Source organism: Sinohyriopsis cumingii, chromosome 1 (assembly GCF_028554795.1).
Source record: "Sinohyriopsis cumingii isolate HCF-2022 chromosome 1, ASM2855479v2, whole genome shotgun sequence".
Classification (NCBI taxonomy): domain Eukaryota; kingdom Metazoa; phylum Mollusca; class Bivalvia; order Unionida; family Unionidae; genus Sinohyriopsis; species Sinohyriopsis cumingii.
Genome location: NC_142961.1, coordinates 19,294,177 through 19,366,265, shown reverse-complemented (window position 1 = coordinate 19,366,265; position 72,089 = coordinate 19,294,177). Strand labels below are relative to the sequence as shown.

At 34.7% G+C, this 72,089-nt stretch overlaps 1 protein-coding gene across 2 annotated transcripts; it reads left to right on the top strand.

The window, feature by feature from the left end:
- Window positions 1-14,600: 14,600 nt before the first annotated feature.
- Window positions 14,601-70,056, top strand: LOC149806510 (voltage-gated purine nucleotide uniporter SLC17A9-like). Of its 2 annotated transcripts, none has more exons than XM_089954050.1 (12): window positions 14,601-14,745; window positions 19,027-19,153; window positions 23,104-23,323; window positions 37,230-37,329; window positions 45,187-45,260; window positions 48,358-48,532; window positions 55,153-55,249; window positions 58,235-58,322; window positions 61,757-61,791; window positions 64,476-64,647; window positions 66,564-66,593; window positions 68,914-70,056. In XM_089954050.1, the coding sequence occupies exons 1-12, from the start codon at window positions 14,693-14,695 to the stop codon at window positions 69,051-69,053; spliced, it is 1,311 nt and encodes a 436-aa protein (XP_089810176.1). In that variant the 5' UTR covers window positions 14,601-14,692; the 3' UTR covers window positions 69,054-70,056. The 2 variants fall into 2 exon arrangements, with proteins under 2 accessions (XP_089810176.1, XP_089810181.1); XM_089954055.1 differs by lacking the exon at window positions 37,230-37,329 and adding an exon at window positions 29,331-29,430.
- Window positions 70,057-72,089: the final 2,033 nt, after the last annotated feature.

Genomic DNA, 72,089 nt, shown 5'->3' with positions numbered 1-72,089 from the left:
ATATTTTTTCAAAATAAAATTTATTGTGCAAGCAGATTCAGATACGTGGATTATCCGTGATAAAAATGACCCTGTCCTTGCTAGCGGAAAGACTGTTCTGTTAAGCAAAGATTCCAAACCAGGAATACTGACTGGATTGATAAACCATATTACGCTCGAGCGTATCCTGTGACCGCGGTCATTTATGGAATCTATCCGATAAAAAAACCAAAAATCAATAAACTCACCCCGATGAAATTGTCGAGGCTGAATTGTGTAGCCGAGCGAGTAATGGAACATTTTAAAAATGCAATGCGCGGAAACGGTCTAACTGCGTTAAGACGTTCCAAGATAGCAGCGTGGGCTGAGCGAGTCAAGGATACAGGAGCATCAGTAAACGATGTCGCCGAACTAGAAAAAGCATTAAGATTTCCCATAACCGTAACAACGACAACAGAGAAAGTATTATACAAATCGAAATATAATCGATACGGAGCTCCAGTAAATATCATTGATCATAACGCTCACGCTTGGACTAACGCAGTTACGATATTTCCGCGGGATCGTGTTGTAAAATATTATCTGGGGAATATATTTGATTTTATTAAACAGATAAGTAAAAACGACCCTGTGTCGATGTGGTTGTTTAAAAGCTCCGAAGATGGCGAGTATGATCAATTTGTAAAACCTAACGGTGAATTATACCGGACGGAGTCTCTGCAACAACAAATGAAAAAACTCGCAGAGAAATGTGTGAAAATCGAAGATTTTAAAAACACTGAGCAGTTATTAACTAATTGTTTTACAGTTCCGAGTGTTGCCGCTCACACCGCCAGAGAAAGAAATTCATGGAAGCCAACCCGAAGTGAGTTTCTCGAAGACATACAATTGAGTTGTGTCGAGTATGGACACGGTGGTTTGTGGAATACCGAGTATAACCACAGCGAGATGATTTCCGTGGATATAATTGCGTGTTATCCGGGAAGCTTTCTCGGAATGGGCGAGTGTAACGAACATTTTAAAAGATCTGGACATCCCACGAACTCGATGACACGAGTTGCTATAAACGGCCCTTTACCCGATTTTTCCCTGGCAGGATTTGCTCGTGTGACATCGTTTGAATTCGCTGAAACACTTCATCCGTGTTGTTATGTTTGGTTTGGCAGACACTTTAGTGAAAAGCGTTGGGCACCAATAGTGTTATTGCGATATATGCTTAACAGCCGAATACTGGTATCGTTGACTGTCAGTGAAGCAATCATATCATATCGACCGCAGACTTTAGTCTGGTTACCAACACCGGAGCGTATCAGTCTCGATGAAGTCATTGAAGAGTATGCACGAGAGAGCCCAAATACTCCCATGGATGTCATTATTAAAGAAGCTCCTAAAGTTCTAACTCAGCAATAGTGAAAAAACAGCAAAAGATCTCGGGAGAAGAATAATCGGTAAATTTACTCAAGGTGGTGCATATGATCATAAACTACATCATTCACGATTGATTATCGATGACGCTGAATTAAATTTTATAATTGCTGATGCCACTGCGAGAAATATATTTTTTAATCGGGAGGACGCGCTCTTGTCCGACGGGAAAAAGTTAGGCACAATTGTAAGTTATATTAATGGAGAATCGCCTCAATACACACATTTAAGATCTTCGATGCTGGCTTATGTTTCTATAAATTTGCTATCAATGATAAATCGATTTCCTGACACTGCAGTTAGAGTTGCAACGGATTCATTTTATATCAGTAAAAGATATTGAGAATCACTGGCTCATTTTACAAGCAACGATGAATCATGGAGTTCGTGGAGAATAAAAAAGGAAATGTTACATGGATATTGTGAATCCGCTGATGTTGAAATTAAGGATGATTATTGCAAATCAGAATTATCAGAAATGTCGAACGCACCATCTGTGTATGGTCCAATCACCAGATACAAAACCGTTTATTTGAACGGTCCGGGTTGTTCTGGTAAGACAACTCGAGCGATTGAATTATTTCGAAATTCAGATATGATTGTGCTAACACCTACACACAGACTTGCCAGAGAGACGAAACAACGAGGAGTTAATTCTTGTACTTATCACAGTTTTTTCAAATACAGCGGTGGTGTATGGACTCCAGATCGAATGGGAACAAAATATATTCTTGGGAAAATAATTTGGGACGAAATAGACACAGTGTCGTTAGATATATTAAAATTGTTCCTGGATTGGCTGCTAACAAAGAATACAGCTGTGATAATGTGCGGCGATCACGGTCAACCACCACCCTTTGTTGGTCCATTTCCGCATTTATGGTTAAAAGATTTTGTTGATTATTATGAAGAAGTGTCTGATGATCATAGAGCACTTGATGCAACGTTGAAGGAATTTAAAACATTAATCAGATTACAACCGAATAAAATTCAATGTGAAATCATGCGCGAAATGATTCCTGAAACTTCAATGAGCGACTTTTGGAAAACATGGATACCAGACGATTTGATAGTGGCAAGTAGAAAGATAGAGACACACTTCAACAGCAGTTATTTCAATTACAACAAGAAAAGTTTCCAATGTTGCCAATGCCGCTGTGTTATAGACCAGCTGATACCCGGTTACAGAATATAGATGTTGATATACCAGGACAGACCGAGAAACAGAATTTAGTATTGAATGATACTGTGCTAGTTGATATCAATGTTGTCAAAGATGCACTAAAAATGAACAAATCCCCGTGGACGCTAGGATACGCAATGACAATTCATTCATCTCAAGGACTGACTATCAGTGATACAACTGTCTGATCGTTGATGACCGAATCGAATGGTCATACTTGGTTTACTTATCTGTGTCCAGAGTCAGAAGAATATCTCAACTGCGAAGAATTGTCCTGGAAGAGTCAATAGCTGATAGCGATGAGAACAACAGTGACATAATAAGAAATAAATTAGCCGGTTACAAACAGAGTGACAAAAAAAAAATAATCGCGATTTCGACCTTGATGTTGAATTTATTAACGCGCTGAAACAACAGCAGAATAGTCACTGCGCGAGCTGTAATTGTATAATGTTATGGCAGTATTCGAGTAAACACCCAAAACAATTTACCGTAGACAGAAAAGATAACAATCTTGGTCATACACGACAAAATGTGATGCTGACCTGTCTTGAGTGCAACCGGCGTCGGGGTGCTAGTTAAGTGATGGATGGTAATTGTGTGTTCTCGGGAATTACTTGTAATTGCTCACGTGTGAATCCACGTTGAGGAGCAGTTGAATCCAGCCTGTAGATTGCTGGTCTACCAGTAGATCTAGTTATGTTAGATATCTCGTGTGCGGTAATACTCCAGATAGGATCAGTCGCTCTTTTTTTACCACCTTCAAGTTCACCTGGTTCATATAAATATCTCACAGTGACATTACCCAGTAATGGCTGTGCTGAGAAACCACGTCGTTGTACAGGTAAATGTTTTTTAGTGACCGCGATGGCAGGTTTCATGTTGGTTGTTCGAGTTATTTAATTATTTAGCGTAGCTATCACGCTTGGTAATCTTGCAACCCATTCGTGAGATCTCTTGTCCTGAATGAATTCCTTCGCGTATTGAAATCCAAATAACTGCTCAGCAAGTGTTCGATTAAATCGCTCAACAATTGCCTGATCACGATGAATTGCAGTATGTTCTCGCCTGATGGTGACATTATGTTGCTTCATTAACGACGATACTGCGCCTTGAAATTCTTTACCAGGATCAACTTGTAGCAGCTGTGGCCATCGCAGACCACCTCGTTGATAAATTCGTTCAAACGCAGAAGCAACCTCAGATGATGTTTTAGTCGCTAATGGTTCCGCATCTTTGTATCTACTTGCAACATCAACTACAGTTAACGCGTACTTGTATGTTCGGCGACGAATGGTATCATGCGGCAGAAATAATATATCAGCCTGGTGAACTTCATTTGGCACAGTAACATCAAAATGTGCAAAGTGAATTTGTTTAGGCGGTGGTTGGTAAATTTGCCATATTGCTTGCTTGGATAACCAATTCTTAGCAGTATCACGTGTAACCGCTGCTGCGTTGGCAAGCTTGCCGATTGCTGAGCTACCTCTCCAGCATCCTCTTGGGGAATAATAAATTGACTCCATTATAATTAATTAACAGCGCCTAATACAAGCTTAGATTTCATCGCAGATTTTATTAACCAGCTAGCTAACTTTTCTTTGAAAGATTTATCAGTGATGGCATTTAACGCGTGAATTAATTTCACATCCGCGAGCTGTCTATGCTGTAGATCCTTACTTCGGTAAGCTACATCATGGACATGGCATGCGCTATCGATAGCATTTATCGGATACTCACCTGGATTGGGCTGATTTAGCGCATCAAGTCTGATATCAGGTCGGGTTCCAGGACCACAGTAATTATATCCTGGAAGATGTTTTTCTCCTGGGTATTTAGCCCACGAAGTTCCTGGCAATTTTCCTAACTTGGCTGCGATATCACCTCCTTTTTTTTTTTACTTGGCTTTTATTTTGGCTTTGGTTTTGGCGCTGACTTTGGTTTCGGCGCTCCACCTGACGGAATAAATTTAAACTTTCTTGTGCCACATCATTCACACTTGCCTGTAAGCGCTTGTCGATTATTTTTTATTGTAGTGGTTGTTATGTCTGCAGTTGGGGTACGTGTTTTACATTTCACACAATTTAAATCCATATTATTTTATAATATATCTAATGGAGATCACTGACTTTCCTGCTACAAAACGACGAGAGCCAATTAAGCATAACTCGGTGCTACCAAATTCAATTCGAATGATAATTATAAGCCCATCTGGGAGTGGTGAGACGCAGTTGTTACTTAATTTAATAATGAAGTGGATGAAGTGTTATAAGTTGTATTTGGTGGCTCCATCTGTGGACGATCAACGATGCTACAGCGTATTAAAAGATTTTAACGAGAATGCAAAATGGGTAAGCGGCGGCGATGATGTTGTTGAATTTATTACTAGTAGTGATGAATCACCAAGTATCGATGATATTGATGGAAGTATTAATAATTTAGTCGTATACTATGATGTGATGTTGGACAAACAATCAAATCCTGCCAGAATATTCTCACGCGGCAGACATAAAAACGTGGATGTGATTTATGTAACTCAACGATATACACAAATCCCGAAAGTGATCAGGGACAACTGTAACATTCTTGCGCTGTTCAACGGCGTTGACACACACACGTTACGAAATATACATCAGACTTGGTGCAGCGGCGATATGGATATAAATAAGTTTAAACATTTGTTTAGTCGTGCTCAGGCAAAACCACATGGATTTGTAACGATAAATTTACATGATCCTCGAACACGGTATCGAGCTGGGTTAGATACAATTTTCAGCTAGAGAGCAGCAGAGGGGGCGACGACAACAGCGCGCAGCAGCAACGGCGACAATTACGTTTACAACAAAGCACCCTCGCGGTTTTATTTCGGCGTTTGGAAGTTGTAGGCGGCGCCCCTTCTGACGACGACGACAACAAAAACGCCGCGACAATTACGTTTACAACGTCAACGCGTTTTTATAAAGGGCTTATTTCGGCGTTTGGAGGCTTCTAAAAGTTGTGGGATTCGCCCCCTCTGCTCCTCAGACCGATAGTTTTTTTGTTTGCCATAGCATGCCAAGCAGTAGCTAAAACAAAACTTATTTCATATTGTGTCGGGGACATTTGCGTCCCTAGGCCAAGTTCGATTGGTGGATTAAAAAAAAAAAACAGAGAAGTTTCCGCTGTCCTCCGTAGTCAGAGATGAGTCTAGCAGTAATACAGTTGATAACATTCTTATTTTATCTGATAGATAAAACTCTGTGTGCTTTAGCGATTAATAGATAAATTTGCGGTTAATAAATTATTTTGCGGCGAATTAATTCACGACGATCAGATCACTATGTAAAATATAATAATCATCGGATGTTACATAACTGTTTGATCTGAGATTATCTAATTTGCTTTTGAGTTTCGTTGTCGATTTCTGTGCTCACATTTCTGGCATTTTATGAGATCAGTTGCATCAGTCGATCAAATATTTACACTCAAGAGTTACAGATTTTAACGCCATAGCCTCTCTTTTCATCTATTCGTATGTCATCAAGATCTCCTGCAAGTGTACTTAATTTTTTTCTTTCAAAAATAAATCTTTTTTTATTCATTATATACTTAATGCTCTAAATATAATGACCTGCAATAATACCTTTTCGGTATTTGTCAGATTAATTTCTTGCTTTCAGTGACTCAGCTGATTCCATATCTTCAAAGGCGCTGTCAATATTCGCTCTAATAGTTTCTAGTTTACTGATGAATTTATCCTTTTCATTGTCTGTTTAATCTATTTTACTAACGCTGATTTTCCACATAAATTTTTTTAAATGTTATATAGTCAGAATCAGAAATTTCATAAAAACTTTGATGTTTTAGCGTAATAATAATTTTTTGTCGTTGATCCTGTTTTCGCTTTAAAAACAATTTTTGTTTTTCTTCGTCTAATATTCTCTGCTCGTCAGGTTTTCGCATCGTTTCGTTCTGAGTTTCAACTTGTTCATCTATTCGCTCAACGATTTGTTCTGCAGCTTTTTTCTGCCCTTCTTCAGCTATACCAAGTAATCTTTTCTCCAATAATGATTTTTGACCTTCTGGTGATGTCGCAGAAATATCAATCTGTTTGCCAAGTACCGCTTCAGTCACTGGTTTGAAAAGGCTAGCAGTTTATTCTGCTGTTTTATTGTTGTCCTCGAAGTTCCTGTTCAACCTTGCTCATAAATGGAGCTCTTGTTGGAACAAATTTCTTTCGGGCCTCTATTCGTTCGCGTCTATTTTTATAAATATCTGTTAGATTAATTTTCACAAACTAAAATCATGTCTATTCCATATCTGAACATGCGATTTCGATCTCGTGCTAGCTTATCAAATAAAAAGAAATCGTGCTTTCCTTAGTCAGTAGCGTCATGACAAAATTCAGCAAATGTATCTTTTAATACATCTCCGCACTGCTCCTGTGCTATATTTTGTACGTTAGTGTTGTCGAGTCTAGCGAATGATACATAACAACCTGTATTTTACGTGATAAATCGATCGACGTTATAGAAGCCTTGCGCTAGAAAAACTGCATTACATTTTCTGTTACGCGACAGTGAAAAATAAGATTTTATCTTATCTGTCTTGGCATTTCTTAGCAGGATGTCATCAAAGACAATTATTTTATGTTCGTTTGAATCTAGCTCGGCAGCTGGATTTAGATTTTAAGGTTGTTTTATGATAAAAAATATCATCACCAGCGCCAAGTTCATTTTTCAGTTTTTCGTTATACTCATTTAGCAGCTCATATTTATCTTGCTGTGGATTTATAGTGTAAATATCAACTCGACTGTAGTTGAAGATGTCATTAAGCAATAGATTCATCAGAACTTTAGTTTTGCTTGATCCAGTTCGTCCTGCTATCAGATAATAACAATTTGGTAGGTCGTGGTTGTGTTGATGTTTTATGAATCATTCCGTGTCAAAATTAATTATACTCATTCCATTTTAAACTACAATCAATAAAACTAAATTTTATCAGGCGGTCAAAGTTAAATTTTATCGTGCTGTAATAATGCAAATGATAATTACACAAAATGTTCTACGTTAATCGGCAGCTCAGCATAAAAAAGGAGCAACTTCAACCACAGCGGCTGGCGCAGACTTAAAAATTTATCTAAAAATTCCGGATAAACAACGACAGGTAATTTACTTATGTCAGGGCAGCGAGTGCTAGACATTGAAACAACACGTCTACCTATCAATATAGATAACACACAAGCAGTAAGCTATTCTCAACTTAAGACGAGCAATAATAAGTTATCATTGAGAGGTGGAACAACGACTGGATCGATAAACATGGGAGGTTATAAAATAGCAAATTTAGAAACTGAATACCCTTATGCTGACGTAAACAACACATAAGTTATTCACAGCTTAACGCGGTCGATAATAAGTTGTCGCTAACTGGTGGAACGATGGCTGGAAATTTAGATATGGGCGGGAAATTCATATTTAATAGTCAGCTCAATAATACAACGTTGACAAGCAACAATTTAGTAATAAATGTAATGTTTGTCAAGGACAATTTTGTAATAAAGTGCAGTCATACGATGACTGGCGCGTTAGATATGGGCTCGAATACAATAAAAACGACCTTTAACGCAACTGTCGCATCTGACATAAAAAAGACAATATGCGGACACCACAATGAATGCAGCATCAGCAAGTACTATTACTGCTGTGGATGCAATTTACGTAAAACATCAGGAGATACGATGACAGGTGTTATAAATATGGTGTTTATTAAGATAACTTCTACGTTTGTACCTGTTTCTATATCCGATTTTGTATATAAAAATTACGTGGATAGTGTTGCCCACTCGCTTGTGATTGGTGGTAGTATCATGCGGATAAAATAGTGTTGAGAATTTTTTCAAATCGCTGATGCTAGATATAATCATTTGGGGTTTTAATGCATCTGCATCAACACATTATTCGGAAAATAATGCATGTTGTGCGTTTGCGTTTAACAGCCCTATATCTGGCGATTTATAGTCGATCACAATCGGAGAAACATCAATTATTTGGACAAAAATTCAATACTCAGCAGCAGTTGCGATTTGGAAATTTTAATATGTGGTCGATTCAATTTTTATGTGGGACGAATTGCTATAATTAGCGATTAAAAGGATCGAATGATTAATCAAAATGGACTACACTGGACAGTATATTGATTGGTCATGTTGGTGCTACTTCTCAGCAATTTATACTTTATCTTGCAGTAACCACAGACATGTACTCGTATTTCCGGATTTATGTTGTCCACGCGGAGGATCCAAATCCAGGTCTTACATTGTTAATATATATATATATATATATATATATATATATATATATATATATATATATATATATATATATATATATATATATATATATATATATATATATATACTTGACATTTTAATGTGATTGTAATATACAATGTCTGTTGACCCTCGATCGGTCAGAGTCGCGAAGGAGTTTTATAATTCTATACTGAACCCGAAAACGGAAGGTGTTGAGGAAGCAGTAGCGATAGATATAATTGCTCGAATGAAAAAATTAACTTTAACTTCACCTAGTTTAAACGAGAACAGTGACAACTTTGTCAGAGTTGCAGGAATGAGAGGCCCTGAGCTGAAATACGCAATCAAAGACTTTAATATAATTAATAAATACTGTCCCGTAAATGACTGTGAGGAACACGATTATAGGTTGAAAAGTTGTTGCTAAATACGTTGATTGAGGTAAATAAAGAAATTCTTTTGACTGTCGACAAATCTAACCTTGTAAATACGAAATATCATGATGGTAAAAAGCCAGGAGAAGAACGAATACAAAAGTTTTCGATGAGCTTGAGAAACTAGCTGAAACAAGAAAACATACTTTTTTTTTAAATCCTTAGCTCCAAGACACATTTCCTAACCTTCAAGTATTTTGTGTGTTAGGCATGGACTACTATGATAAAAAGAAGTTGTTGGAAATGGTAGATAATATTATTGATGCTAACCTGCTAAGAACAGCATATCAAGTTCTAATAGACTCTCTAGCCGGGGATAAAAAGGTGCAACGTATAGAAAATTAATGCTGCACTAAATGCAGTATCAGAAATTGAGCATAGTATTGATATGTTATTGCTTTTGTATCGGAAAATATAAACTAGTTTTTCGGATGGAATACTGCAAGACCTTGGGAGTGCAGTATATCCATCCGACATAACGAGTTCATATTTTACCATACTAATGCAGTATCCTTTTTATTATATGCTCATTTTCTTATTCTACCTCAGGCTTAATTATAAAAACAAAATACACTACAATAAACAAAGTAAACAAAGTAAATGAATGTATGCCGTATTCCAAACTAAATACACAAGCGCAGATTCATCATTGCACAACATTATTAATGCGCACATAACTCCGCCCAGAACAATTTGAACTTGTCCAGCGCTAGACAGAAGTTTCGAAAGAAAATGGCGTTTTTGCCTACTTAAAATTGAAATTTAGAGTCATATTGTTAATGAATGCGCATTGCAACAAGTTTTCCATTTGATCTGGAATGAATAGATTTTGGTATTTGTGTCTATTCTTCGAACTTTCGTGATTATGGACTGGATTCATCTGTGGAAATTGTACATGAAATACATCGGATTGAAGCAGCGCGGGAGAAGCGTGTTGACATCTGCAAGTGTGTTTGTTCTGTCATTGACTATTTGAAATCATAATGTGGGAAAAATATGAAGTGTTTCAATTGCAGTTATCAAAAAGACTCTATTGAATTTAATGTTTATTTCATTTTGAGTGCAGTAAGGAAGACGTAATTGCATTTGGAACAGAGTCGAAATTACAGTACAATTTTGAAATGTGTAATCAAGCTTGAGAACTCATGACATGGCTCATATAATTCAGATTTGCAGAACTAAGAACTAAGAAAGTACATTTTGAGGAAATTCAGGATGTAAAACTGTAAGTATACTTTTGCCATTCTTATTACCAGCTAAAGAAGACAAATTTATGCCTTGTCACTTGTATGTTATTTGTAAGGACCCTGTCATGCGTCTACTGTATAGCAAGCCTAAATTCGCAACATTGTATTACAAAAGTTAACGCGGAATGTGCCAAAGAAGCTTGTATGTGGCAGTCCACGAAACATCTGTTTTAGTTCATTCAGAAACAAATTTCATCACCAAAATGTAATGCGCCTAGTACTCGAGTGTACATGATTTGTTTACAAATCAAAAGTTCTGGCGTCTGCGTCCATTGTTTTTTACAGTAGAAAGTAGTTCCTTTATGCACTTGAATGTAATATGAAGGTGTGCAATATCGTAAAATACTGAACGATTCTGACAATGTAATGTTACCGGAGAAACAAATGAACATATAATAATAAGTCATATGATGATGTTGAACGAGACATTTTATCAGGATCTTGACGGTGTTAAAACTGTAGAACCTAGTATTGATGAAGATTATGACGCGTATCATAGTTCTAAAAATATTAAATTGAAAACTATAAAAGAGAAGCTGGAATGTTACTGATATATCTAAAATACAAAAATATCAAAGAGTTGATTGCCAGATACCTAAACTATCTGTCAATGACATAAATATAGAAGAAGTAGATATTCGCGGTCTTTTGAATTTTGCAACAGCATATGCAATTCTAAGGCAATATCAAGTGCTCGAAAAGTTAAAACTGGGACAGTTATGTTATGTTGCCAGTTATATCGATGAAACAGAATATATTTATTGTGACAGAGACAATAATATGACCGAAATACCAACAAATTTTGATCCTTCATTTTCATCATCAGATCGTAAAGTTTTAACAGATAGCAGATATAATATCCTATTTGAAATGTATGATAAGTACAGGGATTTTCTTGCTAATCATGTTAATATCAAATAGATTACTCTGGTTGATCAGGGTGCTGCTGGAAATAGCTTTACCACGTCAATTGAATAATAACTGAAGCAGTTTCATAATGACAAAAAAGAAATTATTGATTTCAATCATATCTCATCAGGTCTCTCAAACAACTATAGGGAGGAACTGATCAAATACTACAACTACTATCATAAAAAAACTTTACTTCGTCAGATGGGCCTAAAAATATTATAGCAGAATAATAGGCGCGCTAAACTACATTCCAATGGTATTCACAACAATTGGAATTGCATCAGCGGGCCAAACTGCAAATCCATTACTCCTGGTAGTGCCAGGGGCAGTTATTTTATTATCAGCAATAAACAGAAAGATCCAGCCAAAACACGAGAACAAAAATACTTCATGTAAAATAACAACAGCGACATATAACAAAATGTTTAATCAACTTCGAGTTTATTTAAAAGGTGAGAAGTTTATTATGTTGGACTGGATACAAGAACTCCGAGTCAAAGACGATTTTCTGGTTGATAGATACCGAAGAAAGATGTGAAATACGAAATATGTAATATAAAAGATACTACATTAGAAGATACCACATTAAAGATGAAAGTAATTCTTTTTTGAGGTAAGCATATGACGATTATGTTTGACAATGAAAAGTACAGCACGTATTTCGAAAACAAAAACAAGATAAAGTTGTCTCTGGTTCGAACAGAAAGGTCAGAGCATTTTAGTAAGATTACTTTGATCGCAGTCTCACTTTCTGATGTTATTGATAATCTTTACAATCCGATATATCACAAAAAATATACTAAGACCACAGTTGATGACGAGCAAAAAAATGTTTTATCGATAAATCAATAGTCTCACATGGAATGATGGTAGAACCTGGCTCTCTCATCAGTGTTGAGATAAATTTGTACTTGTTTTGTCATGATGATGAGAGTATTATAATAGAAAAAGCTGATACTTAAAAAATATATCGACAAGTGGCTGTGTAAAATGTTTTGTGAATATTAAAAATAAATCGCTGTAGTGAGCTTAAAGATGACTGTTTCTGAGCCAGCCCTATTTTGTCTGACGACGATGATTATTTCCGTGATTGGTCCTCGAGTTAGGTAATCGACTAAAAAATCGATTTTGTTGCCTCAACAAAATTGTTTTCGTGTTTGTTTTTGCTAGCTCGGGGTCTGTAGGGGTTTGGCTAAGAAACCACCTTTATGCTCACTAACCCCATACCAGTTTTTTAGATAAGAGAAACAAGTCGTCTGACAAACATCAGGATCCGTTTGATAACTTAAAGTCCAGACTTAAGATATATATATATATATATATATATATATATATATATATATATATATATATATATATATATATATATATACCTTAATTTGGGATGATTTACCTCAAGAAATCCTTCACGGTTTGGCCATTTCCTTCAGGTCATTCCGATTGTGACCTTGTCTCCTTTTGTCGCCATGTTGTTCCATGTGAACGAAAGTAATTCAGAGTATAGTTTTTCTAATGGGAACGAATTTCTTCCGAGTTTTTTTTTCACGACAACCGAAATGGCTGAGCAACGTTCCAACCAGGTTGAATAATTATACTTATCACTCAGAACAATTTCAGCCCTTTCTTTCGTAACACAGATTCAGGTCACAATTATTACTTCCGGGTCAGTCCCCGCGAATGTAGTCTCAGTCTCTTTCCTCGAATTTGTTCCTCTTACTTTGGTGATGATGCATGAGTTAGATGTAGACATTCCTTTTATTAATTTAAAGGAAACTAATCATTCCTTAGAGTATGAGCAATATAGTTTCGGGGTGTGTGTGTGTGTGTGTGTGTGTGTGTGTGTGTGTTTATTTTGGAGACAGTGCACATTAAGTAATAAGGCATTGTTTCTGGTCCGAAAGTGAAATTTGAGACCCACTGCACGTTTTTTTTTCTCTCGACTGTCCAGCCTCTCAAAAAAATGCCGGTTAAGCTATTAATAATTTCGACATATGCGCTACAACAAGCTTGACGCCCGGTTCCGGCCCGGAAAAACTTGTGGTTTGCTCAGGTCTTGTCCTTCATTTTTCCTTACAAGTGACGAATTTGGTCATCATATAATTTCTCAAAATGGATCCAGGAAAATCTTGGGAACATATTCCAACATGGTAATTGTTATATATATTTATGTAAAAAAAAATGCAAGCTTAATTTATTTTTGTTGATATTAAAAACGGTGGTCTATAGGGATAAAAAATGAGTTTATGAACTACTGGAAGGAATCTGATAGTGGTGTTGGATTAGTTGAATGCCATGGATGGTGTCATGTTGAAATTATCAATTACAATTACTTTAAGGGGCCCCGAGTGGCCGAGTGGTCTAAAGCGCTCTCCGTTACGGATCACTGCCATTTCACCTCTGTCTGCGGCGGTTCGAGTCTAGGATTGAGCCAACGTGGGTATGTGAGAAAGCTTGTCAGTAGCTTCTCGTGGGTCGGTGGTTCTTTCCGGGGTTTTCCCGGGTTCTTCCTCCACCATTAATACTGGCCGCCATGTATAGCCTATCGTGTGCTGAAAAATGGCGTTAAGCCCCAAAACAACAACAACAACAACAATTACTTTACTCTGAATTCATCCCTAAAGCCATTTTACATTATTATTTGATTTATTAGAATTTTGGACATAATCGAAAGTTCAGTACTGAATAATAAATGTAGGGAGGTATATAGGGAAAATAATTGTTATCCGATTATATATTTGGGAAAATCACCAAACCACACAACATTAATCAATCGGAACGATGTCGGCCTTTTTCGTAGCCTGTGATACAATTCGTCGCCAATGAGAACTATATTCTCACTTTTTTGTTCACAGGGAACTATATAGCGACGAATTTAGACAAAGCCATATTTGGCATATTGTCTGTCGTAACATATGCCAGAGGTGGATCACCAAACTTATGAAACTGATATGTATTCCTACAACTTACTTTTTGCCAGGTTACTTCATGCCCTGACAGAAATGGACGAGCGACCTTCAGATTGCAGATTGGTACATATTCCTACAGCTACCTCTGAGGTTATTTCTTTACTTGACGGAAATGATCGAGGAATGGTCCGAACGACTGTTTAGATTGGTCTTGTGTTGTCCTTTTAATTAACGTACAGTGATAGAGGGTTGGGAACCAGGCTAATTCGTGTTGGCAGTGTAGCCGAGTGGAAAATGTATCAAAAACGATAGAATGCAGATGAGCAATGTCGAGGAGAAAGATATGGATGGAAAATATTGGTCAAGGTTGTTTGCCTTAGCCTGAATAACTTTAATTTCCAACTCGCTTGACTATTTGCTGCTTTATTTACGGTTCGATGTATTATGGCCCTACATTTTCACTTTGCCACTTATCATTATAGACTCGTATAGGAAAACATTGTCAAGTAAAATGTAATCATACAGGCCATGCAGGCGTTTAACACGCCTGCATGGCGTAATGGATGTCATTTTTTAGAGTTTGATTCAACATATGTTTAAATGGCAATTATTCACTTTATTTGGATCATCGTACGCCCCTAGAAGTACATACAGCAAAATCAATGCTAAAGTACGTACAGGTGCTCAACTTGAGCTTAATGTTGAAAAAAAAAAAAATGATCTGAAGGGAAAAGTCATACAGAATGACAAAATTACCTTAGATTATACCATGTCTACCGTATTATAAAAGTCAGCTTTAAAAAAAAAACATTTAACTTGCGCTTAGTACACGTGAAAGGACATGACCATTTTTGGACGAGGTCTTTTTCTGACCCTATTTAGTACCTGGCCACTTTTTTAAACTTCCATATCAATCGGTAATTTTCATCTGGAAGTTTCTTGATAACAGTGAAAGTGCAGGACATTGAATAATGAGGTTTTAACATTGAATAATCGGGACTGAATACACTTTGGTTAAACTAATTTAGTATTAAATTTTAAGATAGTTGTTTATATTTATTTTAAGATGAATATGTGTTTGTGTGTTTTGGAATTTTAATGTATCTTTAAGAAATTTTTAGTCATATTGCTACAATGTCTGCATTGTGGCAGTTTATAAGTGGCGTCTAGCACTGGGGTATCATGTTCCACCCAGTCACATTACACCAGGCTAATTAGTCCTAACACTAACCTCTTAATGCTGAGTGCCAAGCAAGACACCTGTTTGTACCATTTTTGTAAGTCTTTGGTATGACTTGGTCGGGATTCGAACACCCAACCTCCTGCATCTGAGGCAGACTCTGACCACTAGGCCACCAGAGCAGTTTCAAGATGAGTAAATGCACATACATAACCTGTATGACTATCACTAGTTTGTTCAGCTCAACATCACAAATGATATCCATATCTGTAGCAGTGAATTTTGGCATGACCATTTCAGAATTTAGCAAAGATGAAATGGTTCGTTTAGCCTAAGTTGAATGAAGTATAGTATGGCAACAAAGGACACCACACAGTTATATTACAGTCTGATATGGAATTCTGCCTCAGTTAAATTATGTGGGAGGTCATCTGTTTGAACCCCGGCCGAGTCATACCAAAGACTTAAAAAAATGGTACTATCAGCTACATTCTCAGCATTAAGAGGTTAGTTTTGGCATTGGTTGGCCTGGTGCGAGGATGATTTGACTGGGTGGAACATCATGCTCCATGTCTGTGGCATGAAGGCTGTCACATTGCAGACATCATAGCGATATGACTGAATTTTTTTAAAAGTTACATTAAAAATCTAAATCGCACACACATACACAGTTAACATACACACACAGAGTAAAAGTATCATGGTTTTCGAGGCCAGATGTTCAGATGGATTAGATTTAAGTTTTATATTTATTTACTGATGTTAAAACAGCTGTAATATAATTCTGTGTAAACCCTCTGTACTATAAAAATTTCAGCAGTGATCAATTGGTCCTATTATGTCAAGGATTCTTTTAAAATAGACTTTTTGTCATATTGTAAAATTGCTCTCCATTTTTATTTTACATGCACCATGAATATATTACAGTGATTATTTGTATATGGTAATAATTGTAAATAATAAAGAATAATATCCATGCAGTGTAGATTGGTAGATTTATAGCCATGATCTCAGAGCTTACAAAGAACAAAATGTCCAGACTGTCTCCTTTGGGGTGCATTTTGCGTAATTATCAGTTCTTCATAATATCAATGATATCATATCAGAATATCTTTATACAATCAGGAGTCATTTGGACTCAACACTTTAAGGTTGTAATACAATCAGACTATCTTATTTTCCTATTATATTTCTTGTCTTTGGACACTTCTTGGTCAAAAGATATCTTGTACGATATAGTATTCAAGGTTTCCTCTTTACACTAGTTCAGAGTTTGTGTTGGCTTTAAAAATGTTGTTGCCCAAACAATCGCCAACCTCAATATTTTGTCACCAGTTTAAAAAAATGTCACCATTTTCATTATACAGTACTATCTGTTTATCTCAACATCCTCGGGAACAAGGTAATGTTGTTGACATAAGTGGAGTTTTAGATGGGGATGTGTGTGTGTGTGCTGAAAATAAATTGAAATTTCGCATGCAAGTGAAATTTTTGAGGTGACCTGTCATCATTGGCTAGGATTTACACAGAGAAAACAACCCCACTCCCCCCCAAAAAAATAATGTAAATTTTGATTAAAAGAAGACAACTAGTCTAAAATGGACTTGAATATTTACAACTTACTTTGTGTAGTACACTCCGCAGTGTATTAAATAATGTACATGTTTATGAAAAATCCATGAATTCGAGTTTTAAAAAGATCATATGTTAGAAAAGTCACGTATCAGTAAAATGACATTAAGAAATACAACTAACGTCTGTATCCCTTTCTCAACAAACAGATTTCATGAAACGATTCACTCTAATATTTATTATCCTTGTAGCACTTGGCTGCATAGTTGTTTACATACTACATGTACATGTACTTAAATTGTCCTGGAGTTTGGTGAGCCAGAAACAACTACCATGATGCAGAGGCTTTCAAGGTCATGAGGCTATTCACAGGGAATTGAAATGTGAACAAATTAAAAAGTTTAGCAAACGTTCCTGTGAGATGCCCCACATTTATTTATCTTGATGGCCAGATATCTATTGTTTCAAAATATTGGAACTTTAATTTGGGTCGCCAGTAAGGAAGAAATTGCGACATTTTGTTTTAAAATTCAGAGACTGACATTATAGTATTCTCATGCAAATAATGATGTAAATACTGTTAATAATAATAATAATGAGGACTTTGTATAGTGCCTAATCTTTAGAAACTCTAAGCGCTTTACAACATTAGACAACACTTATAAGCAGTGTATCCCCTAGGGGTGCAAGACTGAGAGTCAAAACTCTCCTTGGTGTCAAAGCTGGGGGTCAGGCTGAGTAAAAAACAAACTTTGGTATCAGAACTGGGGGTCAAATTAAAAATTTGGGGGTCTTTGAATCGCAAATGAGGGTAAAGGGAAACACTGTATAAGATAAAAAAAACATATAATGAAATGATTACAAAAACAAACACCATGAAATTTGAAAACATTAACACATTAACCCTGGGAGGTTTTTGTCATGTTTGCCTGAAATTCAAGTAGGAAACACATTTTGAAAGCTATTTCTGAATACATTCTAAATACATCAACTTCCAGGTGATTTTCCAGTAACCTAATGCCTAGTTGTGTTAGAAACATTGTTTTTCATTGGCTATTTGGCTTGTGCATGAGCAGAAGGGTAAAGTTGGAGTTCTTTTTTTCTTTTTATGCTTAACGGACCCATTACTTTCGTATCCAGAGAACTCTTTATTCCAAATGCCCGTCTTATCCAACTTTCTGCAAAGGTTCATCTGTTTGTTTGCAGTTCATATCAGTCTGCCTTAGATCTGAGACCAAAAAGTCTAAAATCCGGACACAAAATTGGATTCCTACCAAAGGCGAATTTTGGGTGAAAAAAAATCGGGTCCAAAAAATGAGGTTTTTCCCTCTGTATTTTGTAGTGTAACTTAAACTTCCAGATTATTTGGTATCATTGTAGAACTACATCTGTCTACCTTTCTATAATACCACCCACTTTGGTGTATCATACATGACCTTGACGCTTCAGAGCTCGGCAGTAGGCTACTACCTCCTGCCACGTTTACTCATCGCCAGGGGTTAATTTGTTAAATAGTAAGACATGCTGATATAAGGTCAGAGCTGGTTTTAATGCCAGAGTTTTCATTGATGTATATCTTTTATTTTCTTCTGTAGATGGACATATTGAAAATCTTGTCAGTAATTCTCCAGAAAGGATGGTCATATTGGCAGTGTCCTATGGTAACAATGGTGCTTATTTTATAACCATTATGGCTGCTACATCAGCTGATTTGAAAACCCTATCACTCATGAATATGAGATGGTTTGAACACTCAGCCATTTAGAAAGAATGAATAGTCATGTCTTGAATAACTGGAAATTCTTTTTGGTCAGTGGAATGTATGTCTCTTCTGTTCACTCACGGTAATAATAGATTTGATCATTTATTTATTTCAGATATGAATTTATTTTCAGAGCAGAGAAAAAGCAGTGGTCAGTAGCATTGTTTCTGGGATGTGCTGCCCTCTATGCCTGTAGGACAGTCATGCCATTGTCCATTGTATCCATCTCCAAGGAACTGGGTTGGGATAAAACAGAGTCAGTAAGTTGGATGAAATGAACAAATTGGATATAGAGAGATTTCATGGTGATGTATTTTAATGGATCAGATACTTGCAGATTTAAGCAATTTGAGAATCCTTTAGTGTTATGAATAGTATGGACCTATTGTACTAATACCTGGCATCCAAATAATGACCAATGGTCAGGTTTAAGTGATATAAGGCTTCTTCAGCTGTAATAGGGAATTTTATTTTGCTCTGCCCATCTTTATATCTGTCCTGTCCATTGCATCTAAACTAGTTTATTTCCACTATTAGGCAAATATCATGTTGTAAGCTAACACAATTTTGGCAGGCATTGTTCCTGTGCATTTGTTGATGACAAATGTGAGGATTTCATGCCATCAATTAATTTTACATTTTTACTTCTACTGGTTGTAGACCAGGAAAGCTTATGTTATGGTATGTCATCCATCCATCAGCCATCTCTCTGTTAGCACAAGTTTGTTGTCACTACTTCAAAACTACTTGCAGCATTGCCATGGAACTTTACATGCACACACTCATTCAATGGTCTAGTTGATCCTAAATGAAAATGGTGCTGCTTTGACTTCTCGTATGACCACCACTGCAGCCATATTGAAAATTGTTATTTTCACTCCTCCTGAATGGATAGTCATATCCATATAGGTTTTTGCCAGAAAAAAATTCTTATGATGTCTAGTTGGTCTTAAGTGAAAATAGTGCTGATATGAAATCTGCTATGGTCACCAAAGAAGCCATCCTGAAAATCTTGTGATCGCTACTTATGTGCATGGAAAATCATAATCACATGGGGTTTCCACAAAAGACTTCACATGCTCTCTAGTTGGTTCTTAATGAAAATGGTGCTGCTTACACAGTCAGTATAGCGGCCAATGTTTTATACTTTTGGATGATTACTCTTTTAGCATGATTCAGTTATGTAGATATTACTGTATATACTCACATATAAGCTGAATAATTTAGGAAAAAATAAAGGCTTGGAAAAGGGGGGGGTCGGCTTATCTGCAAGCCAATGTCTAAACTTTACAGGTTTTATTTCTTTTTGTTGACTACTGTAATGGCTGTTATTTATTTTCCATGTCCTAAGTCTTAGGCATGTTAAAAAATATACAATTATTAAACTGTTTTAAAGTACTATGATTGATTTTGTTATTATTTTGCATATGCATATTTTCTGATTTCTTCAACATGAAATTAAGTAAAGGTAAATACAGACTTCATAATGCATGGGTCGGTTGAGTTTACCCGGGAGACCAGGCTGAACTATAATGTACGGTACCTACACGGTGCAAATCATGCATAGTGTCACTTAAATCCTTATATATTCCCAAACATATTATATGCAGGTTTTGGTTTATTCATTGTTTCAACCAAACTGCATTCTTCCAGATAACATTTCAGATAGTCCTTAATAGCTGTTTCATTTAGATTGAATCACATGCTCACAGGTTACTCATTTTCAACGATATAAGCGATCCTACAAAAAATTGAGGTAATATTTTTAAAAAGGTACACACATGTACAAGGCACATAACCAGCATAATTGACATGTTCACGAAGAGTGGTAATAATAAAGTCAAAACTTCTCATACAGATCAACTAAGATCAACAATCAATCAATTTTAGTTTTGTGTTTTGGCTGAACAAACATAACTTTCCTTACAATGGAAAGCTTGATGTTTCATCATCTCTTATGTTGATAGTCTCAAATTTGTCTTTCGTTTTGCGACAGCAGTACAGACCAGTTAATCATTAAAAACCTGAAACTAGCTTGTGTTAAGAGAGAATTTAGACTGGCAACTATACCAGTACATTGATGTGTAATTGCCTTTTATTCCATGTTATTAACACAATTACCTTAGTTTTGTAAAATGGGGTGTAAGGCATACCTGTGAACTTTTCAAAAGCCAAGTAGAGAGATTAAATAAAAGAATAGAGATTGGGGACCTAAAATTGGGAGGTTTTTCGTGACATTTTTAAAGCCTTGTTTTCACTAAATATTGATCGATCTTCTTGGTCCAATATGCATGAAATTTGCAAAAAGACTAGCTGTTTCACCCTGTGATGTGCCCTATTTTCCCCCAGGATGTGCCCTAATTTAATATTCTGGTCAGCTGTGGTTAAACTGCACAATAGCTAAAGATTAGTCTTAAATAAACAAGCAAGAAAACATGTATTCTGAATTAGTTTTTGAGGACACATTTGCTGCGTGATATGTATTTTCATTCCTTCTTTTAATTTAACAATGGTAATTAACATTGGTATATACGGCATAAAAATGCCAGGTGTTCACTCTTGTAAGTTTCTTTTGTTGGAATGGCATTACAGCATTTGTAGTGATCATTCTTGGAGTTGAAATTAATTGTGGATGATTTTATTGGCAGTAATTTATTTTTTTTTATTCTGATTTTTTTATTTTATTATTGTAGAGGTAAAAAAATCATTAATTTATGTGAATATTATTTAAAATTAACATTCTGTTTAGCGAAGAAGCGAATTCTATATACTAAAATAATTATTTCATCACAACAATAATTCACATGTGAACAAACAGAACATGTATGACTTTTCTTGTTTAGAAGAAATGAAAATCGAAGACATTATGTAATAATCGGGAGTTATCTAAAAATTGGAAGATATTATGAAATTGGGAGGTAGGTGTCTAGTGACCCAAAAAATCAGGAGCTTTTTTCCCTCCCGGCATGAAAGTTGACAGGTATGGTGTAAGGTCGCTCACATCAAAGCAAACTACAACTCAGCTTTTACAGTATTAGCATAATTTTTGAAGCATTGTTTCTGAATCATCATTATTGTAATTACTGGTGCAGTGAACTGATATGAAATGTCCAGTGCAACAATGCATAAACAAACAATAATCAAGTCAAAAGGGAGAGGTAGTGTAACAGCAACTTGTGATTGCTGAAATTTTGTCATCGTTTGATCAAATTATACACAAGTCTAAATTAGGCAGAAACAATTAGAAAACAGAAAATTAAATAAATTACTTTTCAAACAAGTTTATACCATTTCTTTTTAATAATTATGCATGCCAGCCTCAAGATAAGTATACATGTAGTTTTTAAAAAATAAAAGTTGGCCTAAATAAATGCATTTAGAACTTACCTCATGCATCTTGAGATGTCTCAGAGTTGTGGGTCGGCTTATACATGGGTCTTGCACTTCTGAGTGTTTATACCTGTTCAGTTTTGGGGTTGGCTTATATGCAAATGAGTTTGTACCAAAGTATATACAGTACTTGATTATGCTAATGAAAATATTAGTAGAATATCACTCCCTCTGAGAGACTCTAAGAGTTTTTTTGCACTTTTGGATGAATACTCTGTTAGCACAATTATGCAGAAATTACTTGATTATGCAGAGGAAGATAATCTGAACTTTGTTGTCATTTATTGCAAATTTTATCAGTACTGGGACTTGCTGTACTTTTGGTTGGACATAGTGGGGACATTTGTCTTGTACATATAAAAATGGAATAATTTTCATCTATGTTTAAAATTAGATGTAAAATTACCAAGAAAAATTTGTTACCCTTGCTAGAAACCGAGGCAGCTTAAGTGGAAGCATTCAGAAGTAAAATGCAAATTGTTAGGTCCATGTAATGTGATCCTTGAAGTTTCCAGAGTCAGTGGAGAACTTGCTTATCATTAAAGCTTAGATTACTTATAAAAGGAAGTCAGCTGATCTGCAGAAAATCAAAAATGGTTCAAATATACATATTTAATAAACCTTTTAGAGTAGATCACAAGGAGCCATGAAAACTCCTTAGTAACATGCGTGTCAGGATGTCCAAGATTCTGGTTTAGCAAAGTACAAACAAAAAATGAAAAAAAATAAACCAACTCAATTTGTTAGAAATTGTTTTCTTTTACAAAATTGATATACCAGAACAAAGTTACAAAACATTTGATCAATATTTATTTTCCAGGCTTCTGTTTTATCATCATTTTTCTGGGGCTACACCATGACCCAGTTCCTAGGTGGCTACCTGAGTGACAGAATTGGTGGTGATGTAGTGGTGCCAATAGCAGCCTGCTTCTGGTCAGTGATCACATTCTGGACACCACAGATCACCTACATATCCGATGACAAGCATCTCACTCTGAGGATTGTCATATTCTCTAGAGTCCTGCTTGGGATGTTTCAGGGTACGTTTCCTGGAGAATTTATGGATATAGAAAATTCCATGCATAGAGCATTAACACTTGTACTATAAACTTTGATACACACATGTACATATATACTGTATGTACTCACAAGTCAAGTCAAACAGCAAACAACAAAGATCCTGATCTGCCATAGCATAATGCATTGGCAGATCTGGGTGTAAGGGGTTTCTGGTGGGTGTCCCGCTTAATTTGGTTTTTGTTATCTAGAGGTTGACCGTGCTCGATGTTATTGCCCGGTTCAAGTAAATATAAATATAAGTGATGAAACTTACAGGTGAATAGATAGCGATCTGAGCAGATACATAGAACAAACCTACACAAGCCCCTGTACATGTAAACAAACAATTTAATCAATTACATAAAACAGCTGTGAGAATTCATTACATCAGGAATATACTCTGCTTTTAGGAATAAAATTTCCACCGAATTACAATAAAGAAAATAAAACACAAATTTATTTAAATAAGGTAGCCGATCTGTTTACTGATATAGTTCATCATAGGATCGAGTGAACAGTCGAAGTCAATACCTTGTGCGATTGCATCACTTGTTCGTCCAGTTCACTCTACTTCTGCTGTCACTGTTTAGACCCTTGGATCTCAGGATGATACTTTTCCCAATATGTCTCTGGATACTCTCAGCATACATCGCAGGATTACATCACAGGATTGTACGTCCCACCACACTTCTCTCTATGCTTCTCAATATACGTCACAGGATTGTGTCACAGGATTATACATCTCAGGAGCTATTTTCTCCCTTCTAAATAAATATAAATAGAGACAGCCTAAATTTCCTGTTATTTATGATACTTGGGATTTTGCATTATCCCTTCCTCATTATCAAATCATCCTATTGGTGCTAAACAGATGCTAAGGCTCTCAATTGACTCCACATGTCCTATAATGACCCTAGTTAGTTGAATGGCTAATTCTTCACTCATTAACATCACACATTAACACACCACACAAGGCATAGCGATTCTGAGCCAGCCTCAATTTACGCAAGCGAATAAATGAGATACATTACATGAATTACTATGTCATTTCAGTCAATACACACTTACTATTAATCATACATGAAATCTTCTAAATTCGGTGAATTCACACGGATTCTCATAATCATATTAAGTAATGTAATGCATTAAATTCTTAGAACCTAACTCTTGTGCAAACAAAACGACAAATTCAAACAATTCATCAAATTTATCTAAAGATTAATGTACGCCGTCCTATACATAAACTCAACACAGTTATACTTCATAAAGCAAATTATTATACGAATGTAGAAAAAAGATTCATGCAAATACAAGTAAATAAATTCAGCAAAGCATTATGTATGGCATCAACAAATTACATGGAATTGTCACAACTACCTTTGCTTTCACCGTTCCTCCCTCTAATCGCCAAATTGGTTCGTCTGTTTCTTTTGACGACAGTCCCCTTTGGACAACAGTTTTTTACAAGGGAGTTTCTTGCAAATTCCTCCCGGAGTCCTTCTCTGGTGTTTCCTCTTGCAGGAAAAGCTTAGACTGATTAAAATTTTCAATGTGGCGATATTAAAACCTAGGAAATTTAGTGTGGTAACACGCCCCTTATTTAGCGTAACCAGTCAGAATCAAATATCTCTGCTGCCTTTTTTCAGAGGTGCCAAAGTCGGGGTCAGCTTGACCTGGTAGTTTGAATAACAGAGTTTCTGCAATTTTTCAATTGTGACAGTTTTACCATGAAGTCAAAGTTGACCGTGTCCCTAATAGTCTGTCTGGCTGCTGTATAAACAAATGCATATTTAGGAACAAAATTCTCCCTCAAAAGACATTACCGATCATGGCAGTATGGTGATTTGATACGCGCCTGTCTCCATAAATCTAATTAATTGTTCTCTGGTCTCAACTGATGTATTCTTCTTAGATCGCCAGAAATTTGCCCCTTCACACTGGGTCTGTGCAGTTGGACTTATTCATGGCTTGCATATTATATGTAAAGACTTGAAAGATTTATACTTTAGATATTTATTCAAACATATTTAATAAACTTTTCCATATGTAGGTCATATTTGGTGATTCATCAGAGACTTGTCTGACAACTCATTTCCTTAATTTTTTTATCCCTTTTCTTTAAGATAATTTTTTCATTTCTTTCTTTGCAATTGATGCCTTTCCCACTGTACAGGATATCACCATAGGTCTTGTCAGAGTTGACCTTTGATCTCCTCACATGTATTGAAAAAAAAGAAAAAAATATCTGGAATAGTCTAACCTTGCATAAGAACTCACTTTGTGTGTTACAAATTTTTAATGTACTTTATGAATTCGTATATATTGATTGTTGGTGATTAGAGCCATGAATATTGTATAGGAGATACTTGTCATATGCTATCGTTGCACCTATAACTGTATATAACAGTGTGTAATAAGTCTTCATCGAGTCAGTTCAGAAGAATTGTAAATTTAATTAGGAGTAGCTTTGACAGAAACATTACTTTCAATGATTTATTTGATCAGTGTTTAAGTTGTTGTTGTGGGGTTTAACGCCATATTTCAGCACACGATAGGCTATGCATGGCGGCCAGTATTAATGGTGGAGGAAGAACCACCGACCCATGAAAAGCTACTGGCATGCTTTCTCACATATCCACATTTGCCTAATCCTGGACTCAAACCGTTTAAGTTTGTAATGCATACAGAAACATGATTGTACTAGGGTTGATGCCACATTGGCTGTGTAAGTATATTTTTGGAAAGAAGATACCCTAACTGAGCATGTATATATTGTTCCATTTATAATTTTTTTGGTAAAATCGGTAGGTATCTTGTCAAAGAGTTGACTTACCCTGACAATCGAGTTGGTTATACTGGTAATTTTGTTGTCATATAAATTAGTCCGGTGTATGACACGTCCTTATTGGTGTTTATTGGAACTTGTACCACAGTTTTATGGATTGAAATAAAACTTTGTAAATGTTAAGGTTGTCACCTGAAGATGCATAGATGAAAAAGAATCACTTTGGTCTTGCAACCTTTGTTAGAGTTATTGCCCTTGTTCTCTAATAGCTTGATACAGTGTATGACACAGTCTTGTTAGTGCAGCTTGTCTTGAAGTTTTTGATGGTTTACCATGAAGCATGATAATTATTATGGTCATCACCAGTAGAAATCATCAAATCACTGTTCACACAATTTCTTCTTTAAATCCATTACCTAGCCATAATACCTTAGGAGAACCTTGCAAATCAAGCCCTTGTTCCCTTTTGCTCAGCAGACACATGCATGGTATTTCTGGTCATAGCCCATTCAGTCAGTGTAAGAGTTATATGATTGAAATGTCCAGCATACTGTAAAAAGATTGAGATTGGTCATTTCTGGAACGTGTTTGGGAGCTCTCTTCCAAATATTGTTTCGGTTGAACTGCATTAACCGATCCTGTGTCGGTACTCAGACTTTCATAAGCTCAGGCATGTACCCATTTCCTCTAATCACAAAAATATGGTGGTAGACTCCTTATGATTGCATTTACATGGACAGTAGTATATGTTAGGCTCATAATTGTTTGATTTTTGCCAAGATTCTCAGTTAACTTTTGCTTGCTATTTGAATCATATTTTTCATGTATGTCTTATAGGTTGCAATACTATTGTTCTGTTGCCTCTGGAGTTGATCTTCCAAATGTTGTTTCCAGATTCCTGGGATATGATTTCCTTAAGATTTGCAAATGATCTGCTTTTCACACCTAGATAACAAAGTTCTGGGCCCAGATGTAAAGCCTTAGGCATCAACTAATCCAACTGCTCCGGTGGCCTAGTGGTTAAAGCGTCTGCCTCAGAAGTAGGAGGTCATTGGTTCGAACCCCGGCCGAGTCATACCAAAGACTTATAAAAATCGTACTAACAGCTGCCTCACTAGGCGCTCAGCATTAAGAGGTTAGTGTTAGGACTGATGGCCCGGTGTCAGGATAATGTGACTGGGTGGGACATCATGCTACATGTCTGCGACATGATGCCTCTGTGCTAGACATAACTATAAGCTGCCACACTGCAGACATCGTAGCGATTTGACTGAAAAATTGTTAAAGCTGTGTTAAAAATCCAAATCACATGCACACACTCAACCAACCCATTTGCTCCATACCTTAAGGTTTGGAATGGGACCTTATTACCTTGGTGGATGTCTGCAATGGGATGATTATTAACTTCTCTCAGACTATTTCAATGGCTTTTAAAAAAAATGACTTATGTTATAATTGCTTCCTGTTCAGCATTTATAGAGGTTTAATCTGCAATGGAAAACTCGTGTGTTAGAAATGTTTTCAATGTAAATTATTTTATATTGAAATATTTATTTATTTATTTATTAGAACTTACTGATTGTTTGTTAAAAAATGAATGAATATAAACAGAACAATCACAGTGGTATAAAAGTCCATGCCAGGACAACTAAAAATTCAAAGCTAGTCAAAAACGTTACTAAAAGCCAAAGCCCAGCTAGACAACTATCATTTGATGTTAGTAAAATAAGTGTTTGCCATTATGCAAAACAGTCTAATGGGTTGTCTACATAAAATGAGGGATAAAAATATCATTTCCATTTATTTTGTTGTCTTTTTTTGTAATGCAATTTGAATGTAGAATTTAACTATTGATCGAAGTTATAATGTAAAATTTTAAAATGATCAGCCAGTTAATTTTCATTGGTAACAAAATCTTTGGCAGAAGTTTTACATAGTTTTCACTTTACATGCCTGTCAATATGCTTTGTTTAGGTGAGTGTTAAATTTTATTGTTTGAATCAAATTCATCATTAAGTTTTTTACTTTCTAGATAAATATACAGTGGGCTGAAATAAAAGGGGATCCCATGTTCATTCTTTTTATTTAGGTGGGTACCTTGCTTTTGAAACTGTGCTCTTGTATTTGTATTCTTCTTAAGGGAAAATTCTGTATTTTTGCTTTGTAACATGGGGTCCTGAGTGGCCAAGTGGTCTAAAGCGCTCTTTGTTTTGGATCACTGCCATCTCACCTCTGTCTGTGCTGCTTTGAGTCTCGGATTCAGCCAATGTGGGTATGTGAGAAAGCTTGCCAGTAGCTTCTCGTGGGTCGGTGGTTCTTTCTGGGGTTTTCCCGGGTTCTTCCTCGACCATTAAAATACTGGCTGCCATTTATAGCCTATTGTGTGCTGAAAAATGGTGTTAAACCCCACAACCACAACAACAACAACTTTGCAACGTCCAGATGCAACTGTTTGCCAACTATTAACTAAATTTTATGTAGTGTCATCTTTACTGAAATCTTTCTTTTTCGTATGTAGTATGTACATGTACAATGTACATATAATATAATCACTTACTGATGCTGATCAGAATGCAGATTAGCAAATAACTGTTTACAGATACAATAGTGCGGTGCCTTTAATGGCCAGATTGCATAAAATATTTTTACAAAATAAAATCATACATTCTGTATTTCAGAAAGGCAGTTTGTATTTTTATCATATAAACTTATGTCCTGAAAGATATTTATTTTCATTCAAAACCTTTTTATGAAAATTTTTTTGGACAAAAGTTTTCAAGTAGATATATTACTGTGATGAATGTTAAATAGGTGGAGCAGCATAGTATGCATGCTTGAAGCATGCCAGAAAATGAAAGATTAAAATCTTATGAGAAGAGGTTCTTGTTCACATTCAGAATTTTTTTTGTGTGCGGCTTTTAATGGTAGGGTGTCAAAAATAGGTTTCATAGACTAATTTCTTAGCATGAAAGTTCCTTAATAAGTTTTGTTGATTACTGAGGGTGAGTGGTAAATATTGTTCATGTTGAAAGTTCAAGTTTGTCAGTTCAGTTTATTTATTATGCCTTGAAAGCATGCAATCTCTGCATGCTGTAAAATTATTGTTAAAAATATATGTACATTGTATTGATGAATAATAATTTAATTTTTGATATATATATTTTTAAAGTATTATTAAAATCATATCATTGCCCTGCATATAGGAGTACATATGCCCACTGTAACCAGCTTAGTGGGTCACTTTGTCCCTCCAGAGGAACGCTCCTCATTTTCAGGCCTTGTAGTTGCAGGGACATATGGTGGGTGAGTATAGCAGTGAAAAATAAGACCTGTGTGCTGCAGAAATCCTGTTGGGGCAAACAGATGCATTCATTTATGCTTCAAAACCTGGAAAAAAAATTAAATAGAAAAAAGTTTTAGTTTGATGATTGCCAGGTTTTTTTCAGATTTTGATGGAGGAGTATATTGAGTAAAGGCCATTTTCTGCCTGTGATTATATTTTGTTGATATGTATTACATCTATGAAGGGATTTTATCTTGTTTCTGACATCTGTGTTTACATGTCAGTTTGCATAAAAATAGAATGTTGAAAAGAGATAAAAGAAGCAGTTAAAATTGTATTTCTCACTATGGGCTGTTCCATTTAAACATACACGTACCCAGGGAAGGCAGTTTTAAAAAAATATATGCCACGGTACTTTGATATCACAGATGTTCATGTTAAAATCATACGAAATGTTAAATTGCATCTATGGGTGAGTGCCCCACTTTAAAAGTGCATTCCCTGGGTCCCATGTATTTTTTAATGGAATAGCCCTAATGGTCCTATTGGTCTGATCAGATAACAGTAGTCCTGTTTGTTGAACAACAAAATACAGTTTAAAGAATGCCGGTCATTCCCCTTCAGATCCTGCAAAAAATTAATCACTGGTACACGCATGAAAAAAATAAAGAAAAAAAATGTGAATAACAAAATACTGAAACAAATTTGAATGACAATTTAAATTGAATTGATTCTGTATTTTGGAAGATAATATCGCTGAGAATAAATAAAAGAAGCAGCAACTGAAAAAATGCAACTTGGTGTAGTCATATTTTTTAAAAGTTTGTTTTAGACACCAGGGCTGGGCAAATTTTTTGTTTAACCACCTGTCTAGGACAAGTGGTTTCAGAAAATTCACTAGTCCCACCTTTCTCTTCACTAGTCCCACCTTACTCTTCACTAGTCTCACCTTACTTTTCACTGGTCCCAAAATGGTAATCACTTGCCAAGATTTGATGAGACGTGTGTACTTAATCCATAGAAAGAAGAAAAAAAATAATATAAAACATAATTATTTCTTAAAAGAATTTAATTTTTCAAAAACATTGGTTGTTCTATGTTTGGCTTCTTTAGGTTCATGTATATTTGTTTTAGCTGATGGATTTGAAAATATGTCCATGTATATGTCTGCCACCTGCACCAGTACTAAGCCAGCAGTTGATTGCTGTGTCTGGGTTAAAGTCCTCAACCCATGGTCTATTTGCAGAAATGTTCATTAGCATTTGTAAACTCTTTTGGTTTAAGGAATTCCTTAAAGAAGTCTTGATTAAGTTCATTGAACTAAATCCTCGTTCACACTCAGAAATAGCTACCGCACACTCAGTATCTGTCTTACGTTTTATCCCTCCATTTTCAAACAAATTTACCTTTGTCTAATCGCCGTTATTACCTTCCTTGCGAAAATAATTTAGCAAACTCATTTTATCCACAGAGTAACTATCAGCTTGCTTGACAACTACTTCTAAAGTGATCATAACATCAATTTTCCCTTTTAAATATGAACTGAAACAGCTCATTAATTAGCATAATTGTTTCGCTTCAAACACAATATTGCATGTGGAAGTTAATCATCTGTAGAATCAATTATAAATTAAAGAATCGTGAGTGTACACATTAGTTTCCACAGAATCAAGTGCCTGTGATCATTACTGTAATTTAATCAGTTCATAAAGGAAACCAACACTGATGTTGGTAAAGTACCTTTCATTAATTTAATTCCACTGACTCGCTGGATTAAAATCATAGTGAGCCGCTTGTTATGATTTAGATTAAGTAAACTCATTGCAACAAAACCGCTTACAACACTGCTAATTGATCATACTGGCTTTCTTTTGTTTGACTTGTTTTGTTTTGCCGATAATTTGGTCGCTTAGCCCAATATGCAGTCAAGCATTAACAGGATGTAAATGTATACACAAAGAGGGGTAGAATCAAGTATTCAGTACGCCCAGAGGGCATGATTGGCCAAATAAAGTCAGATATAGTCATTCAAGCACGAAAATAAGGACTATCCCGACTTTCTTAAAAAGCACTTGTCCCGGACTAGCGTCTTGGAAAATTCTACTTGTCCGACTTCAAAAATGACTAGTCCGGGACGTCGGGCTATGGGATTTGCTCAGCCCAGGACACTAGTGCAACCTTCCTTCATTGTGGAATTTTGAAAGAACATTTGTCCATAGTTGGTGAAGAATTTTAATTAAACAAATTAATGGAGTAATACTGCACTTTGAAGTTGCTTAACTGAGCACCTATTCTGTAATTTCTGGTATACCAGGCCATGTTTGACAACTGTTCTTTTGAGAATAAAATAGAAATCTGTAAATGAAATGACTGTAAAGCAGTTTGATTTATATACTGAATGATATGTTAATACAAAACCTAAAAATTTAATAAAAATTGACCCCAGCCATTAGGCAGAGTGTATCATTTTATGATTACCATCCATCCAGTCCATTTCGTTTCATTTCTACACTAAACTCAATTCTCCATTACCATACTTGGTCATTAGCTTGTATTTATTGTAAGGAAGAAGCCCAGCTTATTTGGTTTGAAAGGTCAAGGTCACTGTGACTGAAAGAAGACATAGCTTCCACAAAATAATGTTTGTTTTTATATCACAGACCTGGACCAAATTTTTTGAATGGTTTGCACTTGGCTTCAGGACAAAGCTTATTGATTTTGGGGTCAAAAGGTCAAATTCAGTGTGTTTGAAGAAAAGAGAAATGGTTTCTGCTTAATAACATTAGTTCTACATCACAGAGATCAGTCACACTTTGTGAATGACCCCCATTTCATAAGGACGAATCCTTTTGGGGATCAGAAAATTAAGATCACTGTGGCTGAAAGAGGAAAATGGTTTCTGCACAGTAACTTTAGATTTACATCGCAGATATTGACTAAACTTTGTGGATATTGTGCACTTGGAATGACGTGGAAACAGACTTCTGCACACCAATTATAGTTCTCAACCATGTATCTTCACCAAAGTTTATGGATGGCTTGCACTTTGGGTAATAAAGAAGTCTATTGGATTTGGTGTTAATAGGTTATGGTCACTGTCACAGAAGTCTATTGGATTTGGTGTTAATAGGTTATGGTCACTGTCACAGAGGAAAGAACTATATTATTCTGCATAAGAACTTTAGTTCTGGACCACATACCTTGACCAAAGTTTGGAGGGCTTACACTTAAAGCAAAGAAAAGATCTTGATTTTGGGGTCAAAGCGCCTGTTAATTTTGGGGTCAAAGGGCAAGGCTATATTGAATCTGTGAAAAAGGTTTCTGCTTGGTAATTTGAGGTCCAGACCACCTGGTCAATAGGGCCCTTTGGTAAATGATGACCATTAGAATCAACAGTGCTAATAGTGCCTGCATAGAAGACCATTAAGTATGGAGTGGACATGTCAAATTCTTTTCATTTTAAAAGTGCCTAAATAGAAGACAGTATGGAGTGGACAGATCAGGTTCTGTTCTTTCTACAAGTGCCTGCATGGAAAACAATATGGAGTGGGCATATTATGTTCTGTTTTTAGGCACAGTTATTTTTTCCATTAAAATGAGCAAGAAAATGGCCATTATTTAGTATAGTCCTTTGCTGATAGTAGATGGCCAGGTTGCGTGGCAAAACATTTAAACATTATTTTAAATTTCATTTTTATTGCTAATGGGTAACTAAAATCCATCTTTCTACACATGGCACTGTGATGAGTGTATTTTTAATGTAACATGTGTTTCATTTAATAACAAAGACAAGTTTTTGCTATAACATTTATTAATTATTTGAATCAGAAATTTCTAAATATGCTTTTATTGGCCATCTTGAGGGAACTGTTTCATTGAATTAAATGCATTTTCTTTTTAAAGTCACATGAAGTTTGAATTGATTGCCATTGAATTGAAATTTGATACGATATTTTAAATTGAATATATTTAGTGCCCATTTTACCACATTGTTAAGGTGTTGGTCATAGTCTTCCCAATTCCCTATGCATAATTTTTTTCTCTCAATGCAAAATGATTACTACAAAAATGTATATATATATATATATGTGTGTGTGTGTTTCTGTAAACTGCCAGACATTTGTAGGAAATGAAAAGTACAAGGCTATAGCACAACTGGTTTGGTTAAAACAAAAAGTTGTTTTTAGTTCTCCTGGTCAAAGACACTTTTTATTACTACTCCTTCTGCTAGGAGGAAAGCTCTGACTCTTGACATGGTTTGTTGTTATAGTCTGTATTTGCCTAATTGAAATGGTGCATCATAGCAATTATGAATGTGTTTTTAAATTCCTTAATTAATTTGATTGATTTTAATTAATTTCTTACTAGTATATTTTTTCATGCTTCATTATTCTTATTTAAGATAAGAGTGAAGTGCAGCATGCATGTTGTCAGTGGTTTACATATAAATAGCTGTCAGCAAATTGGGCGTAAGAATGAGTTTTGAAATGTTTTGATTAAATGACATCAGTTTGGTTATTGTATACCATGTACACATTTGGTAAATGTTTCATCCTTAATATACAGCCAGCAGCATATGTAAAACCTGACCCAGATTTCTTTGCCAGCTACTTTTGCATTTGTCAGACATCAGGCTGATGTAAGATCTAAGGCCCAATTGAGCCTCTTGTTTTTAAAATGCATTACTACAAATTTAAAGCACAATAACTCTCCAGGCACAATTAATGTTAATGTCAAAGTTTGTTGGTTACATTACAATTCAAACACTTTAACATATTGGTATAAGCCCATATATGAATCATAACCCCATGGCCTTAGTAGGACACTAAACCATCTTTTGCATGCAGGCTATAAGAAATCAATCAGAAGATTTCAAGGTGGTCAGCAGAGTTATCCCATATAATCAATACTCATCTTTGACTGATAAGCAGTCCATGCTGCTAGGTCAAATATATGGTGCAATCTGTATGTAAAGGGATATCATTGGACTGGATAGATTTATCCGTCATGGACAACCATCCAGTATGTAAAGGGCTATAATTGGACTGGATAGATTTATCCGTCATGGACAACCATCCAATATGTAAAGGACTATCATTGGACTGGATAGATTTATCTGTCATGGACAACCATCTAGTATGTAAAGGGCTATCATTGGTCTGGATAGATTTATCCATCATGGACAGCCATCTGGTATGTAAAGAGCTATCACTGGTCTGGATAGATTTATCCGTCATGGACAACCATCCAGTATGTAAAGGGCTATCATTGGACTGGATAGATTTATCTGTCATGGACAACCATCCAGTATGTAAAGGGCTATCATTGGTCTGGATAGATTTGTCCGTCATGGACAGCCATCCAGTATGTAAAGGGCTATCATTGGACTGGATAGATTTATCCGTCATGGACAACCATCCAGTATGTGAAGGGCTATCATTGGACTGGATGGATTTATCCGTCATGGACAGCCATCCAGTATGTAAAGGGCTATCATTGGACTGGATAGATTTATCCATCATGGACAGTCATCCAGTATGTAAAGGGCTATCATTGGATTTTATAGATTTATCCGTCATGGACAACCATCCAGTATGTAAAGGGCTATCATTGGACTGGATAGATTTATCCGTCATGGATAACCATCCAGTACGTAAAGGGCTATCATTGGACTGGATAGATTTATCCATCATGGACAACCATCCAGTATGTAAAGGGCTATCATTGGACTGGAAAGATTTGTCCGTCATGGATAACCGTCCAGTATGTAAAGGGCTATCATTGGACTGGATATATTTATCCGTCATGGACAACCATCCAGTATGTGGACAGGGTCTTCAGAGAGCTTGATATTTCTAACTTGTTTGAAAGGGTACTCTTTCAAATGACAATTAATTGACTTGCAAATCAAAATCCAGTGGTACAAGGTACATGTATATTTCCTTATGTATTCCAAATCCTTTACCTGTATATATTATAAAAGAGTAAACAAGGGCCAAGCAAATATTTCTCTGAGAAAAATGTAAGCAACAATTTTTGGAAATAGAAAAGTGTCCAGGCCTTTTGAATGCAGTCAAATGAATGCATTTATGATGTTAATTCTTAGATAGAAAACGTAAACTCTGTCCACATAAAAATGATTTCTAGATATATGCAGATTTTATGGGATATTGCATGTTGGGTTGCCTTATGAACAGGTGTCTCTATTTGGTAGTTTTCCTTTAAACAGTTTTCACAGTATTTATTTATAGTAACATTTTTAGCATGATGCACAAAATGTTTTCAGAATGCTCTTTTCTTTTTGATGTATCTTTCTTAACATGAGCACAATTCAGATTGTTTATATCATAGTTGATGCATTACAGTTAAATCTGTGTTATGCAGCCATCATTAAGAGGTGAGAAAATTGATGCATTACTGTTAAATCTGTGTTATGCAGCCATCATTAAGAGGTGAGAAAATTGATAGTGTTTAAGAGACAACTGGATGAACCTAGTATGATAGCTATGTATCTCTAAAATTGTTGTTCATTGGACTCGCACTAAAATGTTTACCCATATACTATATATTTGCTTTAAACAGAAGGGAAAAACCAGTAAAAGACAGCAATATAGTGGCAGAGGTTGACTTCAGATTCAAATTCAAAGAAAAAATAAGTCACTATTTTCATAATTAAATAAAAAAAGGAAAAAACCAGTGACAGCAACTTCCACCCAAACTTCTGACTGACAGTATTTGTTATATAGAAGTTGTTTCATATAAGAAAGTTTTACAAGAAGAGTACCCATAGGGTAAAAAATATTGTTCAGACAAACACATTTAAAAGAAATTCCACATAAAAACCAATATGTCGGAAGGGCCAGAATAGTAGTGTTCCATCTGCAAGAATGAGATATGGATAGTTTTGGAAAATTATAAATCACCTGAGCTGGTATAATTTTGATACTTACTTTCATGCATGCCTTTTTCTGTTCAATATATATTTTTCCTTTTGAATATATTACCACATAATAATAATAATAATAATGATAATAGTAATATATGTGTAGACTATTCTTCCTTGAGGCCCCCTTTGGTGAAATAGTGACAAAGAAACATTTTCAGTTGATAGATAACATTTGATGCAAAACAGTGTCAAGTTGTTACTTTACGAGTCATATAATCATACCTCCTCTCAGATAAGCATAGCACAATATGTATAACTAGGTAATGTATAAAAGGTTAAGAACAATATTTATAACTAGATAATGTATAACAGCTTGCATTGGACAAGAACAATATGTATAACTAGGCAATGTATAAAAGGTTAAGAACAATATTTATAACTAGGTAACAGCTTGCATTGGACAAGAACAATATGTATAACTAGGTAATGCCTCACTATAAACTGTCACACTGCAGACATCATCGCGATATGACAGAATTTTTTTTAAAACTATGTTAAAAATCCAAATCACACACACACACACACAAAGTGGCTGTTAAGGACAAGTATTTGCATAATGCAGATGGTCTGTAAGGCAGGTTTAATAGTATAGGAAAAAGATACACTGTACTTGAAATGTGCCTGAATTTTATAACTATGTATTTTGTTTGTTTGAGAAAACGGGTTTATTTTTATATAAAAATAACATCCTCTTGAAATTGTTTTGCAATACTTTTTTGTGCATCATGCAGTCATGTTTGTGCATCATGCTTGAGGGAAAATGCTTTTATAACAATTTCATTCAGTTCTTAGAATTTTAAATGCTTTCATATTAGTCTATATTTGTACAAGAAAGCCAGTTAGTTTTGATCATAATCGTTTTTGCCCCAACAGGTTTTCATTACCCAGGGTTCAGTTCAATAATTTCTCGGAAGGTTCTGGAACAGGAACGTTCTCTTACTTACAGCATTATCTGCTCTGGATCCCACCTTGGGTAAGGTCTATCTCCCAGTTTCTTACACATCTTCAAGTATTGTTGTAAAGGTCAATGGAGGGTTCTTACATTGTCTATAACAAGTATCATTGTAAAAGGCAATGGAGGGTTCTTACATTGTACTATAACAAGCATTGCTGTAAAGGGCAATGGAGGGTTCTTACATTGTACTATAACAAGCATTGTTGTAAAAAGCAGTGGAGGGTTCTTACATTGTACTATAACAAGCATTGTTGTAAAGGGCAATGGAGGGTTCTTACATTGTACTATAACAAGCATTGTTGTAAAGGGCAATGGAGGGTTCTTACATTGTACTATAACAAGCATTGTTGTAAAAGGCAGTGGAGGGTTCTTACATTGTACTATAACAAGCATCATTGTAAAAGGCAGTGGAGGGTTCTTACATTGTACTATAACAAGTATCATTGTAAAAGGCAGTGGAGGGTTCTTACATTGTCTGTAACAAGTGTCATTGTAAAAGGCAGTGGAGGGTTCTTACATTGTCTATGATGCATAACACAGGGAAAGCAAATGCAGGGTTCTTAAACAACCCTGTAAAATCTGGCTCAGTATTTTTGAATTATTTTTGTCACAAAACTCAAACTGAAGCTGAACTTACCTAAACTTTGATAGTCATTAACTTTAATAGATAGAATAAACAATCATTGTGTTTTAAAGCTTGTTATAAATTCATTACTATTCCTAGACTGTTACTGTTATAGACTTAGGTATACAGTACTCAAAAAAATGCATCAGTGAGCAGTAAAACACAAAAGTTCATCAAAAAGATAAAATAATTATTACAGTTGTTTCTATGGAAATTATACATGTTATTTTCTTGATAAAATGATGAAAGAATAACACTCAGACTGATAATTATGAAGGAAGGTTTGAAATTATGCATGACCTGTTCAGACTAATAGGTAAATACTGTATTAATCATATTATGTATACCAGAAATTGAAACGGTACACATTTTACCTTTAAATGAAAATGGCCTAAGACTAAAGAACGTTTATAAACAATCTTGACTGTCATATCTCTTATGTGAAAAGAAAAGGAAAATGAAGAGCATCTAAAAAAGTATTTCAACTGTGTCCATATGGCCACCATGCATCATTCAAGATTCATTAATTATTCATTTTAATCGATATATTATTAAAATAAAATTATAAACAATTTTGAAAAAATAAGAAATGTTAATAGTAGTTTTTCAAATTGATTTGTAATGTCTCCAGTTAATTCTGAAATTTTCAGATTAGTTTGGAGTAACTGGAATTTGTTTACGTTGATATGTTGCAGTCAGATGAGTGTGTAGGTTGAGTGATATCATATGTTGTGCATAATTGTCAGTTTCCTGCAACAGTATTTTATGAAAAGAGAAAGAGAGAACAAAAACAATTTTAAAATCATACAGCACAAGAAAAGTCTGAATAGGAATGGTGCAGATCTGACATCCAGTATGTGGTTATCTTGAGAACTTTTGTGGTGTCTTCTTAGTCCTAAATGAAAATGACAAACTGTCAATATGACCACCATGTAGCTAACTTGAAAATATTGTTATATCTACTCTCAAATGGATGGCTATATCAGCAAATGGTTTTCACCAGTCAACTTCTTGTGATGTATTGTTAGTCGTAAATAAAAGTTGTGCCAGCTGTACATCCGGTATGGCTGCCATCATGTCTGTTGTGGAAATCTTGTTGTCACTAGTTGACCTGAATAGATGATCAGTATGAAATGGGGTTTTAAACAGAAGACTTCTAGGAGATGTGTTGGCTCAGTGGTTAGCATGCTGGATTCATGGCCAAAAGGGTACAGGTTCAAATCCTGCCATTGAACTGGCCTGGGTCAGTTACTGGAATGTGGCCTTGGGCAAGGCACTTTACTCCAAATTGCCTTGGCACCAAATTCCCCACTTGTGTTACTGTGCCTTAAAGCAACAAACCAAGGCAAAAGGCTTATTGTGTTGTCTGCTTTGTTCTAAATGAAACTGGTGCCAATCTGACTTCAGATATGTTCACAAGAGCAACTAATTTGAAAATCCTATTATTGCTGATGACTATCACAGATGATTACATCACTCAGTAGCTACGAGGAAGAAATAGACATATCTTGAATTACTGCAAATTGTTTTTTGCCCAGTAGACCATCAGACCCTTCATGGGACTCTTGTTTGTTTTCCTAAGGCAGCAGGGGAATACATCAGAGTTGTCATCCTGTAGCAGATCAAAATTTTGAAGATTGTGTATTTTCAGTATAAGAGATGGCCCTATACATCATACATGACAGACAGGTCAATTAACAAATCTGCTGACAAGTTTTAGCTGCTGTCTTGCCAGACTTTAATTTCTTAACTCCAGAGGTGGGCAGTGCCAGAACACCTACATATGAATCCACATTAAAAACATTGTATATCCAGCCTCTTGTTGTTGATACCTCAACATTTCCAAACAGGGGCCCCGAGTGGCTGAGTGGTCTAAAGTGCTCTTTCGTTACGGATCACTGCCATCTCACCTCTGTCTGCATGGGTTTGGGTCTTGGATTCTGCTAATATGGGTATGTGAGAAAGCTTGCCAGTAGCTTCTCATGAGTTGGTGGTTGTTTCCGGGGTTTGCCCAGATTCTTCCTCCTCCATTAATACTGGCTGCCATGTATAGCCAATCGTGTGCAGAAAAATGACGTTAAACCCTACAACAACAACAACAACATTTCCAAACAAATCTATAATCAGCTGCCTCGCAAGGCACTCAGCATTAAGAGGTTAGTGTTAGGACTGGTCGGCCTGGTATCAGGATAATGTGACTGGGTGAGACATCATGCTACATGTCTGCAGCATGATGTCCCAGTGCTAGACATCACTATAAACTGCCACACTGCAGACATCTTAGCGATATGACTGGAAAATTGTTAAAGCTATATTAAAAATCCAAATCACAACACATCACATAATCAGCTTTGCTCTAGCTACAACTTAAGGTGATAAAGTACATAAAGTAAGGTGATCAGCATCAACCATCATTGGGATAAAAGTGAGACCTGTACAGTAAAATCTGTCTTGAGAGACCACCTGTTTTGAGAAACCATGATCTCCATGCACAGATTTATTGATTATATAGATTTATGACCTGTTATTAGAGACCATTATATTTTGGCAGAAGGGGTGGTCTTTTAAGATCGGTTCTACTGTACTGATAACCAGCATATTGTTTGCATCAGTGTATGCTGTTGACAACAGACTTGTAAAATTAGCCTCTGTTAATGCATCTTTGGATGATTTATTGTTGTTATGCTGATGTAATGCTGCTGTCTATTGGACTGTCACTTTTGGCATCTTCCTGCTACTATTTCTTTGTGATAGCCAGAGATTAGGCATCCATGGACATTATTTTCCCAATCTGTGTATCTGTGGTATTCACATATAGATATTAGTTCTGTTTGATTATGATTATAGAATCCCTGCATACAGAGCTAGGCAATGTCATCCATACGTATAGGGGATTGTCACTACCAGGGTTAGGTAGAGTAGCTGAGTCTTTTCGAAAATTAAGTTCTTGAGACCACATTTTCAGGCCTTAGTGACTTTTGTATTTTCATGTAGTCATTACACTCTGGTTATCTTGGGCTATTTCACTTACACTGATCCGTAACAGTGAGTGCTTTAGACCAGTCGGCCACTCGGCGCCCCCCTCTCGTTTCCAGTTTTTATAGATGACTTGCATTTGGGGTTAGAAAGAGTCCTGTTCATTTTAGGGTCAAAGTTTAAGGTCGTTGATTGAAAGAAGAAAACTGGTCTCCACACAGTATTTGTAGTTCTTCATCACATCTCTGCTCAAGAATATATGGATATTTTGCAATTTGGTTAAGAAAAAACATCTGGGGTTATAGGGTCAGATGTCAAGGTCACAGAGAAAAAAATGGTCACTGCACAGTAACATTTATCTAAATCAAAGACCTGGACAAAACTTTGTTGACAGCTTGCAATTGGGGTAAGGAAGAACGAATTAATTTTGGGGTCAAAGGTCAGTGTCATAATGATAGAAAAAATAGTTTCACGACAAATTTCAGTTCTCGACTATACGTCTTCACCAGCATTTTTGGACAACTTACATAGTGGACATAGAGTAACCTATTGATTTGGGGTCAGAGGTGAAGTTCACTGTGACTGAAAAAAGAATGGTTATTGCATATTACCTTCACTTCAGCACAGTGTATTTTGACCTTAGTGGAAGCTTACACTTAAGGCAGGGAAGAGTGCTTATTGAATTTGTGGTGAATAGGTTAAAGGTCAGTTTCAGTGGCTTGGAGAAATATGGGTCTTGCAGAGTAGCTTTATTCCAGAGAAATGTCCTTATCCAATTTTTGAATGGCTTGTAATTGAGTAATCAGGTTCCAAGTGCAGTATCAGTCAGATTTTGTGTAGTGTCAGTCAGATTTTGTGCAGTGTCAGTCAGATTGTGTGCAGTGTCAGTCATATTTTGTGTAGTGTCAGTAAGGTTTTGTGCAGTGTCAGTCAGATTTTGTGAAATGTCAGTCAGATTTTGTGTAGTGTCAGTCAGATTTTATGTAGTGTCAGTCAGTCAAATTGTGTGCAATGTCAGTTGGAATTTATGTAGTGTCAGTCAGATTTTGTGCCATGTCAATCAGTCAGATTTTGTGCCATGTCAATCAGTCAGATTTTGTGCCATGTTAATCAGTCAGATTTTGTGCCATGTCAATCAGTCAGATTTTGTGCAATCTCAATAACAGAAGCTTAAGTTTGAATGCAAAATCAGTGGTGTAAATATTTTAAGAGCAACTTCAGCCATTCATTATTTTTTTTGCCTTAAAATCAGCACAATCTCATGCATTCATTTCACAGTATACTTATCATCAACACAGTTATGACATGAGAAATAAATAGAAGTAAAACAGAAGAATGTATAAATCTTGTTTTATCGCAGATTGTTTGCTAATTGTAGGTTATGCAAGGGTGTGTAATTGTATGAACTGAATCAGGAAATATCACTTAAATAAGTTCACCATTTTGAGGGATAGTGTTATATATTTCCACTGCAGTAAGGAATAAGGAAGAAAATACTTGTAGAGTTATTTTTTGTCAAGAACCCTCCATTGTCCTTAATGGAAACATAAGGAAGAGATCTTCTTTGCTATCAGACAATAATTTAAAGATGTAATATTGATGTATTACATCATCATTACACACACTGTTTTAATCAGTAAAGCTATTTCCTCTTAAACAATTTAAATCTTCAAAAATTACATATTTCTTTTTTTGTACTGATGTTTTGTATACAGTGTGTTTGAAAGGCAAATTCTTAGAAGAACGTTTTCTTGTATTGTTTTCAGTTCTTTGCTTGTAAGACTTAATATGCTTGTAGATACATAGGCAATATATTTTCGTACATAGCAATTATGATCTTGTATCATTTATCATTTTATGATATAACAAGTACTAGAGCTGGGTATCACAAACTTTTGAACATACCACAGTACATGCCATGGTATACCACAGTTATATTAAGACCAACCATTTAATTTTCTGGGACAGGGGCCTAACATCTTTTTTATTAAGACCAACCATTTAATTTTCTGGGGCAGGGGCCTATCATCTTTTTTATTAAGACCAACCATTTAATTTTCTGGGACAGGGGCCTAACATCTTTTTTATTAAGACCAACCATTTAATTTTCCTGCACAGGGGCCTAACATCTTTTTTTATTAAGATCAACCATTTATTTTCTGGGCCAGGGGCCTAACATCTTTTTCTAAATATCTCTCAATAGCTGGAAAAAATATCTTGCTCTGATTTATTATGTCCTTGATGTTGTCTGAAAAAATTAAATCTCTTCAGATAAAAGAAAGACATTTCAGCTCAAAAGAAAATGGCACACATACACCCACCCAAAAGTTAAGTGGTCAGTACCTTATAATAGATGAATTTGCTATGTATGTATTAATTGTTGCATAAGTTATAATCTAAGAACTTTAACGAAAGTGGGATGATTAAGCTGACACTAAAGCTGCCATTAGAGTGTGAAGACATTGTGCTGACATTGTGCTGCCATTAGAGTGTGAAGACATTGTGCTGCCATTAGAGTGTGAAGACATTGTGTTGCCATTAGAGTGTGCTGACATTGTGCTGCCATTAGAGTGTGAAGACATTGTGCTGCCATTAGAGTGTGAAGACATTGTGCTGCCATTAGAGAACTTATGGATAAAAATAGGAAGTGTTAACACTGAAGCCTACAATTTACTACCTATGCTATTGATATAATAGGCATGGAAACTTTGGGGGGCCAGCACTTAGGAAATATTCATTGGAGAAGGTCTGTAGGCATAAAACTCCTAACAAAATGAGAAAATATTTAGTGTAATCAAGAAAAATAAAATTCAGAGAGAAAATAATTACTCTCCTAATAATCTTAGGAAGAAGTGCAGTCTTTCAAAGGAATATATGCAGTTGTTAAATTAATATTTGCTAGTGATAACTAGAAAAATGACATTTTAATAAGTCAGAAATTTTCTAAATATCTTTGACCCAAATATCATTCACAATATCCCATTTGTCCACCACATTGGCATACAGCACATGTCAAACATGTGATTAAGGGAACATTATTCAAAATTAATTTGTGACAAATACAACTGTTTTGTAAAAGAAAGAAATGATATGTTTTTGAACTATTTGTCATGAAAAAGGAAAACATGTTGCTATTGTCATTAAATTCATAGCAAGATTACTCTGGAATTCAGACTTTTTTATTGACGGAACTATCGAAGTACCAGTACAGTGATAAAGTACTGTGGTTTGTACCACCAGAAATGACTACCATGGTAAACCAGTATACCAGTAATGCTGTGCTCCTCTAGCAAGTACATTATATCAAAATTTGTATCAGTTATGATACAGCAAGTACATTATGTCAGGATTTATATCATTATGATAGAGCAAGTACATTATATCAGGATTTGTATCATTTATGATACAGCAAGTACATTATATCAAGATTTGTACCATTATGATACAGCAAGTACATTATGTCAGGATTTGTATCATTTATGATACAGTAAGTACATTATATCAAGATTTGTATCATTTATGATACAGCAAGTATATTATATCAGGATTTGTATCATTTATGATACAGCAAGTACATTATATCAAGATTTGTACCATTATGATACAGCAAGTACATTATGTCAGGATTTATATCATTATGATACAGCAAGTACATTATATCAAGATTTATATCATTATGATACAGCAAGTACATTAGATCAGGATTTGTATCATTTATGATACAGCAAGTACATTATATCAAGATTTGTACCATTATGATATAGTAAGTACATTATGTCAGGATTTGTACCATTTATGATACAGCAAGTACATTATATCAGGATTTGTAACCTTTATGATACAACACATTATATCAGGATTTGTATCATATAATGTAAATTATAAAATATCTTTTTATTTTATGCTTCTATCACATTTAACATTATAACAGAAAGGAAATTAATTTTATTTAAGTGAAATTCTTTCTTCCATATTTTAGTCATGCCTATATGGAGTCATCTTTGGTTTCCTTCTATAACTTTTTGAATAACAATTTTGATTTTAAAGCTGCCTTTTTTTTACAATCAAATAAGATAAATAAGTCAAAATTACTAATTTGTGTGAAATATTTAAAAGAAGGCTTAATAGAATATTAAGGTTGTGTATATATCTATATAATTATATACATATAATGATGTGATGTTTTTGCTTCATTCCACAGGCATCAGTAAGTACAGCTTTGATGAAGTTGGGTGTGTTTTAAAAGTTGTATGTATTCTTTTACTATTTTTCAGTACACTCCTTTGTGGGAGTGTAGGTTCCTTACTTCTTGAAACATATGGATGGCGAAGTGTTTTTTATTTTCTGGGTAAGATTATTTTGTGTACAAAATATCACATGATAAGGATATCTTTTTATATGTCAATTCTATATTGGGGGGTACCTACATCTCTGGATTTGGTAATCTTAAATTGGAATTTCATGGACCATCAATCCCTTTCCTCGCTGAGGATTGTCTACAGTGTTTAGAATATATTAGTGCACACATGCCAAATTCACCCAATTTTTATTTGGTGTACCTAAAAATTCCATCATTGGTGCACCATGTATGTAAGAAGAACCTCAAAGGATGAAATTGAAAAAAAAAATATTTAAACTGTTTAAAGAATAAAGATTGTTTTGATTCTACTGAATTGCAAAATTTCAGGTGCATAAAAGAATTTAAGTGAGAATGATCCATTGACTTGTTATATGTCACGTGTATTGGGTGAGTAAATAAACTGTTATGTTTGATACAGTTACTTCTTGATTTGGAATATATTTGAGGTTTGTATAAGAGCTTTTTAAAGATTTAGGATTCTTCTATTTTAGTGCTAATAGTGCAGCTTATAAGGAATTCAGTACTCCATTTTCAACTGATTTACCCATGAAACTTGGGGATTTTATGGTCAGTTTCGTACTCGTCTGCTCTGTTGAGTGTGTAACAGAAGACCAATCTATGACATCAGATATACAGATGAGTAATTTTAATTAGTCTACAATTTTACCTGTTTCCAATGCTTTGTGTGAAACCTTTTAAGACCAGAAATTGGGTAGTTCAGTGAATTGTTTGTGTTATGTATATTTGATTTAATTTGTGTTTGATTTAGTTTGATTGTTTCTTTGTTAGTTTTAATTTCTTTTATTCCATTTCATGCTATTGTAATGTAACTTTATTTACTGGATTTGACATTTTCCAGAAATTTAGTTTGACCTGACTATTTTTCGCAAATACCTAATAATAGAAACTTTGATTGTAATGCTGACCTAGTTCCTGACCTTGATTCAGAATCAGTAAGAGTTGAAGTAAACAACTTTTAAAAAAAAAATTAAAATTCTTTCCAAGATAAAGATTCATAAAGTGAAATTGAGGCCATACTGGGAGTACGTGATGTTAGGCATATAAAAAGCTTCTTTGTTGTTCTAGATGGGTGATCACATGACCATCATATGGGAATCGGTTTTGGATCTTAAAAATTAGTGTATAACTGTTTTCTATAGAGAATTTGGGCTTTAAACCATTGACACTTAAAGGTGTTTTGTTGTGACCAGTTAAACTTTGAGTTGAATTTTTAATTTTTCTTCAAATTATTTCGATTACAAGAGATTATTTTTCTCTGGAAATACTTGTGCTCTAAATTAATTACTGGACAAAGACAGTTATAGAAATTTACACACATTTCAAACACTGGAATATTATTTTCTATGATTCAACAAAGAACTGTTGGCACATCAGTATGACACTGACCACAGCATAAGTCATCGCATTTTGGATTTCATTGGGATTTGAACTCCGCTTCATTAGGACTTTTTATTACTAGGACTTTTTTTAAATTCTTGGATTATTTTGAATCTGATTCGTAAAACTGTATGTTCTTTTTCTCATTTTTACCTTGTTTTTCTTGGGAAATAAATTATTTGTTAAATATTACAAAGCTTGTCTTCACTCTTTTCTTGTTGCATTTTGTAAGACCCTAAATGTAACAGTTTGTAACTTACTGGGAAATACATGTAGGTGCCATGTCACCTTAAAAAACAAATCTGATAGAAGTGAACGTTACAAAATGGTTGTGACATGTCAGCATTAAAACACTTAGTTGCTGACATTGACTTGTTATGATTGTAACACAAAGTCACTTTTATATTATTTTAATTTGCATGTGTTAGTTTTTTTTCTCTCTATGATTTTGTGTTATATATAAATTCATTTTGAACTTGACCTTGTCTAAAATCGAGTTTATTGTATACCTGACCAGTAACTTTTATTTTGGTAAACAAATAATGGATAGCTAATATTTTTTTAATAAAAGTGTGGGTTGAATATTAGGATCATTATCAGTAGAAGTAAACATATTTATTTGAGTCTGGGTCTTGGACATTGGTATTCCCTATGAAAAAATACCTAACCTACCTGATGTTTACCACAAATGTATTATAATTTTGTAACAGATTTGATCTTGTAATCAACTTGGAATGTTCTAGAATAAAGAATGAAAAAAATCCATTAAGTCATAGTATTTCCAGAAAATTGCTAATTGTGATTCAGGTCAAGTAGAGTGTTTTATAATCTTGTTCTATCTAGAAATTGCTCATTCTTGCAGTAAGATCTTGATGCAGATTCAGTGGTATTGTTGTGTTTAGTATTTGATTTGGATTTATTTAAAGTATTTTATTCTCTAGAGTTGCAAAGTACTCAGTATTATTCTTGGACAAAGACATTAACTTGAAATTATAGTGAATTCAAACAAGGACATCTTGGGGTATGTTACTGTGATTCATTGAAAGACATTAGCTTATCATCACTTGGTACATTAGTACATTCAAGACTACAGGCACATCAGCATTCAGCATTGCATTCTATTTGGAACACCACTGGAATGTAATTAGAACTTTTTTCATTACTACTGGTGATAGAACCTTTTGGACTATTTTGGGATTTAATCGCATTAATGTAAATTCTTATTAAATAATCAATTTGCGTTCTAAGGAAATTATTTGTTGAATTTTACAGAACTTGCTGGTTTTGGCTTTTTTTGTATTACTTAGTTTAAGACCATATATTTGTAATATTTACTGACAGTGTTAACTTAAAATAGCAAGGTGAGAATAAAGATGCTTTAAAAAAGAAATAATATATTTATTTATCTTTAGTTCTGACTATTATCAGATGAGTATGCCTTTCATGGTGCAGATATTTATAGTTTTGAAGGTAATATATAAAATATATCATAATAAAATTTTTGTCAGAACTTTATCTTTTAGATCTTATACTATAGATGCTTGAATATTCTGGTGACATGTCATCTTTGAATACTTTTCCATTCTTAGTTGTAGTAATAATCCTTCCACAAAGATTAGAATGTTTAATTCAGAGAAGACATGTTTTTAGAAACGTATGAACTTTGAATCTTATTTCTATTCTTCAGGTGTGTGTGGTATAATGTGGATGCTAATTACACGCTACTGTGTAATAAATCGTCACAGACAGAAATACTTACCTTTCGTCTCTGTTGTGGACCAAGACAGCCTGTTTGTAAAGGGGCTTCAAAAAGATTCTAGATCTGTACCCTGGGTCACATTATTTGTAAAACCTGCATTTTGGTGAGTTTATTGAGTTTGTGTATGTGTTTATATATATTCGACCACTCCTGAGACCTAGGTGGTTAGAATGTCTGCTTGGATTCAGGAGGCCACGGGTTTGAAACCCAGTGGGTCAAACCAGAGACATAAAAATGTTACTAGCAGCTGCTTTGCTTGACGCACAGAATTAAGAGGTTAGTGTTAGGACTGGTTGACTTGGTGTCAGGATAATGTAACTGGGTGTGACATGATACTACATGATCATGGCATGATGCCCAGTGCTCAGAATCACTATAAGCTGCCACACTGCAGACTTTGTTGCAATGTGACTTTAAAAGCTATGTTAAAAATTCCAAACCACAACACTCAACACACTGTGTTATATTCATTTCTGGTCACTGGGTCATAGTAGAACACCTTCTGTCTTATAATTCAGAAATCATGGGTTCAGTACCCACTCAGGCCACGTGTTTGGGAAAGGTTATTAGCTGCAGTTTTCTTGGCATGATATACCTAATGTGTTAAAAGTGCTGTTAAAACCAACAAACCAATTAACAAACAAACCAGTTCTAGTCAGATTTGCCTCCCCTAGCAGACGTGTTGGTTGTATTTTGGGTCAGCCTTCCATAGCATTGTTATTGATTTGAATTGTAATTTATTATGAAAAGAAGGGACCACAAAAGTTCAGTATACATTGAATATATTATTGCGTATTCATTCACATTCAAAATATAATGATGTCCATCACAAATCATTTATTCAGCATCATATGATAATCTTGTGCATAAAGAGTCGGTCAACAAAGCTGTCTTAAACTCCTCAAAAACCACAGTACTAGTGTTGACTGAATTTGCCACAGCAATCAGGTATGAAGGACTTTCAAGTTTATACAAATAATGTCACTCAGCCTTTACTAAAATCTTTAAATGACTTCTTCTAAAAACTCCACTGAACAGAAAGAATTTGATTAGATTTGAAAAGAAGCCAGGAAGACATTTCAAGTTTGCATGAATGATGCTTATCCTACTTCAGATATGATGCTGTTATTAAAAAGAGAAAACATTTGGACAAACATTTTCTCCTGAACCTTTGAATGGATTTTACCAAACATGACGGAAGGCATCCTGGCATGAAGAAATTTCAAGTTATTAAAAAGACGGAATGCATCCTGGCATGAAGAAATTTCAAGTTATTAAAAAGACAGAATGCATCCTGGCATGAAGAAATTTCAAGTTATTAAAAAGACAGCATGCATCCTGGCATGAAGAAATTTCAAGTTATTAAAAAGACAGAATGCATCCTGGCGTGAAGAAATTTCAAGTTTATACAGATGATGCTCTTGCACCATCAAATATGGCCACCATTACTAAAAATAGAAGGGGCCCCGAGTGGCCGAGTGGTCTAAAGCGCTCTTCGTTACGGATCACTGCCATCTCACCTATGTCTGCGGCGGTTCGAGTCTAAGATTCAGCCAATGTGGGCATGTGAGAAAGCTTGCCAGTAGCTTCTCGTGGGTCGGTGGTTCTTTCCGGGGTTTTCCGGGTTCTTCCTCCACCATTAATACTGGCCGCCATGTATAGCCCTATCGTGCTGAAAAATGGCGTTAAACCCCACAACAACAACAACAACAACAACAACTAAAAATAGAAAACCTTCAGCTAACTTTTCAGAAAACAGAATTTGACCAAATATGACAAAAAGTTTCCTGGCTTAGAGGGGTTACAGTTTGTAGAACTCATCTTGGTTCAACATTTTAAGAAAAACCTGATAAAAAAATTATAAATAAGAACTTGAAATGACTTTTTTCCCAATATAATTTGACTAAACTTAAACAGAAACCATCCTGGCATAAAGCATATCTGCCACTCAACCTAATTTGACTGAAAGCATCTGGGCATGGAATACTTTAAAATTCGCACAACTGGTGCTGTTCCACTATCTAATATGGCCACCATTACTAACAGTAGGCAACTTTTCCAGAACTGCTGCATAAAGTTTGACCAGTCTAGGTAGAAAGAATCCACGCATGAAGACCTTTCAGAATAATGCTGATGATGCAGATCTCTCATCTGATGGCTGCCATTTCTAGGACATAAACATGGACCTCATTTTGCAAACTGATGAGCTGAATTTAACCATATTTTTGAAAGCATCCTTTAGTAGAGGGCTTTCAGATCAATAAAAATGGAAATCCATAACTAAAAGTTAACAAATCTTCACATAACTTTATCCCCAAAACACTGTTGTACGGGGATTTTACCAATTTTAATAATAACTTACTGACAGAAGTTCATAACATTATTAGAGAAATTTAATAGAAAAACTACTGAAACATTGAAACAGTTGTTTTCATAAGATATGCAGTGGAAAAAATGTGATTGGCTGAGAATGTGACTACTCTAGAGGTCATATTTGTCATCACAACTTGTAAGGTTTGGTATTTAAGTATATTTCAATTAAGATTTTGCATAAGTTTAATTTTGAGTGTCTTCCAATGATATTGATGAGTTGATCTTGCAACTTATAGGCTGCGTTCATGAACACACAAGAGGCCTCAATTCTGAGTAGCTTTTGATCTGATTTGATACTTATGCTCATATCATCAAGGCTTTGGATGACTTTGATCATGAGTAATATAGGAACATATTAATAAGGTGATCTGTCTGATTTGGTGAGCTTGGGAATGCTCTACAGGCCATAGTTTTAGCTTGCTGTAAGATCAAATGGTATGATCCAGCATCTTTTGTGCATTGTTAGTAGTAGTCTTTATTTGTATCATCGGTCAATTTGGCATCTATATTCAGGATCTGATTTTGATCAAACATTGAATATGGGTTTAGGTCATCAATTTTTTTGTTCATAAGTTCTATAGTAAGCAAGATTGATTCACATCTGATATATATGAATGAAGTGATCTTGTACCTGATTGGTTGAGCATGTTACCAGTCTGGAGGACATTTGACTTTTCTGATTCAAATTTGATCAAATCTGGAATTGGGCTCATATCTTGTGGTTTGATAATTAATCAACAAGATACAGTCATATTAATGATCTGATCTTGCATCACATTTACCACTTTGGAAGCCATAGTAAAGATCTGATCAGACTTTGAATATACACATATGTGATCAAGATCTTACATGAGTTCAGTATGTACAGTTAATGAGGTTATCTTACATTTGATTGGCTGAGCTTGTTGCCCTTTCTAAAGGCTGTTTTTCAGATCCAGGACATTTTAATTTGGTAAATCACAAGGAGTTTGGTCAATTATGATCCATGTATATTAATGATCTGATCTTGCATCCGATTGACTGAGCTCGAAGCCATGAAACTTGAAGTATGAGCTTATATCAAGATCATAAATGAGTTCAAAAAGTGAGTGCAATCCACAATTAATAATAGGGTAATCTTGCATCAATTTGGTTGATTTTGTTCCACTTTGGAGGTCCTTTTTCAGAACCAATTTTGAATAGACTTGGAGTATATGTCATCAAGATCTTCGATGTGTTTAATAATGTGTGCTTATTAATGAGGTGATGTATTTGATTTATTGAATTTATAACCACTTTCAAAACCATATTTTTGATCAAATTTTGATTAAATTTTAAATATGGGTTTGTCTCATCAAGGTCTTGGACAAGTTTGATACTGAGTGAATGCACCTATATTATTGAAGTAGTCTGGCATCTGATTGGCTTAGCTTATTACCACTTTCAAAACCATAGTTCTGATCTGATTTTAATTAGATTTAATATTGCAATGTACATCTGTTATTTTGAACATTTTATTCATGACTAAGTTGTAGAGATTATACCTAAATTTTGTGTACATGTATAGGTTCTATTTTAAAATAACAAGAGCGTCAAGATTGCATAGAATCTATAAATAGCTATGATAAAATTACTAATAATACTAGTAGTAAACATTTTGACAAGTTTGGGGTTGAGCGATCAAGTGGGCTCTGTGAAGAATTAAGTTATTTCATATTGGATGGGTTAGGTTATGTGTTTTTCTTTAACGATGTGGGGTATTTGTAAATTGTCACAGTGGAGTAGTAGCAAAATGCATTTCCACCTCTTATGCTTGTATATAAGTATGTGGAGCAGGGCAATTTTCTTCAGTCTTATTTCTTACCTTCTTATAATATCAGTCTTCAGATGTATTTAATGTCATGTTAGGTATTATGTGAGAGGAAAGACTTGTTTGGATTATTCATTGGAATTACAGAGAGCTTATTTGACTAAAGTATTATGTCAGGACTTGTGAACTATTCAGAGGAGTTTTGGACAAAGCCATTTTGATTCATCAGGACTGTGGGCAAACCAGTGCATTTGAGGATCTTAACTTTATTTGGAAAATGGAATTCCTTTGCACTTTAATATAACATTTTTAGGATTATTTTGGACTCAGTTAATAATGATGTAAGTTCCTCATACATATTTATTTCATAAGTTCGATACTTAAATTATTTATTAAGTTTTACAAAAGTTATTGGTATTGTTTCCTTCTGTTACTTAGTTTATGACCACAGAGGTGTAACAAAATATACCTTTATCACCACACTCGTGGATGAGTTAAATAATGGACAGAATGCATTATTATGACTGTGGTCTTAAAATATGTAGTAGAAAAGAGTTAAAAGCAAGAAGCTTTGTAAAAAGCAAATTATTTCCTAGAATACAGGGTGAAACTGTAAAAAAAAAGAACTTAAAGTATTGTGAATTAAATTCCAGAATAATCCTAGAATTACAGACACAAGTCTTAATAATAAAAGTTCTGACTAAACTATCTTAGAAATCCAAATTAAATCCAACACTGAAAGTGTTGGTGGCTGTAGTGGCCCATGTCGTGGTGTTTTACCAAAGTCTTTTGTTGCAACAGAGTAATATAATTCCAGGTTTGATTTCACTATAAATCCTAGTCTATGTCTCTGTCCAAAAATAATTTTTTTTTTATGAGCACTCTGTATTTCCAGAGAAAAATCACTTGAATAATTTGAAGAAATAAATTCCAGTCCAAATGAACTAGTAGACACAACATTAATACAGTTGATTCTGATAGATCGTAAAGTATGGATGAATAATTTTTCCATTTGAAAGTCTACATAGTCCTCTACTTGACTTCAGGTCACTTTTAGAATTTTCTAACAAAACTATTACCTAATAGAAAATTTCTGTCTACAAAGTTCTAAATCTTTACAAGATAAAATGTTATAATTAGAAGGTCTATTACTAAAAGTATGATATAAAACCTGGACTTTGTCAGGCATGCCAGGGGATACCCAGTAACCTAGACCAAGACCAAGACCCAAATAACATGCTGTACTTCTAGTAATAAAATCTTAATATTCAACCCAGTCACATAGAGAATATTTTAGCTATGTGTTAGTTATTTACATAACAAACAAAAAATAATTAGGGCAGATAGAAAATAAACTTGATTTTGGGCAAGATTAAGTCCAAAATACAATGTTACATTACATAGTGTATAATAGATAATAATAAAAAAAAACTAATAATGCAAATTAAATACTATACACAACAACATACTTATTAAATAATCATGCATGAGATTGGCTGATCCTGTTATCACTCTGACAGCCATAATTTTCTTGTCTGATTTTCATCAAGCATGCAATATAGGCTTACGGAAAATCAGAGTACAGGTGTCAGAGCAGCTGCCTCTGTAGTTGTCAAACAGAACCTATTTTCATCATGCTCTCATCACAGGCAGCCTCAGAGATGTCATGGCAAGCCTCATATATATGACAGAGAGATTTTACTCAGATGTGACAACCTTATAAAGGCAGAACTGACAGTTGGGGACAATATCTTTCTGTATCTCACAGACAGGAAGGGACGGAAGAGAGAAAACAGGTTTTCTAGACCTTCCAACTGTGTCCCCTCTTCTACCTCTTGGCAGTCCCGAAATGGGTGCCAGACTCCTTCTGTTCCACAGCTGATGGACCAGTTTATTCCCTCATGATGAGTGGTTGATAGACTTGATTTCAGACAGGTCCATATCTCACTTAACCATGATGGAGACACTGACGAACTGCATGAAGGTTGACATATTGCAGAAGGAGATACAGACATTACCAGACAAAAGGACACTAAAGATTGTTTGAAAAATGGACCTTTGCCATTACATTTGGTGAACATAAGCTTGGTGTTATAATTGATAAACCTCACACACTTTATTGATATAATCTTGACTCTGCAATGAGTGGTTCTTGCAGCAACTCCATTGGAATTCATGGGGGTGGGGGAGGGTCTTAATCTTTTTCATGCTCACTCCACCCCCACATTGATGCTCTGAGAAATGGAAATTGTCTGGGGTAAACTGTATAAAAACACAGCATTTAACTCATATAATTTTATTATTTTGAACAAGTTTCAATACCTTAAGCTTCTTTTACTTATTACATATTCCAACAGTGGCATGATAAAATGAAGTTAGATTAACATTACCACACTGTACTTTTACCAGATATTGATTGTCCAGTTTTATTAGCTTTGTCATGACAGGGAATGCCCATCTGTTGTATGCTGCAGGTAAATAGTATTAGAAAATGGCAGAGTGGGTCATTTGATATTTTATGCTAATGTACTTACAGTTTTCTTGTTTTCTTTTCTTTGCAGGTCTCTTCTCATAGGTCATTTTTGTCAAAATAATGCATTCTACATTCTTCTCTCATGGTTACCTACATATTTTCATGAAAACTTCCCTGATGCAAAGGTGAGAACAGAGCTTCAATGGAAACACTTTATGTCCTCACTTTTAGATATATTGTGATAGGCCATGTCAGTCCATCTGTCAATGCATCCATGTATCTGTCCATCAGCCCATTAGTGCATCCCTGTGTATATGTCTGTCAGGCCATCAGTGCATCCCTGTGTTTATTTGTGTTAGGCCATCACTGCATCCCTGTGTTTGTCTGTCTGTCAGGTCATCACTGCATCCCTGTGTATATCTGTCTGTCAGGCCATCAGTGCATTCCTGTGTATATCTGCCTGTCAGGCCATCAGTGCATCCCTGTGTCTATCTGTCAGGCCATAAGTGCATCCCTGTGTCTGTCTGTCTGTCAGGCCATCACTGTATCCCTGTGTATATCTGTCTGTCAGGCCATCACTGTATCCCTGTGTCTGTCTGTCCATCACTCTTTTCATTGTAACCTGAACTCCCATCTACACTAGTTTATGGACTGGATATTATTTAATAATGTGAAAGGATGATGAATAGATAACAACAAAGATTCAAATCCAGGATGCAGCCCTTGGGTTGGAGATGGGGTGATGAGGGGGAAAGAAAATTCTGAAGTTACATTTTTGAAATGAGTTGATGACAGTGAATGCTTCAAATCCAGAAACCAGCTGGGAGGTATTGGAGTGGATTGGGTTGAGCATAAAAAGAGTGTTATAGATATTTGCAATGTTTTTCATCTCTTGCTGTTTTTGATAATATGTCTTAAAGAGCTTTAGTACCAAATGAGATATATAAAACAGTTCTGTTTTAAACCAAAAGGAGAAAAATATTTTTATTTGAGATGTGTAAACATATCCTAACACAAACTCTGATGGTTGTTTTGACAATTTTGGTTTTTGATTAATTTTTTTGCCCTTTAGGCCCAATGTAAAATTTAAGTGAACTTTATACTCCATTGATCCATTGAGTAATGCCACAACCTCTAATAACCAGTGTTTTGACTGGCTAGTTGTCCATAGGTGAAAGCCATGGGAAGCATTTTTATGTGCTGCTTGTTAACCTAGTTATACTCTGGCATGTGCTAATGTGGTGTTGCTGGTATGCCAATTACATGCTTTATTTAACTGGTAGATGTATTGGTGATGTTGTCAATATAACAATTTCTTTATTTCATTGGTACGTGTATTGGTGGTGTTGTTAATATAGCAGTTACTTTATTTGATTGGTACATGTATTGGTGTTGTTGTTAATATAGTAATTACTTTATTTGATTGGTGCATGTATTAGTGGTGTTGTTAATATAGCAGTTACTTTATTTGATTGGTGCATGTATTAGTGGTGTTGTTAATATAGCAATTACTTTATTTTATTGGTGCATGTATTGGTGGTATTGTTAATATAGCAATTACTTTATTTTATTGGTGCATGTATTGGTGGTGTTGTTAATATAGCAATTACTTTATTTTATTGGTGCCAGTATTGATGGTGTTAACATAGCAATTACTTTATTTCATTGGTACATGTATTGGTGGTGTTGTTAATATAGTACTTTATTTAATTGGTACATGTATTGTTGTTGTTGTTAATATAGCAATTACTTTATTTTATTGGTGCATGTATTGGTGGTATTGTTAATATAGCAATTACTTTATTTGATTGTTGCATGTATTGGTGGTGTTGTTAACATAGCAATTACTTTATTTGATAAGTGCCAGTATTGATGGTGTTAACATAGCAATTACTTTATTTCATTGGTACATGTATTGGTGGTGTTGTTAATATAGTACTTTATTTAATTGGTACATGTATTGTTGTTGTTGTTAATATAGTAATTACTTTATTTGATTGATACATGTATTGGTGTTGTTAATATAGCAATTACTTTATTTTATTGGTACATGTATTGGTGGTGTTGTTAATATAGTACTTTATTTAATTGGTACATGTATTGTTGTTGTTGTTAATATAGTAATTACTTTATTTGATTGATACATGTATTGGTGTTGTTAATATAGCAATTACTTTATTTAATTGATACATGTATTGGTAGTGGTGTTAATATAGTAATTACTTTATTTAATTGGTACATGTATTTGTGGTGTTAATATAGTAATTACTTTATTTGATTAGTACATATATTGATGGTGTTGTTAATATAGTAATTTATTTGATTGGTGCATGTATTGGTGGTGTTGTTAATATAGTAATTACTTTATTTGATTGGTGCATGTATTGGTGGTGTTGTTAATATAGTAATTACTTTATTTGATTAGTACATGTATTGATGGTGTTGTTAATATAGTAATTACTTTATTCGATTGGTGCATGTATTGGTGGTGTTGTTGATATAGTAATTACTTTATTTGATTGGTGCATGTATTGGTGGTATTGTTAAAATAGAAACTACTTTATTTGATTGGTACATGTATTGGTGGTGTTGGTAATATAGTAATTACTTTATTTGATTGGTGCATATATTGGTGGTGTTAATATAGTAATTACTTTATTTGATTGGTTCATGTATCAGTGGTGTTGTTAATGTAGTAATTACTTTATTTGATTAGTACATGTATAGCATGTTCAGATACTTAAAACACATGTAAGCAAGTTTGTGGTGTTTGGTAATTTAAAAACCTATAGGCTCATAATTCTTCTATAACTTGAGTGCATATCATTATGCCATTGTTTGGTCAAAATATAAAGCCTGATTAGCCTATTTCCTTTGCTCTCTTCTGGACATGATCTTTGTAGCACCTGCAGTGCCTGGGATTGTAAGAATCAGTTTTTGTCCATCAATGAACAGTTATTTTCTGTTCTGTTATTTTGTCCATTTTAAAGTCCACCTCATGTATACACATTTGCCATTGTTAGTACCTATTATAATTTGTGTAAACATGTTGTAAATGGATATTGAGTATGTATAGGTTAGATTATTCATATAAAGATCTTGCACTGTTGCATCTATTTGATGTTTGATTTTATAGCATGTTTCTGTAATGAGATTTGTTTTTATTTCAGGGATGGGTGTTTAATGTAGTGCCTTGGATTGTTACTATACCTAGTTCAATATTTAGTGGCTGGTTAGCAGATGGTATGATTAAAAAAGGTAACGTTTACCCCAAATTTCTAAATTTTAGAATCTTCTGTGTTTACTGAAATCATTTGGGGTGGACACCCATCTGTCGATCAGTAACCTGAACTTTATTGGCACTGATTGAGAGAGGGTGCTAATATCAGTGCTACAGTTTCCTGTGGATGAATATATGACAACAGTTTATAGTCCTCGATGCAACCCCAGTGGGGAGGAGTAGATGACAACCATAGTTTCTAGTCCTTGATGCAGCCCCAGTGGGGAAGAGGAGTTTAGAGACAATGATCACATTTTTGACATTAATACGAAATCAGGGCTCAAAATGAAGATTTTTTTCCGCTAATCCAAAGGATCACAATAAAAATTATTTACTGATCCTGCCTAAATTTCACTGATCATGCTAAAATCAAACAGAAGCCACTTCAGTTTCGACTTAACCATTGATTAGCATTAACTCAAGATGTATGTCACTATGTGGATGAAGACTGTTTTGACAAGGATCAAACCAGTTTACTTAATGAGTTGTTTAACTCATTAACCCCTGGCACCGTGTTCACGTGGCAGGAGGTAGTAGCCTACTGCCGAGCTCTGTAGCGTCAAGGTCATGTATGATACACTAAAGTGGGTGGTATTTTAGCAGGGTAGACAGATGTAGCTCTACAATGATACCAAATAATCTGGAAGTTCTAGTTGCAGTACAAAATACAGAGGGAAAAACCTAATTTGTTGGACCCGATTTTTTTGCACCCAAAATTTGCCCGTGGTTGGAATCCAATTTCGTTTTTGGATTTTAGACTTTTTGGCCTCATATCTGAGGCAGACTGATCTGAACTGCACACATACAGATGAACATTTGCAAAAAGTAGGATAAGATGGGCATTTGGAATAAAAGTGGTCTCGCTATGAAAAACGTTAAGCAAAAAATAAGAAAAGAACTCCACCTTTTACCCTTCTGCTCATTCACGAGCAAAATAGCCAATAAAAACAATGTTTCTAACACAACTAGGCATTAGGCTAATGGGAAATCACTTGGAAGTGGATATATTAGGATGTATTCAGAAATAGGCCACAAAATGCGTTTCTTACTTGCATTTCAGGCGAAAATGACAAAAACCTCCAGGGGTTAATGAGTGAACAGTTGTCTATTTGCACTGCTAGATTTTATTGTACCTTGTCAAGTAGGGGATGTTGGTAGGTACTGAGTTAGTACAATTGTTATGTATATTAAATTTTATTGTTTGTTAGTTTAATTTTTTTAATTATTTCATTACATGTTTTTGTAATGTAACATTATATGTTGGACTTGACCTTGTCCAAAATTGAGTTCATTTCTGCTCGACCTGATTTAATTTATATAAAAAAGTTATTTCATTTTATGTCAACAACTAATACGTAGCTAAATTATTATCTGTGTGTAGGAGCTTAATATCAGGATTATTTTTCAGGTAAACAAGAAGGAGTAAATATGTTGATTTGTCAGGGTTTTGAAATTTCCGATGTGAATTTTACAGGTTATTGTGTTTTAAGTAGATAAGGCTCATTAGATCATTCTAGATAGTTATTAACCATTAAGTAATGCTTTTTTTCATGAAAATGCTAATTGTGACCTGAGGTCAAGTAGAGAACTATATATATTGTGGCTGTGAGGATTTTGTCATTCATGCTTTAACATCTAGCACTTTCGAGTTGTATTATATATTGTGACCAGTATTTTTATTTATGTCGGGCTGGAATCTTTTTTTGTTCAGATTATTGAATTCAAGTGAATATTTTCTCTGGAAATATAAATGTGCGTTATTAAAATTCTTGGATAAAGACATTCACTGGAATTTATAGTATATTCAAATCATTCATTATTTTACTGTGATTCAACAAAAGACGGTTGAGACATCAGCACTCCATAAGCTATAACAGACACATCACACCTTCAGTTTTGGATGTCTTTGGGACTTGTACTGAGTTTTATTCAGACTTTATATTATTAGGACTTGTGTCTATAATTCTTGGATTATTTTGGGATTTAATTTGCAATACTGTAAGTTCATTTTTTCTCATTTTCACCTTGTATTCTAGGGAAATAAATTATTTGTTAAATTTTACAAAGTTTATTGTCTTCCACTATTTTCTTTTAGTTATTTTAAGAGCATAGACTCAATAAACAGATCAATTAACCATTAAAGGGAATCCTGATTCACATTGAATTTATATCACTGATACAAAACTTGTTAACTGTTTTGATAGCCATTGGCAGCAATTTTCAATGTTCCAGTGTCTCCCCCGGTGGCTGAGTGGTCAAAGATGCTTGCCTTTCCAGATCACCAGTATCTCATCTCTATTTACACTGGTTCAAGTCTCATTCTTTACCAATGTTGATTTGTGTGAAAATTTGCCAGTAGCTTACCACTTGTGTCGATAATTCTTTCCAGGGTTTTCTAGAATTTACTGGCTGCCATGTATAGCCTACCATGTGCCAAAACTTGTGGATTAGTGATGGCTGGGTTTTAATGACCCATTGGCAAATTGACTAACCCCAGCTTTACTTAGCAGATTAACATTAATTTTAAGCTCTGTCTTATGGACTTCATGTTTTAACTTGAAGTCTGTTGATGCCAATTTTGGAAGGGTGTACATATTTTCTGCATGATGTTTTACAAGGATGAGTAGATGACATTGAGGATACCAGAACCTTGATTGGCAATTGGCTGGGGTATGTCAGGAAAAATAAGTATGGATATTTGTTATGGCTTTCATATCTATTGTTTTGCTAATAATTTTAGTTCACATGACTGTAAGGCCAAGTAAATTTATGGTATGTCCCAGGATGTTTTGTATGTTGTGCATAGTACAGTTGTTATTTTCAACTTCTTATGGCAAAAAGCAAAAAATAGAAAACCAGTATAAAAGCAACTGGCAGACATCATCTTCATGTGAAAGCCTTTTGAAGCTTGTGCAAATGATGCTGATCTAATATCAAGTGTGCTCACCATTACCAAGAAGTAGAAACTTTTAAACAATTTATCATAAACTGCGCAAAAGAATTTAACCAGATTTTACAGAAGCATCCTAACATTGTGGATGTTCGTATTTTCACAATTGATGCCAATCGGTTGTCAAATAGAAGTAGAAAATAAAATGTGAATAACTTTTATCTCCAAAATCACTGAGCGGTATTAGACCAACTTCGACAGAAAGCATTCTGGCAAATGATGCAGATGTGATTTTAAACATGGATGAAGATTCTAAAATAGAGAAACCACAAAGCTGTGTTTACAACATATGCAGTCAACAGTATTGGAAGAATGTCTGCTAATACGGGAAAGTATCTTGAAGTATCAAGAAGGCTAACTGCTAGATGAAAGATTTTCAAGCGGATTGCTTTAAGTTAGCCACTGTTATAAAATAATTAAATATTTGACAGTCTATTGTTGCAAGATTTCTTTTTCTTTCAGGTTATAGTACCACATTTGTAAGAAAAGCCATAGAGGTGAGTTTTGTGTTCTTGTGTAAGATTCCTTTTCAGAAAAAAAGTCAGTCACAACTAATCTGTCCTGAGAAATAGGTGTTACCTTATTATTTAGAGAAAAAAGTCTTGTTTTGTTTTGCGTGTATTTGTTTCTATCTATACCTATTACCAAAACCTAACTTGTTAAAGAATAGTATAGATGGGAAATATTGGACTGTGAACATGTTTTTAAAGTAATTTTATCTTTGAACTGGAAGCAGTTATTGCATAACAGACTAGACTCTGTAGCAGAATTTAGAGCTTAATATGCAATTGTTTTGGACAGAATTGTGAAAAAACATCAGTATAATGAATGGTATAGCTCACAGTGGTATGTTCTTTACATTATGACATTACTTATTACTGAAGTGTATCATAGTGCTTTGAACTTAGATTACATTTGAGGAAAGGCAGATTCTTATTGAGTCTGTGCTCAAAGGTTAAGGTCACTTGACCTGAAATTGTGTTGATTTAAAATGTGTAATAACTTCAGTTGGTCACGGGGATTAGCCATTCTTATAATGGCTATATTTAGCTCAAATGGTCAAAGACAAACTTGTGCAATGGTCTGTTATTCATCTGGCATCCATCCATCCATCTATTAGCATAAGTTTGTTATTGCTACCCCTTCTTAACTGCTGAGAAGCTTCCCATTAACATTTGCACACATTTATCCCTGTCTTTCTGCTCCTAAAACGGAATGTCCATCAGATGTCAATATCGTCGTCACTGTAGCCATCTTGAATATCTTGTTATTACATCTACTGAATGGCTATAGTCTGAATATACCTCCCTGTTTGTTCTAACTATTGTTGTAGTCTGAATATACCTCCCTGTTTGTTCCGACTATAGTTGTAGTCTGAATATACCTCCCTGTTTGTTCCGACTATAGTTGTTATCTGAATATACCTCCCTGTTTGTTCCGACTATAGTTGTAGTCTGAATATACCTCCCTGTTTGTTCTGACTATAGTTGTAGTCTGAATATACCTCCCTGTTTATACTGACTATAGTTGTAGTCTGAATATACCTCCCTGTTTGTTCCGACTATAGTTGTAGTCTGAATATACCTCCCTGTTTGTTCCGACTATAGTTGTAGTCTGAATATACCTCCCTGTTTGTTCCGACTATAGTTGTAGTCTGAATATACCTCCCTGTTTGTTCCGACTATAGTTGTAGTCTGAATATACCTCCCTGTTTGTTCTGACTATAGTTGTAGTGACATCTTGTTTTCACTAAAATATGTCTGCTTGGTCCTGAAGAAATAGTGCTGATCTGATATCAAACCTGACCACCATTTTGGCCATCTTGAAAATCTTGTTATCCCTGTTTCTCTTGAATTGATTATATTGGGATTTTACTGAAAAGACTTTTTATGTTATGTACTCTGTCCTAACTGAAAATAGTACTGATTAGATCTCTGATATGGCTACCATGGTTCCAGTGTTAAAAATCAAGCTACTTCTCCTGAATTGATAACATCATGGGATTTTGGTAATATCATAATGGGATTTTGGTAATATCATCATGGGATTTTGGTAATATCATAATGGGATTTTGGTAATATCATCTTGGGATTTTGGTAATATCATCATGGGATTTTGGTAATATCATCATGGGATTTTGGTAATATCATCATGGGATTTTGGTAATATTGTCATGGGATTTTGGTAATATTGTCATGGGATTTTGGTAATATCATCATGGGATTTTGGTAATATCATCATGGGATTTTTTTTATATCATCATGGGGTTTTAGTAAAATCGTCATGGGATTTTCACATCTTGTGATTTGTAGTTGGTCCTAAATTAAAATGATTAGACCTCCAGTATGGCAGCCATGGTGTCCATTTTGAAATTTTTGTTGTGAGTACTCCTTTTGAACAGATAGATGTATAGACATGGTATTTTTGCTAAAAGATTTCTTGAGGCATACATGAAATTGGTTCATCAGTCCTTCCATATGTCCATCATATTGGCCATCTTGAAAATCTTGTTGATATTTCTAATGAATGGATGCTCATAGTAACTTTGGGTTTTCACTGAAAGTGCTATGGTATCTCGCTAGTTCATCGTTTATGAAAATGACACCACTTGGGTTAACCATTTGGTACAGTCACTGTATGGCCACAAATAGCTATAATGATGACACCACTTGGATTTTTGATATAGCTACCTCGATGACCATTTTGTACAGTCATTGTATGGCCACAAATTGCTATAATGACATGGGTCTTCATTAAATCAGTCGACAAGTTGATTATATTCTTTCCTTGAAAGCAGGTTCATGATCATCGGACATGATGGTGAATTTTGCACTTCTGTGTATCATGTGAGTATGTTAACTCAGACATATGAAAACATTATTTTGTTTCCAATTTCAATATTTGCTGTTTCTCAAAAATATCTTAGACTGTTCTTTTTAGCTAGGAAGAATACAAGGAAACAAACTGGTGGATTTCAGGAAATCCATTTCTGCAAGTTTAGGCTTAGTACCTTTGAGGGATTATATCCAGAAAAGTTATCTAAATAAAGTTTCACAAGCAGTCATCCTTAAAGAAGTTTGTATCACATGATCTATAATTATATTAAGTGCATATCGAGGCACTTTTAAAATAAACAGAAGTCTTTGCTTTTTTACTTCATATGATGCTCATTTTCTTCTAGACGGTAGCCTTGCTTGGAACTGCCATGTTTTTGGTTCTTCTGTCATACACATCCACATACAGTGGTGCTCTGTTTTGTATGGCGATGGCTGTAGCCTGCTCTGGATTCCATAACAGTGGAATTTTAGTCAACCCACAGGACATAGCTCCCAAACATGCAGGTTCAGTGTTTGGTAAGGATGATGTTATGTATATTTAATTTGTCTTTTTGAGGGCTTTTCTTAAAGAGTTTATGTTACATATATTTGTATTTAGTACTTGACCTTGTCCAAATTCAAGTTCACTATGTACCTAACCAGGGACATTTAATTTATAAACAACATTATACATATTTAATAATTCTGTATGACTGGATTAAATATTATATAATTTTTAATGTAAACATGTTTACCTGAATTTGAGTTAAAAGATTACAGTCTTGATTCTGGCCTCAGAATGTTCTAGAAAGGAAAATTCCATTAAGTGACAGTATTTTCAGAAATTGGTAATTACAACCTAGGTCAAGTAGATGGCTATATAATCTTGTTTATCTATAAGTTACTAATTCTGGTCATAACATCTTGAAGCAGAATCAATCTTATTGTTATGTTCAGATTTTCATTTGGTTGAATTATTTATTCAGATTATTATTCACTGGAAATATAAAGTGCTCATCAGTAATATTGTTGGACAGAAACATTAGTTTGAAGTTATTGTGAATTCAGACAAGTTTGAATGTTGATTGATTTTGAATTCATCTTACATCGATGTTCCAGCTAGGCAGGTACAGATTGGTGTCTGGTAGTGCTCAGCATTAAGAAGTTAGTGTTAGGACGCAGTCTGGTGTCAGGATAATGTGACAGAGTGGGACATTATGCTACATGTCTGCAGCATGATTCACGTGTGCTAGACATCACTTTAAACTTTGACCGCTCTGGTGGCCTAGTGGTTTGAGTGTCTGCCTTGGATATGTGAGGTCATGGGTTTGATCCCTGGCAGAGTTGCACCAAAGACTTACAAAAATGGTACTAATAGCTGCCTTTCTTGGTGCTCATCATTAAGAGGTTAGTGTGCTGCATGATGCCCAGTGCTAGACATCACTATAAACTGTCACTGCAGACATCGTAGGGATATGGCTGAAAAATTGTTAAAGCTACGTTAAAAATCCAAATCTCACTCACACACACACTTTAAACTGCCACACTGCAGACATTGTAGTTATTTGACTCAAATTGTTAAATGCTAGGTTAAAAATCCCAAAACACACACACACACACATGACCTGTGTGACTTTTACTCTAACAAACTGCATACACCAAGATTTGCCAGTGTGCTATTTAGTGGTAGATCTGTGTCTGTGCAGTTTGTAGATGGATCTGATTTAAAAAAGTGTAGATGTTACGTTTTTTATGTGTGGATCTTAATGGTTTCTGTGTTATGACACAGGCCATAAGCCAATGCATATCTTAGTTGGTCTTTTCATGTATAATAAATGTATACATGCTTATAGAATAGTGATCTCAATAGTTTTGATCCAGGTTCTATTGAAACCACAATCTGGCATATGTTGACACTCTTGTGGATAATGACACACCATTTTTCAGAATGTTAATCTCATAATTTGAGAGTTAATTTGAGTTTTTTATGTAATATGTCTGCCACCCTACAAACTACATCTCAGGGTTGTTTCAAAATTTAAAAATGTTCATCTACAGGGTTTGAAGTCTCTATTTTGAAGATTATAGGAGGAGTTGCTTGACATAACTCAAACATGCACTCATACATGCACACATCCAGATGTAAAGGACAACATAATCCCCCAGCTTTTCTTAACTTTATGTGCTAAATTATATAAAATCTAAAGCTCAGTTACAGTGCAATTTATGGTGTTTAAGTTTTCCTTAGACACCTTCTTTAGATAGTGATGAATTTTAGCCGTGTTACTTTTGCTTTTCTTTTCTTTTCAGTTTATATATTAGATGCCTTTGAATTTTCAGAGTAATTTACAGAAGCATCTTCTTCTACTGCCTAGGGCACTGATTCATTTGTGAAGTCTGATGCATTGTGTTCATTAGATTAATAGTTTTGAATATTTTTATTTTAATTTCAGGTATAATGAATATGGCAGGTGCAATACCTGGTGAGTAATACTTTTCTTTCAGAATATATATTGTCTGTTCTCTTTAACAAAATAAACTAAGCTCTGCTGCCTCCTGAAAACAGCCCGTCCAAAAATACAAAATTATCTTTCAGTATATCTAATATCGATAAGGGCAATAACTCTTGCCCATTACCTCCCCTTGTCTCTGCCAGGCAGTGCAAGGTTAAGCTTTCATTATAGCACTGGCAACTTTATACTGATGGCCATCGAGAAATCCAGTGATGCAGTTTATGATTTTAGGTCAATTTCTGCTTGTATGTCTGTCTCTTGCCTCAATAGATAAGTTTGACCTTTGATCTTGACGTAATGGCAGCCCAATAGGCACATATAACTTTACATGTCTGAGTCTTGTCTTCAGGCCTATACATCTGCACGTTTTCTTTTTACCAGATATTAATAATCCATTTTATCAAATGATAATGCTGTATGAGGCCATTCCAACTGCTGACCAATCTCATCCATTCTACAATACCAAGTGATATGGGACTGTATATGATCACTTCAGCAACCCAACCCTTCCCACATACAGGGGCTTTTCATTGTGGATTGTACTGATAGATATGTTCACTGCCCATTGTAACGAAGCCAAGCTTGCAACCCTTTGAGACCGAAATGGGTTAAAAGAAAACCACAGTACTTGTATATTCAATGATATGAAATGTATTTAAGTGTATGTGTCTATTTGCCAACTCTTACACCTTGACAATGAATACTGTGAGTATAACAGTAAAATCTAAAATATGATACATAAGTCAGTACTACAATTATTAACTTTAGTAATCATATATATATAACTATGTTAGATTTTAGTACTGTGATTGGTTTTAGTAGTAAGACATTACTATGATAACTTTAGTAGTCATAAACCGCTGTGATAAAAATACCACATGACTTAAAATCACATGAAAGTCAGTATTATTAATACTATGTTGCCATCAATGTAATGGTCCACTGCCTGGGTCAAGCTGGTGGCTCAGGCCTCTCTTGTACAATGGTACAGCTGGATGATTAAAACCCATCAACCACAGGTCAAATACCACTTAATTACATTGCCAAGTTTACTGCAAATTACATCACCCCTAAGTATTCCTAGTGTTTGTCTTTGCCACTCTAAGCTTAGTTACTCCTAGTTCCATCTAAGTAGCTAAACATAGGAATTATTTACAAATAATCTGTTTCACAAATGCTACCTAAGTTAGAAAAAACAGATGTGTTCTACAATACAAATCCAAGAATACTGATTAGTACCTAATACAAGCACTCCCATACGTATGAATCCCAACAATGCAAGAATGATGCATAGATGTACTGTTGATAAGGCCTAAAACATGCTATGTCAAGATAACATTACAACAAAAGAAACTGTATTCAGGTTCATTGTGCAGGTGCACATATCTATATTTATGGCTAATAGAACCATACATATCACTCAGTACGATGTTACATAAATCATACATACTCTCTGCATTATGCTAAACATACGGGCATAATTGTTGAGAATAAAACATGGGGATAATTAACAAAACATGGGCATAATTGTTGAGAATAAGACACCAGCACATACCTACATTTCAATATTGCTTCATAAAACCTAATACCTAAATTACAAGATGGCTTCATAAAACACCAGCACACACCTACATTATAATATTGCTTCATAATCCAAAAACTGAACAGGAGTCCATTAACTTCAAATATGGTAATATGAACATAGCTCGCCCAACTTATTGACTCTAACTAGAAGAAAGACATCAACCATAATTACAGTCATGCTGACTGCTAGGCATAAAATGAACCTCTCCTGTAGTCTGCAGCATTATACCTATATGCCTAACATGTAGTTGAGTGCTGTAATTTGAATGTGCCACATGAGCTACTAAAGCATCTATGTTTTCATATACACATTAGGAGAAGATTAAAGCTAAAAAATAAAATACTACATAAGATGATATGTACCAAATATGTCACCTTGATTATCTGATTTCATACAGTTGATGCTTGTACTGACTGGTGAGACAGCCATCTTTGTCAGTTTGACAGATCCATCCTATTCATCATTTATTCATATTGTACCCATTTGCACGGTATTGTGACACATACAGGGTTGGGAGGAATTTGACTTTCCTTCCTTCTGGTATGTTTTACATGGAAGCAGAGCCTGAAGAGGACACACTTCTTAGCAACAAACAGCAAATTTAATTTCTTTAAATATCTCCAAATAATTGTTTTATTGAAGCATCACTTAGACCTTGAATTCCTAATATACTTGAAACAACTATGTTGTATTACTCCATTTCAGGTTTTGTTGGTGTTTACCTAGCTGGTCATATTTTAGAAGTTACAAAGAAATGGGATGCAGTATTTAACTGGACAGCCATAGTTGGCGTTGTAGGTTGGGTCGTCTACACGGCATTTGGAACTGGGGAGCAGATTATATGATGATCATCTTTAGGATATGTGCCATAATTTCATCTTGACTGTATGCTTGGTTAATAGTTTAATTGGAGTGTAAAAGGTACAGGAAGCATGTAGAATTGAGTGTACAAAATGCTTTCTTGAAGAAGGGGCATTACTCTGCTAATAGCATAAGTGGAGTGTAAATGGTACAGGAAGCATGTAGAATTGAGTGTACAAATGCTTTCTTGAAGAAGGGTGCTAATAGCATAAGTGGAATGTAAAGCATGTGGGAAACGTGCAAGACTATTTGTACAAAATGCTTTCTTGACAAAGGGACATTACTCTGCAAATAGTATTGGTGGAGTGTAAAGGATGTGGGAAGAGTATAAGACTTCTTGTTCAAGTATCATGAAGAAAGGACATTACAAATGTTACAGTGCTAATTTGCAACCAGAGTAATTGTAAATCCTGAATTTTAATCTTTATTTAAGTTTTGTAAATACAAGACATTTAGAATTTTTTGTGCAAAAAAATCCAGACATTTAGAATTTTTTGTGCAAAAAAAATCCAGACATTTATAATTTTTTGTGCAAAAAAAATCCAGATATTTAGAATTTTTTGTGATATGATAGTACTATGCTGCATCAGACATTTTTGTAAAAAAAAAAATATTTTAGTAAAAATTATATTGACGTGTACTTGTTGGATTTTACTTTTACCGAAGGGTGCCGTGTATGTACATAGATAAATGTGGCAGCCCTAAATGATAAATTTTGTTTGCACTAATTTATATCAAGTAATGTTACACTGCTTGCAGTTTTCAGCTGGTGAATTAATCTTCTTTCATAAATTTATGAGTTAATATGTGTTTCAGGTATAAATATATCGTCTTGAAGCCTTTTATAGAGACTTCATAGAGGATATTTTGCATTTTCTAGACCAAATTACTGACTCCGCATCTGAACATTCATTATTTGAACTAGATCTAATGCAGTGAAACTAGTGCAACATTTAAGCAGATTTGTGAAATAAACTGTTTATTATGTGTTTCGCTTATTTTCCTAATATCTCCCCCGAGTTTTGGATGAAATTTTAAGCAGATCAAAACTGGAATCCTGTAACACACCACATAAATTTGTTTTTATTTAAATATTCTTCATACAGTAAGTCAGAATTCATGCACTCGGATTGTCTGTGATACTAGCAATTTACACATAGTGGATTAATTTTTAATTAGCCTGTAAACTTTGTAGGTAATCATAACTTGGGTCCTCTTCGAAAAATTACACCTGATGTCTATTCAAGAAATGAAAATTGTAATGGGGAAATATTCCATCCATTTAAGATTTAGGGCAGGAATAAGCTCAGTTTACCTTATTTGGACAAGTATATTTTTGGAAACCATCTTTTGGCAAAATATTTTTTTTGTCATGCCTTGTAATGTTTGGACATCTTAAACGAATTTTTGTTTCGTGGCAGAATTTTTCACCATTGATAAGACAAGGTGCACAGACTAATATCATTTTCAGAATATTGAGCTATAGTTTTCATCAGAAATCATCTTGACAAATGATTCTTGCTTCACGATTCATCAAATTGCTGACACTGATCATATAATATTTTAATCATTTTAACTTTTTTACTTATCTGCTGATAAAAAACTAAAAAATAACAAGTGTTACAAATATACTTCTTTCTGATAAATGTTACTTACCATGATTGGATTTTCTCCATTGATATGGCCCACTTCCATTGAGGAAACATTTTGTTAATGGCAGACATTGGATTTGAAACCATAAATTCCTTATATATGCCAATTCAGATATGTTTAAAGGAAAACAAAATTTGACCATTAGGTTTAATTATTTTTTTAATTATTTTTTTTGGCACAGTCATATTTACCTATCGAAACTTACTCTTGCTTTTTTACAACAATATGTGCTGATGTCAAAGGACTTGTCTTGTTTTACACATTAGCAGCTAGCTGAATGACTTGTTTTGTCTTACACATTAGCAGCTGGCTGAATGACAATTTGCCGTGTGTTTGACTTGGATCTTCCTTTGATAGCCATGTTGCATGTAGCTGACGTGTCAGATGAGGACCAAAAATTGTGTCATTGCTAACGTTGAGCAGAAATACTTTGATGAATAAATACTGATACTTTTCTGGATGTCTTAAGCAATTCTTGATGAGAGTTACCCATTTTGCATTTTTGTTGTTGATGGATAGATAGCCATTTGTTATGGAGGAATAACTGAATGTAAAGAATCATTTGAACTCCAAAGAATACTTATCCTACAGAACGGCAGTGGATTGCAAAGGGCAAATTACAGTTTTTAGTATTGCAAATGCTAATTTCAATTTTGGCCAAGGAGGCTTATGGGTTTGCAAACCCTCACAAGCATTCATGTTCACACACATGTATGCACCTATGCACACATGTCCACACACACATACACTGATATTTTACTTTCAAAGGTTGTGAAATTGTGCTTTATAATCTTGTGGCATATTTTCTATTCTCTGAAAACATGAATTGAAATTGAGCAGGTAATGTCTGTTTTGATTCATTCCCATGTACATAAAGTGGGTTTATTAAAGCTTAGGTACAGTTTTCATTTCTTGGGTTCAAACATTTTATTTATCTATTTGACTAAAGGGTAGGTATAATTTGTATGGCTTGAGTTCAGACTTTTTATTTGTCTGATTATGGACACTTAATGACATTTTCTGTTTTGGAACTGCAAAAGATATTTTTTATTTTTTGGAAAAAATAATTGGCAAATATGTTTGAAGTGATTAAATAATGCACATTTGACATTTTTTGGTGCAGTTGTGGAACAGTTAGCATGAAATCTGCAACCATACATCCTTGAATATATCCTGAACATTTTGTGAAGGCATTTGAAATTATTCCAATAACAAGAAGATAATTCAGAGACAATTTTTTTGTTCATGTATGATATAAAATATAAGTATATATCTTATGTTACAAAGATTTTAAAAAATATTGTACCAAATAAATGTGTGGAGCTCTTCCATATAAACATACATGGTGTTCTGGAAAAGCAGTTTAG

Coding starts and splice junctions, on each gene's coding strand:
- LOC149806510 (XM_089954050.1), top strand. CDS start 14,693: ATGCAGATGAGCAATGTCGAGGAGAAAGATATGGATGGAAAATATTGG. Junction 48,533..55,152: donor TTTGTAAAACCTGCATTTTG/GTGAGTTTATTG, acceptor TTTTCTTTGCAG/GTCTCTTCTCATAGGTCATT. Junction 55,250..58,234: donor AAAACTTCCCTGATGCAAAG/GTGAGAACAGAG, acceptor TTTTTATTTCAG/GGATGGGTGTTTAATGTAGT.